The 62,960-nt window shown below is 51.5% G+C and overlaps 1 protein-coding gene and 1 long non-coding RNA gene across 5 annotated transcripts; one reads left to right on the plus strand and one right to left on the minus strand.

The window, feature by feature from the left end:
* Positions 1–292: 292 nt before the first annotated feature.
* Positions 293–1,742, plus strand: LOC117868976. Its single transcript, XR_004643750.1, has 2 exons — positions 293–470; positions 1,610–1,742. It is a non-coding gene; the product is annotated as an uncharacterized LOC117868976 (long non-coding RNA).
* An 8,885-nt stretch (positions 1,743–10,627) lies between these two features.
* On the minus strand, positions 10,628–58,309 carry KANK3 (KN motif and ankyrin repeat domains 3). 4 transcript variants are annotated; one of them, XM_034755080.1, is made up of 11 exons: positions 58,163–58,309; positions 30,855–30,936; positions 22,480–24,408; positions 21,473–21,572; positions 20,982–21,230; positions 17,984–18,071; positions 16,776–16,995; positions 15,417–15,559; positions 14,427–14,627; positions 13,403–13,501; positions 10,628–11,497 (listed from the first exon to the last, which is right to left on the minus strand). In XM_034755080.1, exons 2-11 carry the CDS (start codon positions 30,889–30,891, stop codon positions 11,444–11,446), a joined length of 3,120 nt encoding a protein of 1,039 aa, XP_034610971.1. In that variant the 5' UTR covers positions 30,892–30,936; positions 58,163–58,309; the 3' UTR covers positions 10,628–11,443. The 4 variants fall into 4 exon arrangements, 3 of the variants coding, with proteins under 3 accessions (XP_034610971.1, XP_034610969.1, XP_034610970.1); XM_034755078.1 differs by having other exon boundaries at positions 10,628–11,500; XM_034755079.1 differs by lacking the exon at positions 58,163–58,309 and adding an exon at positions 56,159–56,183 and having other exon boundaries at positions 10,628–11,500.
* Between the last annotated feature and the right edge of the window lie 4,651 nt (positions 58,310–62,960).

Genomic DNA, 62,960 nt, shown 5'->3' on the forward strand with positions numbered 1-62,960 from the left:
CCCCCCCCCCCCCCCCCCCCCCCGCATGGAAACGTTTCCTGTTACGGTTTTGATTTGTCCACCGTTTAATTGCCGGTTCCCTTGTCCCCGTGTTGCGAGACGGGGGAACAGGCGTTCCCCATCTGCCATTTGTAGACAGTCCGTTTTTATATCCTCTCATCATAGCTCCTCCTGCTCCTCCCCTGGGACTTCCAGAGTGCGCTGAAACTCAGTGGGGCATGTGAGCTGAGGCCTAGGACCCACGAACTGAGCCGGCATGTCCCAGGGCAAGTGGCCCAGTAAAATGGGTGTTTAGAGCATTTCTGTTCATTCTCTGCTGTGGCTGTCAGGTTCGTGTTGAATTCATGGACGACACCAGTAGATCCATCATCCGGAACGTAAAGGGGCCTGTCCGTGAGGGGGATGTCCTGACGTTGCTGGAATCTGAGCGTGAAGCCAGGCGATTACGCTGATCTGCATGCTGCAGCTCGGTAACTCATTTCATTTTCAGGCCGTAATTAAGCCCTTATTGTCTCTGAGATGTTAATCTTCATTGTGAATAAATTAAACACCCAGCCAGAATTTTTTTTTTTTTTAAAGTGAGCTTCTGGTTAAAAAGCCAGAAAATCATTAGTTTGTCTAGGTCTAGAGCATGTTCCTGGGTTCTGAGACCCCTTTTCTGTAGAGTGCGCACGGATGTTTGCTTTGAGGCCATAACAACCTTAACACTGAGTATTTGAGTCTTGTGCTTTGTCTTGAAGACATAATAAGGTTAACCCTAAGGTTTACTCTCTAGGGAGTGGTGCACATCGCTTTATTGCATATAACTGTGACACGCCATGTGTTGGTCTGCACTCTAGCAGTGTTTACAGTGTGTGAACACAACTGTGAAGAATTGAGTTAGCAGTCATGAGAACTGACCACAATTTGTCTGTCTACACTAACTGCAAAATCATAGTCGTTGCTTGTCATCTAACTCAGTTCTTCATAGAACGATATTTTTTCAGAACTGTTCAAATACAGTAACTTTTTGTAGCGTAGACAACAAAACGGAACAATTAGATCCTGGTCTGTGCCTAGGGCTCCAAGGTGTTACGATAATACAAATAAAAAACTTGTTTGAAGGTGATTTGTCCAGGTGCAGCCTTCGATCCAGGCTGAACCTCAGGCCAAAGAGGAGCCGTATGTAATTGTTATGGAGTGCTCAGGTTCTGCTGGCTGTGGCCTTTCCTATGTGTAAACTGGAGAGCGCAGCCTGTTTCTGTAGTAGAATGTTCTACATCTGGGGCTCAGGCACGTGTCTGGGCAATTAACTAGCTATTTTGAAAATGGCCCAGAATATTTCCATTTATGTAATGGTCTCCTGGCCACAGGAAGCTGTAACTGGTCCTCAAGTTTCGATGAAATACGGTGGGTGAGAACAGGCAGGTGAAATCCTGAATTCCACTTACTGCAGTGACATGTGCAAATGCCCCATTAACCACGTTAGGGCTGTTTGGCTCCTGAACTAACTCTAGGAGCAAAATGAAACTCTGATTTTTCAGTTCTCTAGTCCCTCTTCCCCCCGCCTCCCCTCCCAAGTCTTGGAAGATAATGTAAGACTCAGATCTGCATTACGCTTTCTTTATAGATGGCAAGCCTGATGTGACTACCATTTCTGATTTCCTGTAATGAAGAGGCGACAGTTCATACCTACTCCGCTTGACTTAGTGAAGAGGAATGTTGTGTTTCAGAGACTAAAATAAAGGATTTTTTTCCAGTAACATCTGTCCTTTCTTTCAGTTATTTAAGAAACAAATGTTTGCTGAAACTTCATGCTGGAAGCCAGTGCATTTCTATACATCCTCAGACTTCAGCAGTACCAAGACTGACACTATTCATGAACAAAAAAAGCTTTGAGACCGTGGACTGTCAGGCATGAGATAACAAATGCTTTTCAGTTGTAATTAAGGCTAAAATGATGTCGTGGAAGTCACAGAATCCATGACTCCAGCGACCTCCGTGACATTGGCTAACCAGCCGCTGCTGGCAGCAGGGGACCCTACAGCAGCCCAGCCTCTGCTGGGCAGCTGCGGGTGGCAGGACCTCGGCAATTGACCGGCCGTTGGTGACGACCCCTGAGCTGCCCAGCTGCTGCAAGCAGCTGCCCCTCCCCAGCCCAGCCACGGCCACCAGCAGCAGAGGGACCCTGGAGCTGCTCAGCGTTGGCAGAGGGTCCTCCGCAGTTCCCAGCCCTGCAGGGTGGCAGGGGGACCTCCCAGCCACTGGGCAATGGAGTCCCTGCAGCTCCCAGCTGCTGGGTGGGGGTCAGGGAAGATGCTGGACCCTCCCTCAGGGACAGGTCATGGCTTCTGTGGGTTTTTTATTGCCTGTGACCTGTCCATGACTTACTAAAAAAATACCCATGACACAATTGTAGCTTTAGCCATAATGCCCTTTTGAGGGGGTGGGGGGGGGGGAATTAGAGCTGTTTTATGTAGTAGCAGCTAGAGGCCACAACATAGATCAGATGCCCATTGTGCTAGGTGCTGCATGTGTACAGAGTGAATTATAGTCCCTGCCTTAAAGCTGCCCTGTGCCGGTCTTAAGCTAAGAGCTTCTGTGTCTGGGTAACTTGAACCACTTCAACTTTGGGTGTCAGTTAATTAAACCAGTGCAACTTTCTCAGAGGGACAAAATAAGGGGACTTGGCTAAGGTCACCCCAGCAGAGCAACAGCTGAGCTGGGCCAAGAAGCCAGGTGTCCTGACTTTCATTTCACTAGCTCTTTCTGCCTCCTGTAGGCTGTTACCCCAGAGTTATCAGGACTGGGTCATTTACCCCCATTCTGGGTACAAATACCTGCATCTTGACAGGCTCATCAAGAGTCTGTGCTTTTCTGGACCTGCCTCTTACAGCCAAAATATGCATGCAGGCCCCTAACCTCTCACTGAGACTACTGTAGCCTCCCTTCGGGTTTACTTGACAGTCAATCGCTCTCCTGTTGATCCTTCACCCCTCCCCTACATCAAATTCAAGCTGCTTCTGGCACACAAGTCCCTGCTTCCCACCTGCCCAGTCTTACTGAGGTGCCTCCAGCTCCATTAATGATGCCCCATTTGTTTATTTTCACAGCCATGGGTGCAGGCTTCCCCTCAGCATAGCCTATGCAGAGAATATCTCCCCTGAGCTGGCATATCAGGCCACTCCCCCTTATCTCAAGTTCCTTTTCTACCACAACATCCATAAAGAATGAGTTAGCCACAGCTCTGTCAGTGTATTTGTAATATAAAAACAAATCTCCCCTGGTTGTGCCCACAGCCAATGATCCTCTGCCTGATTTTGTTGCTGTGTCCCCCCCCACCCTGTTTTGTCCCCTCCCTGTTATGTGTCACTTAGAGCTGGGGCTATGTCTTTTGTGGCCTTATGACACTTATCCTGCTTTGGGCACTTAAGGGGCCTGTGTCCTGGTTCTGGGTCCACTCTGATCCACAAAGCTCCCACCCCACACCGTAGGCATGTAACGTCACTTGGCACCCAAGTTTGCAGGGTAAAAGTTCCCTCAGGGCATGTGGGCTGCTGCCTGTTAGCTATCTGAATGCCTATCACTTGCCTAAGCAATTCACAAAGCTGGGGAAGACAGACATTTGTCCACCTGTCTTGTGGGCAGGGCTCTGGCTGCTAGGTGTGCTCAGAGACTGCCTATTGGATTGGGTCAAGTTCAAACTCTAGCAGGAGGAGGTGCTGCCACCACATTATAACTGACCCAAGCACTTGCCTGAGGTGTGGGAGTCCCAGGTTCACTTCCTCCTGCTGGAAGAGGAGAAAGGCTTCAAAGAGATCTCTGTATGGTCAATTTCATCATCATAGGATTTTTAAAATAAATTTAAAGATTTCAGATATTTAAATCTGAAATTTCACAGTTGTAACTGTAGGAGTCCTGACCCAAAGATTATTATAGTCAGGTTGTGGCATTGCCACTCTTACTTCTGTGCTGCTGCTGGCGGCTGTGCTGTCTTCAGAGCTGGGCAGCTGGAGAACGGTGGCCGCTATCCAGGAGCCCAGCTCTGAAGGCAGCAGTGCAGAAGAGTGGCATGATATGGTATTGCCACCCTTCTGTGCTGCTGCTGGAGGGGTGCTGCCTTCGGAGCTGGGTACCTGGCCAGCAGCTGCTGCCACTCTCCAGCCATCTAGCTCTGAAGGTGGCGCAGAAGTAAGGGTGGCAATACTACAACATCCCCCAGCAATAACCTTGCAACCTCCCTTTGGGTCGAGGATGGACACACACACACAATTTGAGAACTGCTGGTCTCCCCTGTGAACTCTATATAGCATAGGGTAAAAGTACACAAAAGATGAGATTTGACAGCTGTGAAGTTGGTAGGGCCCTACTGATAGGTGCAGCGAGTGCTGAGTGCACAAATACCAAAGAGATGATGCTAGCACTTGAGCTGGCCTCCAATATAACCATGTGGGCCTTAGTCTAACCAGCACATCAGGATGGAGCAAAGGGGCCAGGGATTGCAACTGAGAAATTAATTCATAGATTTTAAAGTCCGACCTGAACATTTTCGCTAGGCTGACCTGCCTAACACAGCTGAATATTCATCCAGTGATTCCTGCATCCAGCCCACACCTTCTGGAATGCTGAATGGGGGAAGGCAGGCAGAATTGCTTCAGCCAATGCATAATAAACTTGGAAGAAATCAGGTGAAACAAGAAGCTGTGGTAGCCAGCTCAGGTCGCCTTGTTCTGTAAAGTTCAGGTTCTGGACACCAATTGGAGGCGGCCTTAAATGGTTAAGGGGAGGCTGATGGCACCTTGACTTGATTTTAAAATATATTTAACTTTACATTTTATTTATATTTTAAAAAATAAACAATATTAAAATATTAGCAGAGACACCAGGCAAAAGCATTCTAATGGGTGGTACATACAAAGCGAGTGTAAGCAGCTGGGTTTCAGTACTAGAAAGTTGCTGTGAGCATCCCACATCGACTTCACTGTACAGCAGACACAGGCCTGCTACAACAAGCATGGGAGCCTCAGCCCAGATCCTTAAAGGGATTTAGGTACTTAACTTCCACTGAAATCAATAGGGATTAGACGCCCAAATACCTCCGAGGCTCTGGGCTTTTGCCCATCAGAAGAGCAGTTCTCAGATGCTATAAACTTGGCTCAGACACTAACAACTGGTCAGGGAGAGTCAGGCTAGAACTGCTGGCTCTATACCAGTGGTCCCAAACTGTGGATCGTGCTCCCCTATGGGGGTGTGGAGAAATGGCCAGGGGCTGCGACGGCACCCTGCTCTGCTCCACTCTCAGCCCATGGTCCCCACCTCCAGCCACGACTTGGCTCCCAGCTGGGGTGGGGGGAATGTGGACACAGCCCATTACTGGTATGCAGGAGGGAGAGAGGAAAAGTTTTGGGACCACTGCTCTATACTGATAGCATGGAAGCAGTCAGTGGCAACAAACCCAGCTGTAAGCTCTCAAATGCTCCACCACTAACCCAAGGGCGTGTATGTGTGTCCTGGCCCAGCCTTTGCTGTTCTGAGCTCACACACCTGCTATGTGACAGGAAGGCTTTTCACAGAGCTGCTGGACAGTGTTGCTGTACACAAGAGGAGGCGATCACTTTTTCAAACCCCCTTACATTTTTTATGACCAAATATTCTGATTTTTATAGCTGGTGGGAGGCCCCTCCCAGAGTTAGTGAAATCTCACAGTGCAGTTGCTAGTACCATGCCCTGTAAGTGGAGTATGTTCGGCCATGCAGTGCGTTTGACAGGTTCTGGGTCCTTTGAGAAGGGCCGAGTGAAAAATTGGGCTGAAAAGGGGCTAAGGACCAGATCCTCAAATGAATTTAGGTGCCTAAGTGAGCAGGCCCTCTTGGAATCAGGGATACCAGCCCATCCCATGCACAAGGGGCACTGGGAGGCCATGGACTATGATGTGTTGGATTGTGAGTGGAAAGGTGCAGTGCTGGTGTGAGGCCCACACAGTGTCTCCTGTGCAGAGATCAAGGGAAAGGAGTGGGTCTCTCCACCTGCTTTTCAGGCTGCTTCCGGAGGGCACCACCAAAGCTCCAGGCTAGAGCTTCTCAATGATTTCCAATGGCTGGGTCCAGCTCCTGCCCCAGTGAAGGAGGTGGCAGGTCTCTGGGAGTGCCAGCCCTTTGCTCCCCCAGCTACTGGAAACTGGCGGGGTCACTTCCACTGTAGCCGAGCAGCAGAACCTAAAGCCCAGTTGTGACGTGGCCCAGGAAAGCCCTGCTCTGGTTTAGATATTTGCTGTTACATTCCATGGGTGTGTCGCCCCCTCCCCCCCCCGCCCCGGCTGCATTCATCCTCATGGACCTATAATCTTAGCTCTTCCCCTCCCCGCACGAGCTCGGCTGCCCTGGCAGCTGCTACTTCCACTTTTCACTCACTTATGTAACCTTCCCAGCTGCCCCTGGCTCCTCCCCCCTGGCAGGGCTGGATGGCAGGGCGGGTAAGGGGCAAAAGCTGCCAGATTCTTTAAAAGGGGGGGGGAGAGTTCTAAAGGGAATTTCCCTGCCTCCCTCCCCCCCCCATTGGAGAAGGGGGCTGGCCCCAAGTGGGAGGAGGCAGTACCAGCTGTGGGAACTCCAGAAAAGCCCCAGCTGCCCAGTCTGAGTGGATTCCGGGGTATGGGGCTACCCCACTCTGGCCCACTCTGGTATTCTAGCCCCCTCCCGACCCCGTGCACTACAGCAAACACAAGAACTAGTTCCTGCCACGCTGATTAAACTAGTAATTTAATTTTCCATTGAAACTTTTTAAACTAAAACATATATTTTTTTTCATTAAAAGTGCAGGTTCTCCTACAGAAATGTCAGATTTTTTTGTTGAAAAACTGAATGCCTGAAAACCAAAGTATTTTGATTTGGAAATACTGCCATCGTACCTCATGGGAGGTGTAGTTCAGGTGCTTCATGTCCCCATTATCCTCTGTGGGCCTGCCTCACCAGATGGACTACATCTCCCATGATGCACCCTGGCCATGGACTTTGCCCAGAGAGGAGGCTGGTGCATCATGGGAGATGTAGTCCAACAAGGGAGCACAGCCTATGTGCTGAGGCACAACTCCAGGAAGAGGTAGCATGATAACTGAGGACAGGGAAGATTTTGATAAGGTCTTAGCACAATTTCAGACTCATCACATTCCTAGAAAGCAGGAAACTTAATTTTTCCCCCACACATGAGTGCAAAAGGAAAACAAAGGCATTGAGGATTACGTCACAGACTTCAAGCATAAGAGCCAGTCTTGCATCTTTGGGCCCCTAAGAGATTCCTTGATTAGAGATAGGCTGCAATGATCTACAGAAACAGGAATGTCTACTGAGAGACTGACTTAACTTTGGAGAAAGCCATAAACACCTGCAAAGCAACAGAATAGGCAAAATTGTAAATATAGGCTTTAACAAAGAGGGTACCAGGGACATCGTGCAGGAAGTCACTGCATAGCAGGACAAGGAGACGCACACAAAAAAAGTGATAAACTGACACCAATCAACATAAGAAAGGGCAAAAAAAATAATTCTGGGGAAGAGCCATTCCAAACAAATGTATGGGACGTTGGAACCAAACTTGTGTACAAACAATGGCCCCTCATTTGGACAGAAGTGCAGTGTGTGTCTCAAGTACAACCATTTTGCTAACCAATGCAGCCAGCAGCAAACGGTGGATGCAATCCAGGAATATGGTGATAGCTCCAGTGAGGAGGCAGTGTATGTTGATACCCTACAGCTGCCAGAAGACAAGAACTGGTTCATCGCTCGTAATACTAATGGCTCACAACTCATATAATGTAGATATAAGATTGACACCAATGTACAACCAGCACAATGGTGGTGAACTTTAAAATATAAGGCCCTACTGACGAAACAGGTAAACATCCAGACAGCTCATGATGGACTCCTGTGGTGGGCTGATGCTGGCTCATTCTCACATGCAAGAAAGAAAAGACTAAGTACACCTTTCTTAGAGGACACAGAACACCTATATTGGGCCTGGAATCAGGTCAACAGTTGGGACTAATACGCAAGCTGATTAATACAGGACACAACTTGTCGCAAGGCACCAAAACTTTAGTAGATACAGATACAGATGTGTTCAAAGGCTTGGGAAAATTGACAGTCATGCATAAAATAACTTTGAAGAAGGATGCAAACCCTGTTATACATACAGCCTGGAAGGTACCTGTGGCCCTGAGAGGCAGATTCCAGCAAGGACTGCTATGTCTCTAAGCCATGGAAGTAATAGAAAGGGCTGAGGAACCCACAGACTGGTGATAGTACAAAACAAATCTGGATCTTTGCGCTTGTGTCTCAAACCCAAGGAATTAAACACTAACATAAGACGAGAGCATTATCACATACTGATCAAGATAAACTCTTGGGAGAGATGGTGGGTGCCAACATTTTCACCATTCTAGATCTCTTAGAGCTCACAGCTGTGTGCAGTACTTGTAACACTCCTTTTGGCAGATACTGCTTCCAATGTCAACCTTTCGGAATTTGCTCTGTACCTGGAGTATTCCATAGAACAGGGGTGGGCAAACTTTTTGGCCTGAGGGCCACATTGAGGTTGCAAAACTGTATGGAGGGCTGGGTAGGGAAGGCTGTGCCTCCCCAAACAGCATGGCCCCCGCCCTCTCCCACTTCCCGCCCCCCTCAGAACCCCCAACCCATCCAACCCACCCTGCTCCTTGTCCCCTAACCGCCCCCTCCCGGAACCCCACCAAGCCCCCAGGACCACACCCCTATCCAACCTCCCTGTTCCCTGACCCCTATCCATACCCCCACCCCCTGACAGGCCCTCTGGGACTCCCATGCTTATCCAACCGGCCCCCTCCCCCAAACCTCCACCCTTTTCCAACCCCCCAGCCCCAGCCCCCTTATCATGCCGCTCAGAGCAGCATGTCTGGCAGCCACGCCGCCCGCCCAGAGCCAGACACGCTGCCCTGCAGGAGTGCCAACCCCGCAGCCCAGAATACTGCCCGCACAGAGGCATGGCTGCAGGGGAGGGTCCGGGGGCTGGCCTTCCCGGCCGGGAGCTCAAGGACAGGGCAGGGCCAGATGTGGCCCGCGGGCCATAGTTTGCCCACCTCTGCCATAGAACCATGCATGTTTACTGGATGGCACTGAAGGTGTCAAGGTTACATAAGGATATTTTCACCTGGGGCACTTCAGAACAGGAACACTGTGCACGGCTTGCCACTGTTCAGCAGCTTGCCAGGGACAAAGGACTGAAGTTGAACAAAGGAAATTGCCAGTGCATGAAGACAGAACTTCTCTGTACAGGGGAAATCTCATCAGAAAGTGGTGTCAGGCCTGATCGAGGAAAAGCGTCCTTAGGATGCCAAACCCAAAGCAAACGAAAGACTTACAAAGGTTTATAGGTTTGGTGACTTGGCTGGGCAACTTCATAGATAACCCGGCTGATACAACAAAAAATACGAGAAAACTATTACTTAATGGTGTGGAATGGAAGTGGACTAGAGTGCATGAAAATGAATACAGCAAACTTGGATATAGAGACATGCAAAAGAAGGGCATGGGAAGCACTCGATTGGTCAGGCATGAATGACGACATCACTGATATGGTAAATACCTGTGCCACATGCCAAACCCACAGGCCAGCCATATCCAAAGAATCACTGTTACATATAGATGTGTCAGCTGGTGTTCGGGACACAGTGGGAGCAGATACCTTTACCCTACTAGACAGAGACTATGTGGCTATATTAGATGCATACTCAAACTACCCAGAGGTAGAAATACTGATAGATGCCACATCCTACCCGGTCCTACTGAAACACAAAGCGACTTTTGCCAGATTCGGGATTTCACAAGTAGTGAGGACTGACAATGGACCTCAACTTGTGAGCAGAGACTTCAAGCCTTGTGCAGATGCATATGATTTGAATATACGACTTCTAAATACCTGCAGGATAATGGGCTTGAAAATGGGGCATGACATTTCAGAGTGTTTAGAATGTGGTAAGTCACCTGTAGAGCTTGTTGTAGGACGTCAGGTACGAAATCAACTTCCTCAGCCTAAGATCAAACGGTGCAGCTAAAGAACAGAGGCACAAACAGGTGCAGAAGGAACGAGAAAGATGAAGGCATAAAAATGTGCTATTATGACAAAACCGCGGTGCACCCGAGGGAACTACGCCCTGGAGAATCTGTTAACATTTGGAATAATGGTTTGGGGGGGATAAGACTGAGGTGATTTGTCCGGTTGCTCCAAGATCACACGAGATCAAAACAAGGATTTTTGTTGAGACAGAGCCATAAGCATCTCTTACTGGTACTGGTGATAAACGTCCCAGATGAGCTACCTCCACATACAGTGCAGAACTTCACAGTAAAACCACCCACACACCAAACTAGGAAAATCCTGATAGCAATACTGACACATACCAAAGTGATATCTACACTACAAGGGATGTGGACCTATCAGACACAAGCTCATTGGATACCTGGGTCAGTTATCTGGGAAACACACCGCCATGACCACAGGAAACTGATGCTGTTCCAAGACTCCCAGCGGAGGTGAGAACACACTACGACACAATGGTCAAAAAACCCAAAAAGACTCATTGAAAGCTACTGAGCAGCAGCAGAATCACGTCTCACCGTTGTATGAACAATGAGGGTATTGTTTTATTTGTAGTTTGTTTTTTTAAAAAAAGGAAAGATGTGTGGAGTATGCTAATGAAGTTACGCATATGCATGACAAGGGCACAAACCCAGGAAGTGGCAGTCAGACATCTTGCAGGAACTGGGAGCAAGGCAGAGCCAGGGTGCAGGGCAGTGACCAGCAGCAGTTGTTATGTTTCAAAGGTTGATACGACAGAGTGTACGTGTCAGAAAGCAGCAGAACAATACCGCCCGGAGAGGAGACTGGGACCTGAGCAACTACAGCTGCAGCTGCATTTCCCAATCAAACGGTTGATTTTTGGCCTTTTGTTTTGTTTTTAGCCTCAGGTATTTTGGTATTAAAATTTCCACTGAAAAATTAAAATGTTCTGTGGAAAATTTAGATGCAGATGATTTTTTCCTATTTTTGCTGAAAATTTCCATGATGAAACCCAAGTTTTCTACCAGCTCTAGGTCTGATGTTATAAACAGTGCTCATGGCGGCCCCGGGTAGGGGACTTGCCCGGTTTAGCTAGACGAGCATCAAGGTGGGGAGAAGAAAGGAAATGCTGGAAGTGACCCTCTGTTTCACTCTACAGCAGCCCCCGTGACACAGATTAGTGCAAGCTGCTTCCCTTCAGCGGAGATTGGGTTAATTAGGCTGAGAACAGATGCCTGTCACACTTGACAGGAATATAAACACATGGGACCTTAGGGGATGGTACAACATATGGACTGGGCTCGAGTTCTTGGATGTGATGAGATATAGGAGTGAGTGCCTGGAGAATCCAGCTGCCTGGGATGTGAAGGCTGCTCTAATGTTTCTTCATTAGGTTGCTAGAGCTCTTCAAGGCTATCGGTGGGGTCCCCTGCTGCAGAGAGAGAGAACGTCAGTCACTAAACTTTTCTAGGGTGCAGAAACAACAGCCTCCTCCTCAGCCCCCCTGTGTGTGTGGGACCAAAGGGGAAACTCCTCTCGATCCAGCCCCCGATGCGCAGTTCAGCTAGGGCAGTGGGAGGACAGGCCCCAGCAGTTCAGGTTGGGGAGCATGCAAACCACGCCTGAGCTCTGCGCAGTGCCCAATTCCTTGTTGATGCCTTATGAGAATTTTTCATCTACATTATGAGTCACCCCCTCTCTTGGGTGTAACCCAGATGGGCATTTCTGGGTGAGTCCCTGCAGAGAACGCCAATCACTGCAGAACAGCATGAATAGGGTTAAAAAAAAATCTCTTCCAATTTCATCAGTTCAGCAGAGTGGCTCCTTATCCCTGGCCCAGGGACAGGACACAATTAAAAGTTTGATGCTGCTTCAGAGTCAACTAAATGCAAAAAAAAAGCATCTGAAAATATATCTGAGCGCATGAAATTACCTCTCCGCTTCCAAACGCAGAGAACTTCCTAATGGCTGAAGCTGTCTGCTTCAAACTTTCACCCAAAATATGCATCCCAGCTAAGAACCACCCTGAGAAATGCCAGCCTAGCTCTTAGTCTTCCTAGTGTGTCAGTGCTGCAGCACTAGGACATATACTGACAATTCTGGAAGTTTGTCCAACTTTATAATACAATCAACGCCAAACAACAGAAAATCACGTACAGTTTAATAATTGTTTCAAATATAATAATGTAATTTACTTCCTAGATTCTGCTTTCCTACCATGTATTGTGATTTATATGCATTTGTATGCGTGTGTCATTGGGGCACTAGGTAAAGCTGATGTTTTGATCGAGAGCAATAATTCCTGAGTCTAGAGGCAAGATGGAAAAATAACAACTGCATTTCAGAAGAGCTGAGCACTAGAGAGGAACTTCTGGGATGTTCCTTAGAACTCCACCCCCTCGTCTCTCCACCACCAGGTGGGTTGAGTGACAGCTCACTAAGCCAATGAAACACCAAGTGGGAACTTAGCACAAACTCTCATTGAGGTGGGTGGCACATAGTTCTGAGGCCATTCAGAAAGATGCCTTTTCCGAATTCCCCCTTTCCTGGGTGTCAGAAGCCAGTTTCACATACATTGTAGAGCAGATCACTTGACGGTTGCCCTGTTCCGTCAATTCCCTCTGAAGCACCTGGCCACTGTCGGCAGACAGGATACTGGGCTGGATGGACCTTTGGTCTGGCCCAGTATGGCCGTTCTTATGTTCTCATGAATAGTTCTCGCATATATGGAAAATCCCAGCTGTTTTGCCCCCTTAAGAATTCCTAATATATTCAGTACAGATTATTCTCCCTCAGCCTGGGCAGGCCGGTCCCCACAGAGCCTACCCTGGAGCTCGGTCTTGCTCAAGGGTTAAACAATTCCAAGGCTGGGGCTTTCACCACTTCCCTTGGGAGACCTCGCCACTAGCCCTGATGGGAAAGGTTAGTTCCTATCCATCTTAACCTTGCCTTTGGGCAGGTCCATTGGGTGACTTCTTGTTATTCCTCCCCGAGCCCCACCTGGCAAGATCCTTCCCTTTGATAAGCTGGCAGCAGAGAGTTCAATTCCTGAGAGATTTATTTGCAGTCAGTTCACCCTGCTGTTGTCTCAGGGTTTCATAAGCCTCCAGGCTTGGAGAGGGCCGATGCTGGGACCTGTGCTAACCCCCTGGCCTATCACCCAGTGAGAGTTCAGCAGCCAATTGCATTTAAAAGCCAGCTCGGGAAATGTCTGGACAGTGCTTTCAGCAGGTCCCGGTGAGCACGGTGACCTGTTTCCTGCACAGTACTTTGGATGGTCTGGATGGGGCCAAAGCTGTCATGATTTCCACTGGGGGAGCCTTCGGTTACTTACGGGTGACTGTGCCTTGGAGTTGTTGAGGTGGGCGTACATCAATACTGCAATGTTGCTGTGACCGGCCTCCAGGGCGATGGCCACGGCATTGTTCCCATCCTAGGGAAGAAAAGGAAAAGGTTCCTCAGAGAGCTCCCAGCAGGAGACTTGGTGTGACCATTTAAGTAACACAATACTGAACGTTCGGCGCGTCCAACGCCTTGGAACAGGCAGCAAACCACAAGGCCAACAGCCAGGGTCTGACAGGCTGGGCAAGTTACTGAACTTCTCTCCCAGGTAAAGGTCCGGGGCTGGAATAAAGGATGGTGTGATGACATAGGAGACAGGTTCTAAATGGGAACTGGCATGGCTTTTAAAAAGCAGGGCCTGCCAGACCCACCTCCCCTCTTGCTTTTGGACTGGCCATGGAGTGCAGGTGTGATAGGGCCGGGTGAAACCTGCACAGCAATGCTTTCATTCTGCCGTTGGCCCTCTAGTTGTGGGCTGTTTCTTTGAACGAGTTGGTGTTTCCATGTGTTTCCATGGGGCAGTTCTCTGGCCCGTATTGTACAAATCAGACTGTGGGCCCTTCTGGCCTTGCAGTCTCGGAATGTCTGGGGCACAGCTGTTCTTTACAATACCTGGTTTCACTTGCAAACAAGGGCATGCACTGTGCACTAGTCCCTGTTAGGCAGGCAGGCAGCAGAAACACCCCCCGAGGCTGTAGATGATCAATCGGATGCTGTGTACGGGGACTAGTCCAAGTGGACGGTTTGTGAGCTCCTGACAGGCTGAGGTTTGTTCACATAAAGGGGTTAGTCAAACAATCACTGAGCACAAATACACTGGGAAAAATCAAACTCTGTTTGTGGATAATTTGCAGGTCAACAAAAGGTGAAAATCCCCAGGCAGGAGTGATTCATCCAGCTCTGTCATACAGGGAACTGGTGAGGTGGCAGCACATCGACATATGCAGCACAATGCAGCAGGGGTGAGAACCCAGCACTATGGTCCGTGGGGGTGAGTGGGGCAGGCAGCGACTTACGTTATCCACAATGGAGACGTCACAAGCTGGCTGGGCCAGGAGCAGCCTCACGGTCTCCAGTCGCCCGTGCTCGCAGGCGCACATCAGGGCTGTGGAGCCCTCCTCATCCTGCAGGTTGACGTCAGCTCCGCAGGCCAGCACGGCTTCAACCATCTCCTGCCTGCCATGGCTGACCGCCAGCATCAGCGCCGTCTGGCCAGCCTGCAAGCGAGAGGAGAGGTGAGGGGAGCCACATGCAGGCAGACATGGAGAAGAGACATGGCACAGTCCCCTCCAGCTGGGAGAGGGGATATTAGTAACAGCTGGACGCTCTCCTAGACAGACAAGTGCCCAGGACCCACAGACTCATACTAGGCCAGAGGGGGTCACGACTGCAGGGAGAGGACAGCGGCTACTCAGCCATGGCTCGTGTGCCCCACAGGGGGACGAGGGAGTCTCTCCACTTCCGCTGGGTCTTCTCCCCCGAGGACCTGTTCGGCTTTGCCCATCCCTCAAGTCTGCTGGCTACCCTCTCCCCCCCAGACCTGGTTCCCAAAGGGTCCCAGGCACCGAAAAGGGGCAGCTTCACACAGAAGGCAAATCTAAATAAGGAACACGCTTGGTCCTGCCAGCGACAGAGCACTGAGCACATGCAGGATCCGGCCAGCAGCTGCTGACGGCGACAAGCGCTATTTGGGAACCTTTCGGAGACTCTAGAGTAGGCTGGCTCGGCTTGTGTTCCCGGCCCCATGTGGGGAGCCGCCTGCAGCCAGCCTGTCCCACCCAGAGCTCACTGGGGGTAAAACAAAGCTTGTTTTGGTCCAAAGCAGGAGTAGCTGCCGAAGCTTAGGGCAACCAATCAGGGGACAGACACGAGCCCTGTCACTCAGGTGAGCCGGCCCACCTGCTCACAAGCTGTTCTTTCCAACAGTCGAGGACAGAGGCACGGCCTGAATCTGGGGGTTTGGAGTAGAGGTGACAGCTGCAGGGAGCAGCCCCGCTAGCACTGACCTGGCTCGCCTTGGCATTGACGTTTCCCATGCTGAAAAGTCTCCTGACAACGTTCATGTCATCTTCGTGCTCCACCGACGCCAGAGCTGCCAGCATGAGGGCTGTGTAGCCGGCTTTATTCTGATGGTCAACGTTGCAAACCCCTGCAGAAAGAGAAGTGGGCCAGAGCAAACCCCAGCAGGCCAGAATGCTCAGCAGCAAAACTGCCCTCGGTTCTGCTTCCAAGAGCTCGTCTCAAGTCAAGGAGCTGCTGGTGCTGAGCTACGGCGCGCGGGGACGTCTGGATTCGGGGTGGCCATGCTCATTGTGCGGTGGATGCAGAGCACCTCTTGCGCTGGCACTGCTAGGCCAAGGCACAGTCACCAGACCGTCTGGCCCCCACCCTTCTCAGGTGTGGGGTCAGACCCACTCACCGTGGGATGCTCTGCAGTGTGGAAAGGCCTTGTTCCCTTGATGTTGCCATATGGTACATGTTTGCTGGGCAGCCCCCACCTCCACAGCTGTGGTCCTGCGGGGAACCCCTTGCTGGATACCTGGGGCTGCAAAGGAGGTTTGACAAGCTCTGTGCAGCACGGAGCCTTGAGCAGCTCCATGCAGGACTGGAGGATCTGCCGCTGCATGGAATCTCCTGTTCTGTTCCCCACCCTGCCAGGGGTGGGCCACATCAGGGCCAGCGGAAGCTATTTCAGCTACCTGGGCTCATGACAAATGGCTAATGGCTGCACACAGTGTTCTGCACAGGGACCCACTTTCACATGCCCCTGCAATGGCCACTGCCTGGGCTGCGTCTTGCTCTCTGAACGCAGGCGGCACCTTGAACTGTAGGTGGGGCATGAATGAGGGCAGCGAGCTCAGGCCCCATGTCACAGCACAGACACTAAGACCCCGTCCATGTGTTTGTCACTGCACCTGCCCTGTGGTGCCCATGGGCAGCACTCCTGCATCAGATTCTACCACTGCCGAAATCTGCTGGCAGAGGAACTGGGGACCCTGGAATGGATGCTGAGGGCAGGAAAATGCTTGTGTAGTAGGTTCATTTTCAGGCCTAATTCACTTGACATGTCTGTAACCCCAGGGCATGGGCCAGTGATGCGTTCTACACCAGGAGCACAGGCTAGTTTCTTGGGCTAGAGCCTGGCCGCTAGGGGGCGCTAGGAGAGGGAGGCAGACTGGCCTCCTGTCGGGAGGAGGTGGTGGGTCAGGGCTCCCGGGTGAGTGTGTTTCATGGGAGAGCTCGGGGACCAAGGTCTCTGCTCCCGTCTCCTAGTGCAGAACCCTCAGCTGAGCCATCCCCACTTCCGGGCTGGACAGGGTTACATCGCACCCAGGGGTAAGCAGAAGGCACTTTGTGCTACTAACCTGTGTCCAGGAGCAGCTGTACGATCTGGAAGTTGGAGTGTGAGACGCTGTAGTGGAGAGCTGTGTTACCGTTCCCATCCGAGAGATTGACCACGTGGGCCAGCATCCCCGGAGAGACCTCCGCGAAGGCCAGGAGGTGGCTGGCGACCAGCTCTGGGACAGAGGACTTCTGGCTGGACACTCGGAACCACTCCTGGAGAAGGATGCTGCTGCTGGCCAGCTGGGGAAGGAGAAGCGCAGGCCTCAAGCTGGGAAATGCTGATCTCCAAGGGAACATGCTCATCGGCCAAAGCCGTTGCTGCTCTCAACACTTCCTCTGCTAAGTTTCACCCTAACACGAAGCCCGGGGAGCCTGAGCTCCCACGAGCAGCTGCACCATCCCCAGCCAATCCTCCCATTGCCACAAATACAGAGCAGTGCAATTCCCTCCACCACCCCCCTCGATAACATGGCACGGATCCGAGCTGCACCAAGGCTCTGGATGACAGGCCAGTGCCGAACCCTCTGGACTGAAGCCTTACACATGGCGCTAGGCATTCCCTGGGCGGGGAGTGGATACGGACAGGAAGCCCCAGGAGGGAAGGCACAGGTGTCTGGAGACATGGGTAGCAGGCAGCAGCTGGCTCTGTGCTGGCTCTCAGGGCTTTCTCAGCATGCCGAGGGGATTGTGTGTGCAGGGTAAGAGCAGCCCTGGATAAGTCCCCTGGGGTTCTGGGGATGCAGGGAGCATGGGCTGTTCAGCCTTCAATCTCTTCGGGTCTGTGATGCCTGGAATGTCAGGCTGAGCCCAGCCGGGAGGAAGGGTTAGTGACTCCACGGTGATCGTCTCATCTGACCTCCTGCACGACACAGGCCAGAGACCTGCCCAGAACAATTCCTTCTGCACTAGAGCAAAATACCCCCCCCCCCACCTCCCCAATGGGGCGCTCCAGGGTGAGCAGAGTGTCCAGCGTGTGGCATGCAGGGGAAGGACTAGTCTTCCATTGTCCTGGCTCACACCCCTTTCCCTTAAGCTCAGTGTGGCGGATTACGGGCTCTAGCCGTGGGGTGGGCAGGGCTGGTGTACAAGGGGTTGCAGAGGAGTTTGTGGATCCAGGCTCTGATGAGCTAATGGAAGCCTCTTTGGGGAGAATACCCCCAACTGCTGGTCTCCATCCCACCTAGGGCAAGCCCAGCTGTTTCACTTCTCGGCACCCCCTCCTACTCACCACCTCTTTGCTCTTCACGGCACTGGGATGGCTGAGGTGGTGCTTCACAATCATGCAGGCCTCTCTCATCCTTGGGCTCAGTTCAAACCTGTGAAAAGCAGTGGTGGGACGGAGCTGTCTGCAGTGTTACCCCAGAGAAGTAGGTGGCCTGCAGAACAGCAGGAGCAGACCTCGAGCGGGCGCAGCTGCCGGCTAACAACCTGATCCCAGAGTTCCTGACGGGCATGTGCAGAAACATCACGCCAGCTTCTAGCCACACCTCAGGCACGCCGGCGCAGCCAGGAGCAGCTTTTAAATCTCTGGCAGGACAGGCTGGGGGGGGGTTGCAGCAACTAAGTTAGTTGCTCATTAAAGCACAAAATGGGGGGGGGGGGGGGAATTCATCAGCAATAGACTCAAAGGATTGTTAGGAGAAAAGAAAACGATCCACGTGCTGCTTCCATGCATGAGTGGAGACAGCCCTGAACCCTCCCTCGGTACGCCCTGGCACTACCTAGCAGAGACATCTGTGGCTCCCCTTGTCAGCGGATCTCAGCACCTCACAAACATTCACAGATTCATCTGCTACTCCCCATTTTGAAGACAGGAAACCGAGGCACAGACAGGAGGGTCCCTGGCTCCCCCAGGGAGCATAGAACGGAGCAAGGCATTGAACCAAAACGTCTGAGTCTAAGGCAAGTGCCAGAGCCACAAGATTATCCTTCCTCTTCTGCAGTAGGGACGCTCTCACCACTCAGGTGTTGGGCATGGGATTCTGACGCATCAAACATTGGTAACAGCCAGAGACTGGATCCCAGAGTAAAGGCACGAATATTTGATCTGGTGCAGCAGGGAGGGTCAGGCTAGAGGGGTCAAAGGGCCGATCTGGATTCCTGCCTTCCTAGGGAGTTGCCCTGGAAAAAGCCCCCATTATTTCCATCATTCAGAATCCCATTTGTGTTCTGCACGGGCCCAAAGGCTCCCGGACTGCAGCACTCGGGGAGCATGCATTTCAGTCTCTGCTTCCCAGGAGCTCCCAGAGAAATGATTACAGGCCCTGGCAAGCAACAACATCGGAATGGAGGGACTGCCCAGCTGGGTTAGACCAAAGCTCCATCTAGTTCAGTGTCCCCTCTCCAACACTGGCCAGTCTCAGATGCAAAAACCCCACAGTGGGCAATTATGGTATAACATGGCCATAGCAGAAATTTCTTCCTAACCCAGGGGTCGGCAACCTTTCAGAAGTGCTGGGCCGAGTCTTCATTTATTCACTCTGATTTAAGGTTTCGCGTGCCAGTCAGACATTTTAACGTTTTTAGAAGGTCTCTTTCTATAAGTCTAGAATATATAACTAAACTATTGTTGTATGTAAAGTAAATAAGGTTTTTAAAATGTTTAAGAAGCGTCATTTAAAATTAAATTAAAATGCAGAGCCCCCCCGGGCCGCTGGCCAGGATCCGGGCAGTGTGAGTGCCACTGAAAATCAGCTCGCGTGCCGCCTTTGGCACACGTGCCATAGGTTGCCTACCCCTGATTTAGTGGTTGGCTGATGTCCAAAGCATGGGGTTTTTTATCCATTCCAAACTTTGTGGGTTTTTTAATCCTAGTCAATGTGGATGTTTTCATATAAATGTTGTACCTATTTTTTAATCCTGCTGGGCAATTGCCCTCAATTATATCCAGAGGCAGTGAATTCCACTGGCTAATCTTGTGTTGAGTAGAAAGGAAGTCTCCCTATTTCAGTTTTAAATTTTCTGCCTTGGAGGTGTCTTTGTTCTTGTTTCAGTGGTGCCCGATCCAGCTTTTCTGTACCATTCATTATTTTCCTATACCCTTATGTTCCCTCTTATTTGTTTCCTGTCTAAATTACATGTATCATTGTACCTTGCCATTTATGAATGGTTTTCCAGTCATTCAGAAGGGCTGCACTGGGGAACACATGCTACCCCTTCTCAAAAGTACAGCAAAGCTCTCCTGGACACATGCTCCCCTGATTGCCCCTGGAGGCATTATGGCTTTTCTTGCTAGGAGCTTCAGCAAAGGGCAGTGCACTTCCTTCCTCTGGCCCTAGGAGTGGGTGACTGCACCTTTAGCAAGCTGGGTGCATCTGCAGATCGAAGGTGGCTTTCTTTGTGCATGCGTCATCACAGATTTCAAAATGGGCGGATTGCTAAATTGAAATCTGTTTTTTCCCCCCCAACAGAACAATGTCCCCAGCGTAGTTTGCACCCAGGCCTATTTTCAACCTTCCACTGTTTTAATGAAGCCCTGCTCAAAACACCAAGCAGGGAGAATTCCCCCCTGACCCCCCCCCATAACACAGATACAGCTAGCGGAATTTTGCTCCAGTTTCCTGAAAGATTCACCTTCTAGCAGAGCCCAACCAGGACAGATGCCAGCCCCCAAGGGGGAATGTTTTACAAAGCTAGGAGCAGGTGGAAATGGGGGTAGAATGCAAACTGTTTAGCAACCTTAGCTTCACTGGTTGCCACTAGTGATGGCTCTAACAGCGTCTGCTGGCAGCGCCCAGCTGGGAGATGCTGGCTTGCCCGGGGGGGTGGGGCTAGGATGAGTTTGAATGGCCGATCTTTTTACTAACCAATTCAGCTGAGATTAGGGCCGGTCGGATTTTTTAAACTCAATTATTTTTCCTGTCAAAAAAATACAATTCAAATGTTTCACCAAATGGGTCCAATTGTGGCCACAAAGAGTTGGAAACGAGATGAACATTGTGGCTTTGTTTTGTCTTGTTCACTGGGGGAGGGAAGGAAGTGTCTATGGCAAAATTAGAACGAAATCGTTTCCTTGGACATTTTTGCAGAAATAAAATTGGCTTTTTCGGCCAGGAGAGGGAGACAGCAGCTGGAACTGCTCCTGGCCTGAGACGTTTCTATGGAAGGGGCTCTAGACAACTCCTCCTCCCTCCCCATTGGCTCCAGGGGGTTTGGGGCTGGAGTGCTCTCATATAACTGGGCCTTTCTGACTAATTCCAGCCCTGGGGAGACTACCCTGCACTTACTTCTCCTTCACCTCGGTGGGGTCCAATGCTGGTGCACTCTCTGTCCCCTGCTCCCCGTTTCTCTTCCTCTGCTCTGTGCCCGGCTCAGGACCCTCCACGCTGCTCGCAGTCTCACCCACGTTCGCACCGATCTCGTCCCAGGTGTTTGCATCGTCCTCCGCGTCGCTGTCAGAGCTGGTGGGTGAAATCTTCTCAGAGGAGCTGTCTTCACTGTCCTCCTCCTCCTCCTCACTGGACGTGCTCTCGTACCTGCCGGGAGAGAGAGCAGGGTCAGGGCACTGCAGTGAGATCTGCCACCTTCTCCCATGATGCCCGTACTGTGCAGAGGGAGAGCTGGGGTGATGCTGCTCCCTGCCCCCAACACACACATTGCATGTTGCAATCATGGCAGCTTCTTGCCCTGCTGTGGGACTAGGATGCAGCCAGGTTTACAGAGATCTGCGAGTGCTGGAGCTTGCTCCCTGGCAAGAGATGGAATGAAGGGCACATACTCCCCATTCAGCACGCCCACGAACTGCAGGCTTTTCCTCCCGCCCTCGGCCTCGCTCTTCGGAAACCCGTCTCGCTTCTTCATGATCGACTTCAGTGCACCTGAGGAAACAGATGGGAAGTCACATGGTGGAAAGCTCTGCCTCTGGCATAGACACAGGGCCGGGGTCTCACTCCACCCACCCCAAGTTCCTGGAAAGGAGGCTGGGTGGGGCGGGAGGCTGTCCAGGAGAGGCTGGGGTGGGAGTGCTGGGGGTGAGAACAGGCTGTTCCTGTCCAGAGCCTGCTGGGCTGGGGGATTCTCCGCTTGTCGCTCCGTCTCCCGCCCGGAAGGCCTGGAATTTGTTCTACCTTCGTCTCACTAGAGAGCAACAAAGCACAGGGGAATCTGCTGCTCTGTCCATCTGGACACCCCGAGCTTCAGCAGAGCCACGAGCCCAGGCAGTGTCCTGCATGTGCCGAGGAAGGCAGCTCCAACCCACAGCACTCGGGGCTCTAATTCGCAATGGCTGCCCAGGTGTGGGAGCTCCTAGCCATGCCCAGGTCTTGTCCCCCCAAACACAAGCGCACAATCCCTGCCCTCTTACCCCTCCCCTAACCCCCCCAACACAATGGCTCCACCTGTCCTGCTCCATACAAACACTGCGCTCCCCCTCCCCCAGCCTGAAGATCCTCAGTCACCCCACAAACCTCTGGGCTAATTCACTGGGGGGCTGGAAGCATGTGGTTACCAGAATTGCTGTCACATGACCTATGATGAGGTCATCTGCCCAGGTGCCTGATCAACACAGCCTCCTCTCAGGTTGGAAGTCTCCTCTCACTGACACTGCTGAGTAGCTCCATTGAAGTTAATGGGATGGTGTCAAACCGGTGTGAGTGAGTGGAGAACCAGGATCCTGGGGGGTCAGGCTCCAGCTAACTGCTTGAAGAGCAAATGGGCGTATTCCGCCAGGGCCTGACAGGTGCGAGACTAGTCAGCATGCAGCAGATGCTGGCGTAAGTGACTCACCAGCCCCAGGACTCAGAGGAGCGTTACTGTCCTTCTCCAGAGGCCTTTCCGGCGTTGCACTCGCACACTCGTGCACCCCATTCCTGGAGTCCTGGGGAATTAAACGTGACCCTTGCTCCACTTCCACCATCCCTGTCCCTCCCTGAGGCATGGCTGTCTTAGTGCCACTGGCGACGCCAGACTCAGCAACGTCCACCTGGTTTCCACCTTCTCCGGCTCCATTGGGGGTTTGTTTAGACTTATCACCAGCCACACCTTGATCTGTTTCTTCCATTGCTGCATCGATTCCTGCCTCTATATCAGCTTGGGTGTCCTTCTCTTCATACAGGGCTGGTGAATCTGGACCTACAGCAACTTCTCTACTTTCCAAATTGCAGTTGACTCCAATGCACAACATCTCTGGCGAGCAATCCACACCCTTATCGATCATTTCCAAGTGGCTGCCCACCCCCTGGCTCTGCATTGGTACCGCAGCCTCTGCGTGTGCTTCTACCATCTGAGGCTTGGCCATTATTTCCTTATCTATCAAAGTTCTTGGCCTTCTGGAACAAACCTCTACTCTTAACTCCTCAAGCTCCTTAGTCGCGTCCTTCAAGTGGCCTTCCATCATGGCGATGACTTCTCTCTGGTGGCCAATCGTGTGCTGCAGCAGCTCCATTTCCTTCTCTGCTTCCGTCGGAAGCCCTAACAAGGACTCCACAACCCACACTGCAGCGTCCTTGGTCTCAGTCTCTTGGCCAACAGCAATCTCATGGCATGGCTTCTGAGATCGGTAGTAGAACACGGCCTCATTCATGTTCACCCCCTCGCCCACACCTACAGACTTACACGCTTTCTCCATGGCCTTTGCGGGGCGGGCAGCCGCCTTGCTGGCTCGCACGTTCCTGTCCGAAGCAGACAGTTTCTCAGTGAGTCTCCTTAACTCTGTGATTTTACTTGCTCGAGCCTTCACCGACTCCAGTTCCCTTTCCAGTTCCGCGGGAGCCTCCTGGCTTGCCCTGGCAACCTCTGCGCCGAGAGACCTGGGTGGAAAGCTGAAAACAGAAGCCTCGCTCGTTTCGGGCAGGGGTTGCTCCTGCAAACCCGCCATCAGCTTCTCCTTCTCCCGCTTCAGTTTGCAGATTTTCATTTCTAGGACTGGGATCGTCTTAACTTGTTCCTCCAGCTCTTTGAGTTGCTTGAGGGCAGCAGCCATCTGCTCCCGCACATGCTGCAGATGCGCTGGGCTGATGTTGGTGGCCGGGGTGCTCCTTCCGGAATTCAAAGGGCTCATTCTCATAGAGCCCGTCAGAGACGGGCCAGGTGTGGCTTGGCTGTCCCCATTTCCATTCAAAGGGACAGCAGAGGAGGAGCGGGTCTGGTGAAAAGAAGCGGTACTGGAGACGGAGATCCATGTTTTGGAGGGACTGCTGGGTGGCCCAGTCATCTGGGCATCTCCACTACTCAGCAAATGGAGCTGTTCTAGCTCCAGCCTCCTACTTGTCTCTTGCAGGGTTTTCTCCACCCGGGGATTTCGCATGAGGGATTTGGGGGCAGGAGGTGGGAGGAGATTTATAACTGGAGTTGGAGACACAGGGTTGGAAGCCTGTTTGCTCAGGGGCTCTCTCATTTCTGAGGACCCAGACTGCATTCTGATGCGTGGAGATAACAGGAGCACGTTCCTTCCATCCTCGCTGGCCATGGATGCCAGAGACTCGGTGGAGGTCCATCCACTGGCGTGGCCGCTGGGGCTTCTCAGGGAACTCGGCTGCTGCTTGGGCCCTTTCGCTTTCCGGTGCTTCGGCACCTTCTTGAGAGTTTGGCCACTCTCAATGTCATCGACATATTTCAGAAAATCGAGGTCTAGCAGGAAGCCATAGGGGGTTTCCACAGAGTAGGAGCTCTTCTCCCCATCGTCCTGATCTCTGTACAAGAAGGGGCCACCTAAATCTGCCAGGAAAGCCAAAAGGAAACCATTGGTACAGTAAAGAAAAACCTAAGTTCATCAAACCCATCTCCTGTCCCTGTCTCCAGAGGTGCTGGAAGTAGGAGTGTGGGGGGTGCGGTAGCACCCCCTTGCTTGAAGCGGTTTCCATCATATACTGAGTTTACAGTTTGGTTCAGCTCTCAGCACCTCTGCCTGTCTCCATGTTCTCAGCTTTTCCTGCTGGATGCAGGGCAAGTGTTAGATGCCACAGAAAGTTCACGTAGGTGCCCAGACTGGACAAAAAGGCCTGGGGCTTTCTCACCTGGCAGAAGATGGGAAGCAGGGGTCTGGAATAACCCCATGTGCCCTCTGATCTGAGCACCACTTGGAGCCTTTGGGGAAGCCTGGACCCATGTGAGTGTCACACCCAAATTTGAGGGCGAGGATTAATTCAGGGTCTTTAAGAGGGAGGTGAAGCAGCATGGTCAGTCCATGGACAGAGGATGCTAAATTGGGGCATGTTCAGCAGGGACAGGGCCATGAGACAAAGTGACCTAGGGCCTGATCCAATGTCCATTGAGGGCAGCGGTGGCAATAGTCTTTGGATCAGGCCCAGAGAGAGGTTAGGAGTCTGCGCTTCATGAAAAGGCCTTCACTCTGGTGTTAAAGTAGAGGGGAGCAGCGGGGTGGGGGGCTGGGAGGGGGAAGCGGGAGGTGCCCAGCTCCCCATCCCTGCCTGGTGCAGCTGCCAGTCAATTCAGGTGTATGGCTGAGCCCCAGAGCATCTGAAGGAAACCCTCCGTCATTAGTACGAATGGACCGACAGCGAGAGTGTCTGAGCCCTGGGATCCCCTCTCCACTTGACTCAGGTGTGTGACCCTCCCACTGGATTAGCTCTGAATCCTCACTAGAATCCTGCTAGAGCTGGTTGGGAATTTTCTGTCACAGTGATTTTCTGACACAAAATGCAGTTTCCACAAAGTCGACATTTTCAGTAGGAAAATCTTGATTTTACCAAAAATTTTCAATTTTCCATCAGTGATAAATCAAAATAAAATATTCCACTTTGTCTGCGTTTGACCCAAATCAGAATATTTTATTTTGTTGAACTGACCCAAAACAGATCATTTCAAATCTGTTCAATAAAACATTAAACTACATTTCCCTGAAGCACAGGGCCTTGTAGGAATTGTAGTTCAGCCCTGCCCCCTGCGTTAGAATCATAGACTATCAGGGTTGGAAGGGACCTCAAGAGGTCATCTAGTCCAACCCCCTGCTCAAAGCAGGACCAATCCCCAACTAAATCATCCCAGCCACGGCTTTGTCAAGCCTGACCTTAATAACCTCTAAGGAAGGAGATTCCACCACCTCCTTAGGGAACCCATTGCTCCTTGTTTTGTCATCTGCCACCACTGAGAACAGCCGAGCTCCATCCTCTGGAACCCCCTTTCAGGTAGTTGAAGGCTGCTATCAAATCCCCCCTCGCTCTTCTCTTCTGCAGACTAAATAAGCCCAGTTCCCTCAGCCTCTCCTCGTAAACCATGTGCCCCAGCCCCCTGATCATTTTCATTGACCTCCCCTGGACTCTCTCCAATTTGTCCACATCCTTTCTGTAATGGGGGGACCAAAAGTGGACACAATACTCCAGATGTGGCCTCACCACTTCCCTCAATCTGCTGGCAGTGCTCCTATTAATACAGCCCAATATGCCATTGGCCCTCTTGTCAACAAGTGCACACTGCTGACTCATATCCAGCTTCTCGTCCACTGAAATCCCCAGGTCCTTTTCTGCAGAACTGCTGCTTAGCCAGTGTGTCCCCAGCCTGTAGCGGTGCATGGGATTCTTCCTTCCTAAGTGCAGGACTCTGCGTTCTCTCCTATGAGCCAAGCTCCCTGGAGGACTACATCTCCCATAATGCAGTGTAGATTACCCTCAGCCCAAGCTGTGTGGTGCATCATGGGAAATGTAGTCTGGGAAGGGAGTCTGTTTCATAGGGAGAATGGGACTCCTGAGCTCCCATGAGGCAAAGTACCAAAGGTCCATGCAGTTTAATGTTGAAATGACTGGAAAGAAGCATTTTGAGTCATTTCAACGAAACGAACAGTCAGCATGGATTCACCAAGGGCAAGTCATGCCTGATTAACCTAATTGCCTTGTATGACAAGATAACTGGCTCTGTGGATGAGGGGAAAGCAGTGGATGTGTTATTCCTTGACTTTAGCAAAGCTTTTGATACGCTCTCCCACAGTATTCTTGCCAGCAAGTTAAAGAAGTATGGGCTGGATGAATGGACTGTAAAGTGGATAGAAAGCTGGCTAGATCATTGGGCTCAATGGTTAGTGATCAATTGCTCCTGTCTAGTTGGCAGCTGGTATCAAGCAGAGTGCCCCAAGGGTCAGTCCTGGGGCCAGTTTTGTTCAATATCTTAATTAATGATCTGCAGGATGGTGTGGACTGCACCCTCAGCAAGTTTGCAGATGACACTAAACTGGGAGGAGTGGTAGATACGCTGGAGGGTAGGGATCGGATACAGAGGGACCTAGACAAATTAGAGGATTGGGCCAAAAGAAATCTGATGAGGTTCAACAAGGACAAGTGCAGAGTCCTGCACTTAGGACCGAAGAATCCCATGCACTGCTACAGACTAGGAACCGAATGGCAAGGCAGCAGAAAAGGACCTAGGGGTTACAGTGGACGAGAAGCTGGATATGAGTCAACAGTGTGCCCTTGTTGCCAAGAAGGCTAATGGCATTTTGGGCTGTATAAATAGGGGCATTGCCAGCAGATCGAGGGATGTGATCATTCCCCTCTATTCAACATTGGTGAGGCCTCATCAGGAGTACTGTGTCCAGTTTTGGGCCCCACACTACAAGAGGGATGTGGAAAAATTGGAAAGAGTCCATCAGAGGGCAACAAAAATGATTAGGGGTCTGGAGCACATGACTTATGAGGAGAGGCTGAGGGAACTGGGATTGTTTAGTCTGCAGAAGAGAAGAATGAGGGGGATTTGATAGCTGCTTTCAACTACCTGAAGGAGTTCCAAAGAGGATAGATCTAGACTGTTCTCAGTGGTACCAGATAACAGAACAAGAAGTAATGGTCTCAACTTGCAGTGGGGGAGGTTTAGGTTGGATATTAGGAAAAACTTTTTCACTAGGAGTGTAGTGAAGCACTGGAATGGGTTACCTAGGAAGGTGGTGGAATCTCCTTCCTCAGGGTAGGTCTACACTTACCCGGTAGTTCGGCGGCAAGCAAATCGAACTTCTGGGTTCGACTTATCGCGTCTTGTCTGGACGAGAAGTCGAACCCAGAAGTGCTCGCCGTCGACTGCGGTACTCCAGCTCGGCGAGAGGAGTACGCAAAGTCGACGGGGGAGCCTGCCTGCTGCGTCTGGACTGAGGTAAGTTCGAACTAAGGTACTTCGAACTTCAGCTAAGTTATTCGAATTGGGGGGTTAGTGTAGACCAGGCCTTAGAGGTTTTTAAGGTCAGGCTTGACAAAGCCCTGGCTGGGATGATTTAGTTGGGGATTGGTCCTGCTTTGAGCAGGGGGTTGGACTAGATGACCTCCTGAGGTCCCTTCCAACCCTGATATTCTATGAAAGGTTTCAACATTTCCAAATATTTTATGAAAAAGTTCTACATTTCCACTTTTCATCCCAATTTGTGTGAAAAGAAACGTTGCCATACAGGAATTTCCTGCCGGGTGGAAATGCCGGGTTTTGCTCAGCTCTACCAACAGCCCCCAGAGAGATACGGCTGCAGCCAGGGCCAGCCTTACATAGGGGCGAACTGGGAGAAAGCCCAGGGCACCGTTATAAATGGGGTGCCCCTCCCCCTGCTGCTCTGCTGGGGCCTGCAGTCCTGCGGCTCTGCCCCCTGTCTTGGAGCTGCCCCTGGCCAGCTGCTCCTGGGAGCTTCCTGACTGCTGTATGGGGGGGGGGGGGTGCTGATGTCACGGTGTCCCCTGCCCTTCCCCCCACCCAAGTACCCCATCTCCGCAGAGCAGGGTGTGTGTGTGTGTGAGGACAGGGCTCACCAAGAGAGGGACTGAGCAGCTGGCGGCGGCTGCAGTGTCTGAAGGAGCTTTCCTTAAGAGAGCTGCACTCAGCAGTCTGAAAGGGCCAGAGCGTGGTCTCTCACACACACTGTCTCTTTCACACTCATCCCACAACACATACTTAAATTGTTGGTTTTGTTGGTACTTGTTGGTACTTCCTGCAATGCGTATATGTTCTCTGTAATTTTATTCTTTCAAAGTGCTGTTATTTTAGTTTTTTGACTGGTCTGTGCATTTTGTAATTTTATTTCTCTCTCATGCTTACATTGAATTCTTTGAGTAGTGAGTTTTAAAATGCCTAACCTGTCCTGGCTGGAGTAATTATGATTATTACCGTTATTATCATATTGTGCTTTGTCATTCATTATTTAAAGTGGTACAATCAACTAACAGTATCCTTCTAGAACAGTGGTTCCCAAACTGGGGTTTGTGAACCCCTGGGGGTTCGCGAAATGTTACAGGGGGTTCTTGGGAAAAAATTCCCTAATGGTGGACAGAGCTGTCCCTAGGAACTCTGGGCAGCATGTGGCCAGCAGCTTGGAGCCTCTGGACTTCCAAGAGCTAAGCAGATCAAAGCAAGCCTATCTATCACACTGAGGAGATTTAAACTTCAAGACTCCTTATAAGAAATGGAAAGGGAGGTGGATATTTTTTGCTGTTTTTAAAATGAAACAGGCAGCTAGTATTGTTTTTAAAATGATTATGAAGAACAAGTTTAAGCTTTGTTGCAACATGTGGTGTTGGCCTGGACTGCTCAAGATCTGAATGCTTGTGTAAGAGGAACTCTTTGAGTTGGCTTCTTAAATACCTTCATACTGTTTCACATCTGATCCTCCTTGATGAAACATAGGAGTCTTGTCTTATAACAGGCTTATTCAAAGTGATACAAGCTATGAAAGTGAGTTCTTGGAAGAGTGTAGCCATTTTAATAATGTAATAAAAATACTGTAATGATAAATAATTAATAATAAATAGTGTGTAATAAGCATATCATAAAAACAAATTTTATATTTCCAAGATCACTGCTTTTATAATTTATACTCAGGTAAAGGAGAAAATCCCTGGAAATATTCATTTTTATGAGGGGGTTCGCGAGACTTGACATTTTAGTGAAAGGGGTTCACAGGTTGTTAAAGTTTGGGAACCACTGTTCTAGAATGTAACTTTAGCTTGTACTCACCGTAGCAGTGCCAGTTTAAAAAACATTAGCTAAACGCATAACTTTAGACACTGGGCAGATGAAAGTCGCTTATTTTCAAATTGTATTTTTAGTTATATCTGTAAAATAACTTAAAATTTGCATGAAAATAACTGCAGTTCCAACCCTGATACCAATAGCAATGATGGAGTCAAAATGTTAGTGAATCACATACATGATTGTGATCCGTAAACATAAATGCCAAAATAATTAGAAAAATAAATTCCCTTTCTTAATAAAAGAGCAAAAAACCCTTATCACATATGTTCAAATTATGTTTTTAGTGACAAACAATTGACTAAAGTAGATAATGGCAGTAACACAGATTTTAAGCCGATTTTATTTATTTTGATGTCTCTCTAATAAAGATAGTGTACAAAGTATCAAACGTGTAAAACTCCAGAACTGATGCCTCAAGGTTTGGGATTGGGAACATCTTGCTGTATTATCTCCTGATTGTTCTAAATTTACATAGAAACTTTAAACGTGGCGTTAATTGGTGTTTGTATATTTTTTCTTTCTTTATATAACAATTAGATACAGCGCTCCTGTCAGCTAATTCCTACGTTATTATCTGCAAAACCCCTGGAGTTTTCAGGTATCTAAGCAGTCCCTGGACTCATGGTTAAAGTTTCCTCCCCCCAAATCTGAAATGGTGCCCTGGATGAGCCAGAGGTGCAGCCCCCATGTGACAGCACGAAGCCACATGTCGAGCATGAGGCACCACAAGGGTGTCAATACACCGTATGTCAGGCCCCCCTTCTGCGCTGCTGCTGCTGGCGCTGCCTTCGGAGCTGGGTGCCCAGCCAGTATCAGGCCACACTGCCAGTGCTTAGGTCTAGCCTCTGGCATCTCTTTCAATACAAATTAAACACTAGGGGAGGCAGTGGGGCCCAGAGGTGATGGGGGGAGGGGAGGGAAGGGAAAGCCCAGGGAGCCTGTGGGGGCTAGGAGTGATGGGGAAATGCCAAAATACAAGTTCCCCAGGGTGCCATTTTTCCTAAGGCCGGCCCTGGCTGCAGCCTTGGAGGTGCAGACGACTGTGATTAGGCTGCAGCCCCTGCCATTTGCATTCATGGCAGAGGTTGGTCACCCCTTTCCATCTCTTTTTGTGGGAGGGCAGGGGGTGCCCCATCTTCACATTCAGAGCTGGGCACTGGGAGAACACATCATCCTGGTACCCCTTAGGTAGGAGCTGCCCATGTCTTTACCTGGGAGATTCTGGTTCAGGTGTAGGGGCTGTGCCATCTTCTCCTAGGGGATCACAAAACCATAGACCAGCGGACTGCGAATCTGAAAAGACATTACAAGCCGGAGTGAATTCCTTCCTGGTAGGTAGGTTGTGACTCTCAGCAGCACAGACTAGAAGGAAGCCCGTCTATGCAACCCCAACTGCCCTCCCGCCTTCACACCCCAATTCCACTTCATATGCCAAAACATCACAAAGAAACCCCAATCACAGGGGAACAGCCTCCCGCCGCATCACACCACCACACGGCGAAACCTGCCTCCCTCAGAGAGCTCTGTGCCCAGACAGCCTCCGCGGTCCTCCTCCCGCAGACATGGCCTCATGGAACGCTCAGCGCAGCAGGAGCCTGCGTTTCCCACACAGATTAGACGGGGACCCTCCGTCTCCCTTTCCCCAACTCCATTCTGCAGCATTTTGTTGGCTCCTGCCCTGGAAGCCTTTAGCCACCCCCACCCCGTCTGGGCAGCCTGCCTCACAACACAGCATAGGAGGATTAGGGGAAATTGCAGCTAGACTCTGCAATGCATTCTGGGGCACAGAGGAAGGAGGAGACCTGAAGTGAAACTTGGAAAAGAAAATATAACCTGAAAGGTAAGGGAGGAGAAGACCCTGCTCAGGCAGCAATTGCATCAGAGAAAGGGCAAAATCTGTACCATGCCCCAGCTTCTGTTCAGCACTTGTCAGCTGGACAGAGCACTGGACTGAGGCTCAGGAGACCTGGGTTCTGGTCCTGGCTCTGCTGCTAGGTGACCTTAGGTACAAGTCACCTTTCTGTGCCTCAATTTCCTTATTTGTAAGATGGGGAGAATGACACTGACCTTCTCTCCAGATCTACTGAGGAAAAGCACCATATAAGAGGTAGGGATGGTTATTAAAATGCTTTACAATGAAGATCACCTTCCCCAAGATCCCTAATGCAAAAATCTCTGTGTGGAGAAAACCGTCCTGGAGACAAGGTGGAGGCTTGAGCAAGAGCCGAGCTATTTGCTGAAGACTGGGAGTGTGGGGGAATCTGAGACACAGAGAGGAAATGACTCACCCAGGGCACTCAGTGGTTAGGGGCAGATCTGGGAACAGCTCTATGGGGCGCCCACCCCTTGAATACTGTGTCCAGTTCTGGTCACCTCATTCCAAAAAGGATAAAGTGGAACTGGAAATGGTCCAGAGATGGGCAACAAAGATGATCAAGCATATGAAATGGCTTCCATATGAGGAGAGTCTAAAAAGACTGTTCAGGTTAGAAAAAGAGATGATTAAGGGGGGAATACGCTCGAGGTCTATAAAATCATGATGTGGAAAAAGTGAACAGAATTATTTACCGTTTCCCACAATACAAAAACAACAGGGGTCACCCGATGAAATTCATAGGCAGCAGGTTTAATACAAACAGGAGGAAATACTTTTTCACATGATGCACATTTAATCTGTAAAAAGCAACAGAGGGTCCTGTGGCACCTTTGAGACTAAACAGAAGTACTGGGAGCATAAGCTTTCGTGGGTAAGAACCTCACTTCTTCAGATGCCAATTTAATTCTTCATTTAATCTGTGGAACTCATTGCCAGGGGATGGCCAAAGGTATAACTGGGTTCAAAAAAGAACTAGATAAGTTCATAAAGGATAGGTCCATCAATGGCTATTAGCCCAGATGGCCAGGGATGCAACCCCATGCTCTGGGTGTCCCAAAACCTCTGACTGCCAGAAGCTAGGAGGGGAAGACAAGGGTGGATCTCTCCATAGTTGCCCTGTTCTGTGCACTCCCCTGGAAGTTCTAGCACTGGTGCTTGCCGGAGAGAGGAAACTGGGTTAGATGGACCATTGGTCTGATGCAGCATGGCTGGTCTTATGAACACGGGTCTCCCAAGTCCCAGACCAGGACCCTGGCCACTAGACCCTGCGGCCATAGTTAAGGTAACAATGGAGGTGGAGGGGTTTCTATCTGAGCAGGGCCTGGGGCTGTCTGGGACGCCCACACTGAAATGAGCTCTTCTGGAGGAGCCACTCTCAGCTTCTCAGTTCCCGCTGCAGTCTGGCTCCCAGGGCACCAGTGAGATTTTTAGAATCAAACTGTCTGCAAGACCTGGGGTTGTAAGTGCATTTCTGGAATGTTTTCTAAGCGGTTTCTGGAACGTTTGAAAGGCTTTTTGGCCTGTCTCCCACCTCAGAGGGAGGTTCGCTCTCCACTGCTGACACCCCCACCCCTAGCAGGGGCTGGGGCCTTACGAGCATTTCACGCAGCACGTGGACAGAGACATTCAGTCCCAGGACACCATAGCCAATCCCCTCCCCGCTGCTTAGGGAAGAACTTCAGGGAGGGTGTGCTCATACCCCAGTTCTCCCCTGCCAGCCCAGGCCTCTCCAACAGCCCTCCCCTCCAGGATGGCAGCGGGGCTCAAAGGATCTCCCTGGTGTTGAGGGGCAGTTTGGACAAGGTGTTTTGGAGGTTCGGAGTGGGGCTGGCCTAGGCACGAGCTTTGTGCAGTGGGACTTTGCCCTGCTTTAAGGCCTTGTGTAGCAGGCTGCGTCTCTCGGTTTCAGCTGGGTTCGTCTGTACTGCAGGGGGACTGGTTGCTACGGGGTTCCTGGTTACAGAATGGGCTATAGTTTTTTATACCACTCTGGCTACTATATGGGCATCGTCGCGATCAAAGCGAGGGACACCAAAAGACACAGCTTTTCCTTCCCAAGGAACAGGCCAGGGTCTATTCCATTCTCTGTGCTTTGGGGAGGACACAATGTTGGTCTGGTATCAGAGGGGTAGCCGTGTTAGTCTGGATCTGTAAAAAGCAAGGGAGAGTCCTGTGGCACCATAACCTTATGCTCCAATACATCTGTTAGTTTTAAAGGTGCCACAGGACTCAATGCTGGTCTGGCTTCAGCAGCACACTTATTGTAATGCTGCAAAGTCTCTGAAATGCATAGTGAAGCATGAAGAGACTGGTGCAGATCCTGGGCTGTCTCCAGCTGGATTGCGGTTGCTTTGCACCCCCAGCACAGCATAAATCAGACTTCCTATTAGGGATGTAAAAGGTTAACCGGTTACCTGGTAAGCATTAGGCTTACCATTAATCCCCCTGGCTGGCTGCACCTGGCCGGCCGGTGGGACCCCAGCCCCAGTCGTGGCGGGCGGGCTGGCCGGAGCGGCCCCAGCCCTGCCGGGCAAGCTGGCGCAGTCCCAGCCATGCCACGCCCAGCCCCAGCCACACCGGGCCGGCAAGACCCTAGCTCCTGCCTCCCCATGCCAGCCCGCCACTGGAGCAACATCAGTTAACGGGTAACCAGTTAAATGATATAATTTTAATCATTTAACCGCTTACCTTTTTAAACCAATATTTGCATCCCTACTTCCTATTATGTAGCTTGGTTCCTGCACCAATGATCTGGTGTCAGTCCAGAAATCCTGCCAGGCAAATGAAGATCTCCCACTTTTCACTTCTGGCCTATGAGTCTCCCTGCTTCGTTCCCAAGGTTTGCTGGATCTAGGGCATCTCCCATCAGTCGTGGGTTGGGTCTTCATGAGGACAGTTGGCGCTTAACTATGGTTACATGAACAGAGATGGAGGTTCCTGGATGTCTGACATGCTCAGAGCGGGAACCATAAATGGAAGGGTGGCCAGTGGGTCGCTTTGGGTCCGAAGCAGAAGGCAGAGACTGCCCTTCTCCAAGTGTCATGGTAGAGGTTAGTGTGGAGGGCTTTCCGTTCACCTTGTCCATGTCTCACCACACTCAGCAGTTGCTGATTATCTCTGTTGCAAGGGGCTGTTCATGAGCTCTCGATGGAGCTGCTGCTCTGAGTCATGCCTGCTAAAATTAGCTCCTTGTACATGGAGCAATTCCATACTAGGTGCAGAGAGAGAGAGAGAGAGAGGGAACGCTGCTCCTGCTTCACTGATAACACAAGAGGTGCCAGAGATGAGGCCCAATCTCAGTCATTGCCAAGGAGAGTGCACAGGAAGGGGGAAGCGACAGTAGCCAGGGATGCAAGAAGCAGCGAATCAGACTTTTGAGGAGCTTAGGCCACAAGAGGACCTGGAATCCTTCTCACCCTTTGCATGGCCAGATCGTGAAAATGAGGAGGGAGGAGAAGCAGAGGGAGAGGATGAGAGGAGACAAAGATGAGGAAGAGAAAAGCAAATGGGTCACAGAGGGGTGCAGAGCTGAACAATTTTAGTGTTTCCTTTAATCCATGTACGTGGCATGTTGCTATCACAGTGAAGGCTCATTAGAAGATGCCCCAGAGACACCTCAGTCACCCTCCCCAGCTAGCCACGGGACAATCAGGATAACTCGTTCAGGCCAGAGAAGCTAAACTCAGAGCCAGGGCTTTCTGGAACTTGCGCCTCGCTGCTAAGGAAATGATTATCTGGGACCAAGACGGTTAGATTTGGGAGGCAGACAGGTTGTTTTATATCCAGCCTGAGGGCAGCTAGAAGTCAAATGACCAATGACAAGGCTGCTGCCGCAGGGGAGATCACGGCGTCCAATGGACTCGGCAGGGTCTGAATCTAATCCCACTTGTCTCCTCCCTGTTGGCCCAGCTGGGATTCCTGTGTTCTAGTGCCCATGTGACCAGATCACCTGACTAGCTCCTAGAGCACCTGCTCCAGCATCCTGCAGTGATAAATGTGGCTCAAGCAATGTCCGAGCATTCTGCAGTTCACCTTTGGAAGCCCAGTGGCTCCTGGCTGCCAGGGCTGGGTGGAGCTGGGCTATCCCGGGGGGGAGGAGCAGCAGGCCAGCACTAAGCATGGCATCAGGACATGTTGAGAACCACACTCCTAGCGCCAGAGCAGGAACCTCTGGGTGTGTCATCAGGCAGTTGCAGGGGGTGCGGTCTGGCTGGTGTGAGCTAAGCTAAGGGAGCGAGAGGCACACAGCCCACTCCCACTCCCGTGCCATCTGTCACCTCAGGCCTGTAATCATTTCCTGGTGACCACACCCTGCCGAGCAGGAGCTTTCCACAGGCTCGAGGGCTTTCCAGAGCAGCGTCCGAGGTGACCTGCAGCAGGAATGACTCCTTTGGCAGCGCATTCAGGCCGTGCAGATCTGCAAGGATGGGAATTACTGGTCACATGGGACTGAGCTCTCCCGGGGACAGAGTGTGAGCCGAGCCCCAGCAGGGAGTGTTGGGGCTGCAGTCGCCCAAAGACAGATTTTCTAACCCGACTTTCAGATGCACACGGCGGGCTGGAGTTGAGAGCAAATGGGAATCAGTAACACTGTGGCCACGTATCAGGGGTAGCTGTGTTAGTCTGTATCCACACAAACAACAAGGAGTCTGGTGGCAAATACATCTGTTCATCTTTAAGAGGCCATCAGACTCACCCCCTGATACTTGTTGTTATTGTAGCCGAGGCCTTGGGGGAGCGGGGGAGGAGGGGGGAAACAGTGTGAGGAGGGAAGGGGGTAAGAGCAGGAGAGGGAGAGGGAGAGAGATCAGGGCAGTGAAACTGAGCAGAGCTCCAGGAGCGAGTCGGAGAACTCCATGAAATGTGTGTGTGTGTGGGGGGGGGGGGGAATCTGTTTTTGAAAGAATTCCAAGAAGTGAGTTAATTAGCTGGGGAGCAGAGAACAGTGCTGAGCTGCTGGAACATCTGTCTGCATCTGCTGGCCGACTGCACCGGCGCTGCGGGAACAATGATGTTTGCTTTTGTGGGAAATTGCTGGAACAAACAACCCTGCAGTTTGGGGAGCGAAAGGGAGGGGAGTTTGTAATTCCCAGAACCAGCGCCAGAGCGGAGCAGCCAGCACCCCAGCCCCAACAGCTCATGATAAACTCCAGCTCCAAAAACAACCCTCTTATCAGATGTGATACATCATTGAAAGCCGCTCAGCCAATCACAAGAGATTTACTGCGTCCCACAGGCCGCTGATTAGAACAAACCCATACAAAGTGAATGCAGCAATATCTCCAACACTGGGGTCCTCCTCCTCCTGCCGCACCTAGAGATGAGCAGAGATGAGCGCAAGTCACCAGACTTGGCTCCGCCTCTGGATTTTGACTCCCACAAAGGGCAGTGGGGCTGGATCCAGAGTTGGGGTGAAATCTGCAGCTAGATTTGGACTGCCTGAAGTCCAGGGATGCTGAGATCTGGGGTTTGGTTTCAATCCCTTGCTAGGAATGAGATGTAACATAGTGACATGTCTCTCAGTTTGAGTCTCCTGAATGCACCAGAGCTACTCAGATTCCCCTGAATTTTCCTACACCAAGAACGTGTGGATGTGCTGCTATCCACAGTGCCTGCAGAATTGTTCCAAATAATGGTCACGCTAGACATGACAGTGACAGGAGAGGCGATGGTGGGGGGAGTCATGCGAGGTCATGTGCACCCCCAGATTTGCTGCTTGTGAGCATGCTCAGTAACACCTGCTGAAGCCGCTGCCCTCACTCCCTCTCCCCCCCACGCCCCACTCTCGGCAGGTACAGGTAATCTTTGGACTGATGCACATACAGGTTTCACTTGGTGGACACATACAGAAATCTGAGATCTCTGGGCTCTGGCACACTCTGTCTCCTGCAGATATCATGGGGCTGCGGCATGCCAGAGGAGAAGCCTGTGATTACAGCTGGGACACAAGAGACCCAGATTTAATTCTTAGTTCAGCCACAGACTGTGTGTGTGACCTCAGGCAAGTCACTTCATCTCTTTGTGCCTCCCTCGGCTTCCCTATCTGTGAAATGGGAACAATGATCCGTCCCTGCCTGGTCAGATGTGGGGAGGACGAATGATTGTGACGTGCTCAGCGCCTACAGAGACGTGGGGCATACAAGGGTCCAAAAGGCAGGCTGGGAGCTGCCAGGATAAAAGGGGATAAAAATAAGAAACAGAAAAATGAGGTCAAGTATCAGAAGGGTAGCCATGTTAGTCTGAATCTGTAAAAAGCAACAGAGGGTCCTGTGGCACCTTTAAGACTAACAGAAGTATTGGGAGCATAAGCTTTCGTGGGTAAGAACCTCACTTCTTCAGATGCAAAATGAGGATGACTATTAGGGAAAAATGAGGGTGACTATTACGGAAAGACTCTGCCAGCCTCCAGGGCAAGGCAGGGGGTGGGAAACTCTCTCCAAGGAGGACTGACAGGGGTCGTGGATGGGCTAAGAGATCTCCAGCATGATCAGAGATGTTTATTCTTTAAACACTGCAGCACATTTACAAGAAAAACCCAGTGTTGGGGAGGGGAAGGCAGGTTTTGTCTGATAGCTGCAATACTTGCGGCTGGCAGCAGGGGACACCATACTCCGCTCCTGATCAGAAAGGAAGAAAATCAGAGCCGGGAAGCTGCTGAGAGCAGGATTAGCGTCAGCCTGTGAGAACAGGACATGCCATACCAGACCTTGTGTGTCACACAGCCGTGGCCCAGACGGGGTCAGAGCAGAGTCCAGCTAGGCCAGGATCCTGTGGCCAGTATCAGGTGTTTCAGAGGAAGATGAAAGAACCCCCTAGTGATCCTGCTCATAGGAAACGTTTGTTCCTACTCCCTGTCACTTAGTGGTTGGCTTATACCCTGAAGCTGGAAGGTTTATAACCCATCTGCCCAGTGTGACGATGGATGTGCCCATTATCCATAGAAATGTCAGTTCTTGGTTTGAGTCCTGCTCTAAGCACTTGGCCACAGTGATATCCTGTGGCAGTGAGTTCCGCTGGTCATTGGGTGGGGAAAGCATTCCCTTTGATCATTTGCTGATCTTTCAATTTCTTTGAATAGCTACTTTCTCTTGAGTTATATATGGTCATGATGGAGGGGCAGCCAGGCCAAACCCGAGTGGTGCTGCATATAGAGTGGAACATATATTGAGGAGATATATATACACACATACAGAGAGCATGAACAGGTGGGAGTATGCATCCGAAGAAGTGGGCTGTAGCCCACGAAAGCTTATGCTCTAATAAATGTGTTAGTCTCTAAGGTGCCACAAGGACTCTTGTTCTTTTTGCGGATACAGACTAACACGGCTGCTACTCTGAAACCTGTCATTATGCAAGGCACTGCATTTAGCCGTATGGAGTGGAAATCCATCAACTTCATGAAAAAACTCGTACAGATACAGACAGACATCATATTCCTTTCCAAATGCAAACAGATGGACATCATATCAAAAGGACTAAAGGTAAAAAAAATCCATTACAATCTACATATCACACAGACTATGCTGAGAGACTGTGTCACACACTCTCAAAGAAACTGTGAAACCCCCTGATCAGCATCCTATACAGCAAACAGGGAAAGATTAAGAATGAGCTCTCAAAACTGGATACTCGTATAAAAACCAACCTTCCACACAAACTTCCTCATGGATAGACTTTACAAAAACTAGACAAGCCATTTACAAGACAAACTTTGCCTCTCTACAAAGGAAAAAGGACACTAAACTATCTAAACTGCTACATGCCACAAGGAGCCACAACAGTAGTTCCTTTAACCCACCCAGCAATATTGTTAATCTTTCCAGCTATACTCTTAGCCCAGCAGAAGAGTCTGTCCTATCTCGGGGCCTCTCCTTTTCCTACATGCCTCCAGCTTCCATCCAGGACACACCACACGATCCATTGTCTACAGCCAAGCTCTAAGATATAACCACATTTGCTCCAATCCCTCAGATAGAGACAAGCACCTACAAGATCTCTATCAAGCATTCTTAAAACTACAATACCCACCTGCTGAAGTGAAAAAACAGATTGACAGAGCCAGACGAGTACCCAGAAGTCACCTCCTACAAGACAGGCCCAACAAAGAAAATAACAGAACACCACTAGCTGTCACCTTCAGCCCCCAACTAAAACCTCTCCAGCGCATCATCAGAGATCTACAACCTATCCTGAAAGATGATCCTTTACAGACCTGTCCTCACTTACAGACAACCCCCCAACCTAAAGCAAATACTCACCAGCAACCACACATCACTGAACAAAAACACTGACCCAGTAACCTATCCTTGTAACAAAGCCCGATGCCAACTCTGTCCTCATATCTATTCAAGTGACATCATCATAGGACCTAATCACATCAGCCATACCATCAGGGACTCGTTCACCTGCACATCTACCAATGTGATATATGCCATCATGTGCCAGCAATGCCCCTCTGCCATGTACATTGGCCAAACCGGACAGTCTCTAGGCAAAAGAATTAATGGACACAAATCTGACATCAGGAATCATAATACTCAAAAACCAGTGGGAGAACACTTTAACCTGTCTGGTCATTCAATGTCAGACCTGCGGGTGGCTATTTTACAACAGAAAAACTTCAAAAACAGAAGAATGCATCCGAAGAAGTGGGCTGTAGCCCACAAAAGCTTATGCTCTAATAAATTTGTTAGTCTCTAAGGTGCCACAAGTACTCCTGTTCTTTTTGCGGATACAGACTAACACGGCTGCTACTCTGAAAAAGGATTCTTAAAAGAATGGGCCAGACGAGACTGAACTGTTGGTTGGGTGAGTTTCCCAGGAAATACTTGGGAGGTGGGGAATGCAGATTACCCACCTCTGGACTCAGCCTTTCCAAGCAAGGCCTTGCAGAGAACCCCACTGTCTGTCTGGTTACTTACTCACGGGCTCTGCAGACCACACACACAACATTGGCTAAAAGGGCATCTGCAGAGTCATGGGTGGGCTTGTGCTGAGTTAGGAGCTGTTCTGAACTTGTGACCACAGAAAAATTCCTGGATGGGGTTGGGAATAAGTTTACTGGCATGGGGGGAGGTTCTTATTGTTTTCAGTGTGGTGTTTTCTCTGTAATGCTTCAACCTTAAGAATAAATGTACGTGCTTAGACAGTGCTGAGGTAACTTGTGCCTGTGGTAATTATGCCAGTCATCAAAGCCTTCAAAGAGTGAGCAAAGACCTGTTCAAGCCATCGGTCTTGCTGTGGAATAACCCAGTGTAGGCAGGGAACTGTGCAGCGGGGAAAGACCTTGGTGAGGAAGGAGACAGAGGCAGGTCTCCGCCCCAGAGAGAGGCCAGCTGAGGAGTCAGATGCCTACAGTGGGTTCCCACGAGGGGGGAAATAGAGCTGCCATTGCCCAGACTATGCCAGGGCTGAGAGCTCTGTCCTACCCACGGGGTAAATCCATTCAAGATTGGGTGGTGCTCAGATCCCACGGTGATGGAGCTAGGTAAGTACCTTCGAGGAAATCTCTGACCCATCGTGCTAGGTTCTGCAGAAATGTGACGATTCCTGACCCAGGGAGCTTAAAGATAAGAGCCACCAGACCGGAGAGGTCCAGCCGAGCAGTAACAATCCTAGCAGGGAGTGGTAGTGCAGACTAGCTGTGTGAGCCAGGCATGGGAGCAAGAAGCCAACCAGCAGCCTCAGCCAGGGGTCATCGTCAATCACCCCCTGCAGTTGTCTGCAAGCATCGGGGCAGGGATGAGTTTCTAGACGTCTGAGCAGCCTCAGACTGGGCCGACGACCGAGCCGTGAATGAAAGTGCTGGGTCTCTGCAGCTAGCCCGCCTCCTAGTGCCACTAGCCATCGCAGTGTGAGAACGCAGCGGGGGTCGGGAATTCCCAAAGTGGAGGGCGCAGCAGTGCCCAGATCTCCAGCTTCTTAGCAGTTCAAAGGTACCTGCGGTTGGTGCGGAATCTGGTTGCCTGCACCCGGGGCCATGCCAGGGCAGTGATGCTCTCGCTGCTGATCAGAAATATCACACCTCCGCCAGGGAGCTGACTGTCAGCAAGCGGCCCGAGAGCCCAGATCTCAGCGCTCCCAGTGGGTGGACACGACACAGCTGCCGTGTGGGCTGCTAAGAGAAGAGGAGGGCTTGCTCTCTGGAACAGCCGGCTCACAGAGTCGCACCTGCTTTGGGTATTGCCAGCAGAAGAGCTTCAAACCAGCTCCCTCTGACAGCAGAGAATATTTTTTCAGACACGCTGGCAAGCGAGTCCCCTGGCTCTAAGCCCTATAATTACACGGCTAATCACAGACATTAGACAGCAGCCTAATGCAGCCTGCCAGTTCCTCGAGGAATCAGTTACATTCACAGAGAACATGCATTTGGAGCTTGTGTGTGTTTCCTTGTTTATAGGCCCCATCTGCCTAGAGAAGGAATGCTACCTACTGGCCCAAGACGGGAGGTTTGTAACCTTACCGCTGCTCGTGGGCATCCATTCACCAGTCCCGTGCCCCTGCTTGCTACAGCTGTACAAATATTCCTTCCAGGCTTCATCTGAGCTTTTTGTAAAGTCCTCCAGCCCAGAGGTTCTTCCCAGGAGCTCTGCAGGTGCTCCGCCGCGCCTGCGAGCACAATATAGTAACAGCTATCTGCTGTTTGCTGGACTCCACCCAAGGCCTTTGAGCGCATCTGGCACATGGCAAACTTGCCAGTTTTACAGATGGAAGGGCCTTCAACCTCTGCCCGGGGCCCTCCCTGTCCTTCCCAGCTGCTCACTGAGCAATGTCCCACATCCAGACATTCATGGAAATGGCAAAAGTCACCAGCGCTCAACCAGGGGACCAAGTCCCTTGGGATCTGTACATAAAGGGGCTCCTAGTCCTGCCTGAACGGTGGGGTTAGCAGCCAGGTCTGCACACCATCCCCTTCCCTCCCAGTCTGGGCCGGTGGAGACTGGGAGCCACACATGGGGACGGGATGTAAGGAGTAGGTCAGAGTCACCGCGAGAAGCACACACTGCGACTGGCACTGGCTCCAGCTACAGACCGGCTTCGAGGTGCAGCCCCTGGACAGCGCATGGCAGGGATCCAGCCTCCAGGGGCCAGGGCGTGCCTGCAGGAGGAAAGGTCACAACCTGCTAGCCAGGTGCAGCTGAATCAGTGCCCTGGGCACCTGGCAGGTGCCGAGACACTGATCGGTATCCAGGAAGTCAGACTCCCCCAGCCAACAGGGCTGGAACAACCTTTGCCAGGCCAAGCTCTGACAGGTACGGCCTGGTGCCACAGCAGTGGGGCAGCCCCGAACCTCTCCTTCCCCCTGAATCTGTGTCTGGGTTTGTTCTGCCCCTCCCCCAATCGGTTAGCCCTATTTGTCCAGTCTGAGTCCCAGGCAGTTAGCAGCCACTCAATTTCCCACTTCTCCAGGGCCTGATCCAGATCCCACCGTGTCTCTCCACTGACTTCAGTGGGAGTCAGATCAGACCCTCTGCCGGCACTATGTCTCCTTGGCATCCACCCCCTGCCAATTCCGGGAGGCCAAGCCAAGGCTCCGGGATGCTCTGATGCTCTCTCATGGGATGAGTCGTCACAGCTTCCGCCTCCAAGCCCATCCCAAAGCTCTCGCATGCTCTGCCCACTATTATCAGGAGCGGTGTGGTGCAGACAGACCCTGCTGCATGGAGCTCTGGGCCAGGCACTTTCCCCCTCCCAACTGCCAGGCAGCGAGTTCACAAGTTAAAGCCGAAAAGGCCACAGCCTTGTTCTTCAGAGCCTATTCTGGACAGATGGAGGCTGAGGGGAGCAGCCAGCACGGAAACCCAGCAGTCACCTTGGATTTTCCCCAGCTGCTGCAAGGAAACACCGGGACCATGAGAATAACATTGCTTTCCTTCCCCTTGCCCACAGCTCTGCAGACTCTCTCCAGGCACACAGCAGCCCTGCAGAACCCCAGCGCCTTCCGCAGCCAGCAAAGTTCTCACACTTTTTGTCCTCCTGAGAGACTCAGGCTCCCAAACACACTGGATTAGATTTTGCTCCCAGTAACATCCCCACTGAATTCAAGTGGGTCACTTTAGATTTACACTAGTGTCATTGACAGCACAGTTCAACTGCACCAAGGCCGGAGCTCCCAGATTTTGCAGGGCATTTCACAATGCACCTCAATCAGGTTCCCTGTTCTGCAGAGGACAGACAGACCAACCTACCATTCAAATGCTTTGTAGCTTAGGGGGAAGTGCACTGAACTGGGAACAAGGAGACCCTGCACTCGAGTATCCCACCTACTGACTGCTGTAAATGTCTCTATGCACTTCCCAGCTCTTGCAAACGAGCGAAGCCCCATGTCCTGTTCTAGGCAGTACCATTCCCTCATTTGATAAACATGCTAAATGAGAGGTTACCCAAAATCATTTCTGGCAGAGTGCAGAATAGAACCCAGGTTTCTGCTACTCAGCCACATTGCCTTCCAGGCTGATTGTACCAGATCTATGTGTGTGGCTATCCTGTCTCTAGCCACTAGATCATGCTACCCTCCCAGAGCCAGGAAGAGAAGCCCAGGTTCCCGATCACTTGCATTCTACTGCTGTCTGGCAAATAACTGTGTAACCCACTGGCAAGGGGTATGTCACACCCCTCTAGTGGTAAGTCCACAAAGAATATGAGTTGCCCCTTCACCCCACGTGGTAGAGGTCTGGGGATCTGAAAGTCCTGTGTTCAAAGCACTAAGCATGGGCCATATGGGGAGAGCTTACAGCTGCTCAAGACAAAACTTCTGGTTTCCCAGTTTCCTCTTTCAGAAAAACATGGATTATTGCACCGACACCGTGAGAAAATAACAGCTTCTATAGCAAGTAACAGTCATAATCTGGCACTTGTGGTGGGACATGCAACAAAGCCCAGATTCCCACATCTGCAGGGCCGGCTCCAGGCACCAGCTTACCAAGCAGATGCTTGGGACAGCCAAGGGGAAGGGGCGGCATGTTGGGCTCTTCAGCAGCGGGTCCCTCGGCCCCTCTCGGAGGGAAGGACCTGCCGTCGAATTGGCCCGAAGAAGAAAGCGGTGCGGCTGAGCTGCCGCCGATCGCAATCGCGGCTTTTTTTTTTTTTCCCTGCCGCTTGGGGCGGCAAAAACCCTGGAGCCAGCCCTGCACATCTGTCATATGTTTATCCATCTAAGGTACATATCTGACCCTCTCACCACAATATCTGAGCACCTGCCAGTCGGTACCGTATTTACCCTCCAACCACTCATGAGGCAGGGCAGATGGGAACTGAGACACTGGGAGCCAGTGACTTGCCCGAGGTCACACCGGAAGTCTGTGGCAGAGCAAGGACTCTCCAGAGGCGGAGTGTAGTGCTCTAGCCTCTGGACCATCCTTCCTCTCAGGGGAAAGAAGCCATGGATTTCCACAGCCTGTGCCACACACTGGCAGGTTTAAAGGCTGAGAGGACGTTACCACCCACAGTGTCAAACTCTGATGCAGTGGAAAGGTGGTTATATAAATCTGGGGCAGGGAGGTCTCCTGGCACCCCCATGCAGAGGTGCTGCTCTGGCCCCACCCTGGGAGCGGAGGGGCACTGTGCATTTCAAACATGGGCAGAGTAAATTCTCCTCCCCTGCACCGGGCCTATGCACAGCTTCTGTTCCTTTCCGAGGGCTCAAGTGGGACATACAAGGAGCACAGGACTCGGGCTGGCCCCAGGCACGGGGTGAACCCCACCCTATTTGCACCTACTGCATGGGAAAGGAGGGGAGGGAGATGGACATTCTCTGGCAGCAAAGCCAGGAGAACTGCCTTGACAGAGCCCCTCACACAAAGGCTCCTGCTGCGGGGATTGCGGCTTGAGGGCGGCCGCTGGCTCATCACACGCTCACAGGAGGCAGGACTAGTTCAGTCTCTCTGCTCGCTTAGACAGAAAAGCCTGGTGCCGTTATCTGCCAGAGCCCCGCCAGGCTCTGGGACACACCGCGAGGAATCAGACAGACAGACTCCTTAAAATAACCCCAGCAGGCTGCCTCCCCGCACTGCCGGGCCACATCCACTGACCTGAGTGACCGAAACAAGTGTGTGCTGCTTCTTACTCCTGGTAGCTCTGCCGAGCCAGCCCAGGGGGAGCGAGCAGGGGGTGATCACCCTGCCTCGGGATTTCTTACAAATCCAAGCTAATAACAAATCAGCCAGTGACGGGCTTGTTCATTACGTTCCACTTGGTGACCTGTGCAAACCCATCCGCACCGAAGGGATTGCACAGGAGTCACCGGGGCCTACCTTGGTGCAGAATCTCTGTTACTGGGAGGGCCCAGCTTGGCGCTCAGAGGCCAGGGGACACAGAGCTGACAGAGCCAGCTCTTAAGCTTCCCTGCCGGCAGCCCCTGGTGCAGAAGGAATCTTGGGGGCGAGGAGGAGTGGCTGGAGCACCTCACAATCCATCTGGGCACAGCTTTGTGGATGGTTCCTCAGGGACCGCTACTGGCTAGCGCACATTAGAGCATTCCCCAGGCCAAGCAGAGAAACATGCAGCAGTAACCATCTCCCTAAGGGGCTTCTCCATCCCCTAAGGCTCCAGTCACAACATGACCCTGTATTTTCTCCTGTTTGTCTTCATCTGGTGTACCCATGCTCCCTGCCCTCCAAAGGGCATGTCTATCTGCCTGCCTGTCTGTCCAGGCATTTCTACTGCACTCCTCAGCATGGTAAGTGTGTTAGAAACCTGGCCACATATGGGCCTTTAGAGAAAGACCTGCTTTAAACCACTTTGGGGTGATTTTCAAAAGCACCTTGGGGATTTAGGAGCACAAATGCCATCCAAAGCCAAAGAGATTTAGGACCACAGTTTCCTTAGGTGTTTTTGAAAGCATCAGAGCATGCTGGGAAACCACTAACCTCCTTATACCTAGATCTTAACACTCCTTCCTCCAGCAGACTCCAGGACAGGCTGACCCTCCCGGAGGGGTTCGCACCCGGAGAATAAATCAAACCAGAGGAAAAGGGACAGTGACAGACCAACAGCTATGTAGCCATCTCTTGCATCACAATTAATTACCCTGCTTCCTGAGAGAAGGGAAACAGAGGAGCAGCTCCCATCCGCTGGGAAACCTGGCTCTCTCCTGTGCGGGGAGCATGCCAGGAAAAACCTTCCGCACTCCATCGCAGACTTCCTGAGGAGCTTCAACCTTCAAACAAACCATCTGGGAGACAATCCAGGACTCAGCCACTCTGCCTTTGAAAATATCCCCAGCTGCCTTGTCCTCCCTCCTGCCCTCCAGCCAGAACCTGCATCCATGTCGTCTGCCAGCCATGGAGAGTGGGTTTCTCCTAGAGTCCAGTCCCATCTCACAGCACATCGCAGTCACAGGCAAAGAGTCCTGGCATGTCAGCGGTTGCCCTGCACAGGAAGCTGCCAGGAGGCATCCTAGCAGAGTCTGTTCTCCTCGGAGCTAGGCTCCAGATGAGCATCCCCCTGCATCACTCTGCTGCTGTGATCCGGACCCTCCCTGCCCCTGTTGCATGGCAACATTCCCAAAGGAGATTCTGGCCAGCCCCTGTGCAGAGGTGCGAGGGGTCGGGGATTCCTAGTCTCCTCTCCTAGCTACCCAGGTACCTGCTAGCAGAAATGGGACACTAGACTGGCAGAATTGCTATAGCCTCAAGGTGCCACAGAATTGGTGAGGGCAGCCTTGACGTATTTATTCCAGCTGGTTTAAACTGATACCACTGTTATGTGTCGATCAACCCTGGGGAGAAATTACATTGACTGGAAGATCATGGCCCGTGTCACAGATCCACGGGATTGGGGCTACGCCCCCAGCTTTGGAACAGTCTCTAGGATGAACCCTTCAGTGTGGCAGACCCCCGAGGGGTGCCACTCTTCCTCCAGAGAGCGCCACACCACCCCCTCCTTAGACTGGACCGGGCCTGCAGCCCTCCGGGTTCACCCCCTGAGCTCTGTTCAGCGAGTCCGGCTGAGACGTGTGCACTCTGCAGGCATTGCTGCAGCTCACCAAGCATTTGCAGTGACACTCACAGTGCTGTCAAAACAGTCGGGATTTTTCCTTAACTGGAAGGCAGCATGGTAAGTCCTTAGCTTAGCAGAGAACTGAAGGTCCAAACAGAGACCATCCTGGTCAGCCCAGAGCCCAGCCGAGCTGCAGTGAACCCCACTGTTCAAGCTCTGTCGGTCTGTGGTGAGAGCCCCGACTCCTTCCAGCAGCCAGCTCTTGTGCCCCACCTCACCCCGCCCAGTCCTTTGTTCTCAAGCTTCCCTGATGAGAGGTGGGGAGATCTCTCCCCGGTTAATGCTAGGTGTCAGTGTCTTAATGGATTTTCCACTGGTATGGGGTCGGCCTCAGCCAATCTTTTTCCAATGACCCATCCATGCTCAGACCGCTGGACAACATTCATACCCATGTCTCTTCGCCTGCCCTGAGAACAAGTTCTGTCCCACCCACTGGGTAACAGTACAGCATATAGGAGAAACTGAGGCATACATAGGATTCATGAAAATGTTACAGAAAATTCCCAGGTCCTCACAACCAGGATCTCTTGTCTGACTTTTTTTTTGAAAATCAGAACCACATTTGCTTTCTCCAGTCTCCTGGTAGCTCCATGGTTTTCCATGACTTTTCAGTCGTCCGTGGTACAGTACCACATTTCTTAGCGCATTCCCTCGTTGTTCTGGGATGTGAACCAGACAATCAAGACGGATTTGAATAAGTTATCATTCTCTGGAGGTTCTGTGCTTTCTCTTCATCAGTCTCTCTTTTACCAGGTCTTCATTACTTACTCGTTGGCCAAACTTCTTTTCAATATTTCTCTTGTTGAAGACAGGTTCTTAAAGAGCAGTTCAGCATCTCAGCCATTTTCATAGATGATAAAGCGAGAAGGGACCATTGTGGTCATCTGGTCTGACCTCCTGTATAACGTGGGCCAGAGAACTGCCCCCAGATAATCCCTTTTTGAACTAGCCCAGTGGTTTCCAACCTTTTTTCATTTGCGGACCCCTAAAATTTTTCGAATGGAGGCGCGACCCCTTTGGAAATCTTAGACTTAGTCTCCCCCAGAGGTCCGTGGACACAGGTTGAAAAGCACTGAAGTGAAGCATCTCTGTTAGGCCTCGCACTGGTTACTGTTCTTGGTTAGGTCACTAAGAGCTTGTCTAGAGTAGAAAAGTTGCAAAGGTTAAACTACATCTTTTAAAACTAATCTAGTTAAACCAGCGCAAACGCCTCATGTAGATGCACTTAAATGGGTTTAACCCATTCTTAAATTGCTTTGGCTTGCACAGGTAAATTACTGAATGAAGCTAAACCACCTGAACTGAGGGGTTAGCTGGTTTAACTGTGTTTGCATTAGGGGGTTTCACCAGTTGATTAGATCTATTTAAAATGGAGATAGTGAGAATGGTCTTAGTGGCTGCGAATGTGCTAGGAAGCTGGGTGCATCTAAAACCTTGCTCTTTTCATCAGAGAATCTCAAAGCAATTTACAAACAAGTCAGTTTGTAACTGATGGAGAAACTGAGGCACAAAGTGGTGAAGTCACTTGCCCAAGGTCATTCAGCTGGTCAGTGGGTGGCAAAGCTGCGAACAGAATTTCAGGTCTCGTGAGTCTCAATCCAGTGCTCTCCCCACTAGGCAGCACCCCCCGCCCCCCGTTATTGGGGTACAGTGGGGCGATCTGCCATAGCCACATTGCACTGCAGAGGCAGCAGTGTTAATCCAGGTGTACTGTTCTTTAGTTTACTCCTTTCTTGGACCGGTTGACACATTCAGGAACAATCCAGAATAAGAGTGCACAGAGCTGAAACCAAAAGGGGCCAGACGTCACTGAGGCAGGATCCCAGCCCCTCTACCAGCCATTTCAGCAGGTGGCCATGGCACCTGGGGCAGAGACCCCACCCTCTGCAGCCCTGAATCCAATCAAGCCTGTCTGCAAAGAGCCATGCCTGCCCGGGGAGAGCACAGTGATCCATGTGTTGGAGACACGTGGCATCAGCTGCCCCAGTCAAACATTAACCAGCACCGTCCACGGCAGCAGCTCTGGCAAGGTCCCTCTCCACCGCACAGCTACCTTTTCTGAGGAGGGGTCACAAGCTCTATTACAGTAGCAGACAGTGCCGCACTGCATGAGACAATCCCTGCCCCAATGACCAAACAGTCTAGCCTACCCAGCAGGATGGGCAGCAGAGCCAGGGAGTGCCCCAGGGTCATGCCCAAGGCCAGTGGCAGAGCCAGGATTAGAACCATGTCTCCTGACTGCCAGCCCAGTGACTCCAGTGGCTCAGCCCCTCGCTCCCACTGGCAAACAACTGACTTCAGTTACTCCCCAGTTAGCCCAGCAGGAGCAAGAGGAGAATCAGGGACCCTGCTTAGAGGCCTCGCTGGGTCACTCCTTAGCACACAGGTCGCTGCACGCTCACCAGCGCCTCTCGCCATCACAACAGGCTAGAGGGGACGCCACAGACCCGTGACTCAATGGGCTTGGGGGGATATAAGGGGCTCGCCCATCTCAGGCGTTCCTTCACACCTGGGAGGAGTTCTAGGCCAGGCTTTCAAGGGCTCAGAGCCCAGCTCTTCAGGTGCCTACACAAGAGACGAGAATTTGAAAATCTGGCTACTTTCACCTTTCAGCACGCGCACACTGGACCTTCCCACCGCCCCCGCTGCGTCTGAGCAAACGCCCCTGGTTTGGAAGTTTCCTGGCCTTCGCTCTCAGCACGTCTCCGCTGATGCTGGGCAGGTCTGTTCTCCAGTTTCCTGCTGCTCGGGGGTTTCTCACACAACAGTGTTAAGTCACCTCCAAGCCCTTCTTTGGCACTTTCCACGGACCCCGCTAGAGAGGAAGCTGTGCTGTTATTTTGAAAGGCAGGGGTGGAAACAGAGCCCCCCCCGGCTCCCTCGGACACAAGAACATGCTTTGCTCGGCTCTTTCTCCTCGTCTCGGATGTTTAGACGGGGTTCGTCAGCTGCCCAAGCAGTCACTAGCTCTGGGTGTGCTGCCCTTCTCTGGCCTTTGGGGGGACAGTTCATGGAGCTCCCCCTGATTTTCCAATCCATCCCCCCCGGGAGTTCGAAGGGCTGGACTGTTCTTGAGCAGTTGGCCTCGGCCAATTTGCTAGACTATAAAAATGAAAAAACTCTGTGGCCGTCTGTGCAAAGCTCAGAAAGCAGGGCCAGCTCCATACAGCATCACTGGAAACCCTCCCGGGCCAGGCAGTGTAGAATTCAATGCAGCCCAGCTCCCATAAACACTTCCACCGTGAGTCACATTCCCAAACCACGTACAATGGCAGGAAACGTCCAGGGAGCCAGCACTGTGGAATGTGCAAGTGGAACAGAGCCTGGACGCAGACTCTGCACTTCTCGCCTGGCAAGCAGCAGGTGTGTGGAGAAATCTGGGGGCTCCTGGGGCCTGATTCCAAGTCAGTCGAGTGACACTGGCACAAAGCATTGTGGACAGACCAGGCCCCGGGTCTCTGTCTATTTCTCTGAATGTTCCTTGCTGTGTTTTTAATGGCCACAAGTGAGGTCTCAAATCCTCTGCAGCACGCTGCACCTAAGTTATGCAGCAGGCTCCCACTTTTCTATGGGACCCCCTCTGGATTTATACAGCCCCGCAGGAACCTTCTGCAGCTGTGGCAGGAACAGAGAACTCGCCGCCTCAGCACATGGCAAGTCTGAAGCTGGAGAGGTTCTGTGGCCAGCTGGGGGGTCGGGGGAGCAGCCCTTGCCCAAGGGACAGAAATAAATGTGGAGCCATGCTCTAGCCTTGCAGGCCCTTTGCCCAGGTGCAGACCTTCGAAGGGGGAAGCAGGGGAGCGTCCCAGGAGAAGAGCACCAGGCAGAGAAGAGGCAGTTGGAGGAGGCGAGAGCATTTGTGTGAATTGACCGTGCGGCAAGCAGCTTTGCTGCAGACACTTGAGGATAAGGAGAATCCCGTGGCCATTTGCACAGCTGCGAATCAAGCTACATGTGGAAGGCACTGACCTCAATGAGACCTTCTCCTCCACTCCAGCTCCCCCAGCATCTGCCTTGGCTGGTCTCTAGCTCTCTGCCCCGACACAGTCTCATCCTCAAGAATCCCAAAGCTCTTAAAACGTCCCCCGATCGCCTGTTACTGTACATGAAGCACTGAGCCTGCCCTGAAATGCAGCCATGTTGCTATCCGAGATGGAGCTGGCTCCCAAGAGGGGGTTGCAAGGAAAAGACTGGCCATTACTCATAATGATATGTGGTGAGATGTACCGGTCCCATCCAGGGGATGGCAGTAAAATCCTTAACTCAGTGGGTCTCAAACTTTTCACTGGTGACCCCTTTCATATAGCAAGCCACTGAGTGTGACCCCTCTCATAAATTAAAGACACTTTTTAATATATTTAACACCATTATAAATGCTGGAGGCAAAGTGGGGTTTGGGGTGGAGGCTGACAGCTCGCGACTCCCCATGTAATAAGCTCGTGACCCCCTGCGGGGTCCCAATCCCTAGTTTGAGAACCCCTGCCTTAACTCCTGGAGCAGAATGAAGACCTAAGCAGGGATCATTCCTAGAAACTGTGAGCTGACACCCTGCCTGCCTCCTGCCCCACTGGTTTGTATTGGTTTCTTGCCAGGTCCAAACCTTGGCTGCACAAAGCCACCCATTGTCCTTTTTTGACTAAGATCAGGTAGCCGCCAGGCTGAAGGAAGCCGTTTCTCGGAGTCTCTGTTCAAATCCCTGACTGAAAAGATTTACTGTTGTCAGCTGAGGGCCAAGGCCCTGGAATATTGGCTCCATCACACCTTCTGTCTAGAAGAAACGGACTGCAGTGCTGCCAACTCTCGCAATTTTATTGTGAGTGCCGTGATATTGGGGTAAAGCCCCAGCTCCCGGAGCCAGGTGAATGTGGGCAAATCTCAGCTTATAGTTATGAAAAACATCTCTAGCTCTCCTGAATGTGGAGAAAAGCTGGGCATGTGACCCTGGACAATGCAACCTAAAAGCTCAGAAAGCTAAAAAGAAAAAAATCTTTAAAAATCTCATGATGTCAAACCCAATCTCTTATTTGAGGGCCTGACCCCTGGTTCTTGACCATTTGAGATCAACCGTACTGTGATAGCTTGAACGCTGCATGGAAACTTAACTCTGAATTTTCTGGCTTTCCAGACTGCAGGGGGTCTGGCTGGGCTCTGTGTGTTTTGTGGGGGAGTCTGGAGTGTGTTGTCATATGGGGATGTGGCTTTTTTAAAAGCTTCAAATTCCTTTAAGCCACTTTCCAAAGAGGTCAGTCTGATGTCTGCTCCCCACAGCTGCAGCACAGCCCAGGAATGCTTCTCTAGGCGATTTCGAGTGGGATAAGTGACCGGGATGGTGGCTCCAGCTGATCCTCGTGCTCCGCCAAATCATTGAGGTCATCAAGAGTGTGAGGGGGACAGTGCCCAGAGCAGCCCCAGGCTGATTTATCTTTGCAAAGCACATTTCCCCTTGAGCTGGGTCATAGAGATAAGCTCTGAAGACCCAGCGCTGAGGCTGTTCCAGAGTTAAAGGGAAACCTCTGAGCAATCAGGCTGCTTCCTCTCCAGTGAGCGGGCAGAAATCCTCACCGAGAGCTGCCAAAGCAAGGCTGGGAACGCCAGGCCCCAGCCAGGCGAGAACAGCGGGAGAAGCTCAGAGCAGGGGAGATGGGCTGGCTGCATCGCTCGCTCGGGCCTGCTTTTCAGAAGGGATGGCCACCTGTAATGCTGGCTGCCATCTGCGCGCTCGATGTCGAAGATTCGTCTCATGTGGCCTCTCCAATACTGGAGGTTTGCAACCAAAGTAGCCAGCCCTATACCATCCTCTGCGAATCTCTGGGGCTGAATGGTCCTTTTGACGTTCCCAGGATACCACATCCTCCACCCAAGACGATTGTTTCCTCCCTAGTGTTCTCCTGCCAACAACTTCCCCTTCCATTGGCTGTAAACATGCATCCCACTGGACCTCTTACAGTGTGCCCTTCCAATCAAATCGCTCTCCAGAAGCTCTCTGACTCGTGTCTGCACAGTTCCATGGTTAGGCACCCCAAAGCAGTGGCCACTCTTGGAAACATTGGGCCCAAGTGTGTAAAGGTCATTTACGCCTGCAATTAGTTGGGGGCTTAAAAGTGAACTCCCCAGACCTGGAGGCCCATGATGTCCTCTGGAAACGTCTCGTGTGTCCCTCACCATAGAATTCATTGTACTCCGCTGGAGAGCAGTAACCATGCTGGGCAGTACCATTCTGCCCCTCATGCTGGGTACGCAGCAGAGAGGTCCTTCTGTCATGCCCAGACCTAGACCTCTGACCCGAATGTCTCCCTGAGCAATTGCCTTGTTAGCTGTTGTAGCATTGGACCTGCTGCTGAAGTTACAGGCTCACTTGTCAGTAGTTTCTTGTTCCATCTTACAGGCTGGTACCACACGTGGTCTTCTCCACGCATCTGACTTCTCACCTCTTCTCCAGGAGCCACCAGTGACCCTGACACACCACATATCAATCTGCAGGTGAATGCTCCCTGCTTTGTCTGACTGACAGCAGGAAGGTAAGAGTGGTCTGAGATGCCCAGATGTCGTCTCCAAGACAACCCAGGGATATACATCCCAGGCATCTTTGTGAAGGTTCTCAACTATTCCAAAGTTCATTCAGGAGCCAGCCACACCAGAAGGGGTGTAGTTGGTCTGACTCACTGAAGTCAGGACTGGAGGGAAGGAGGCAAGCTTGAATATCCTCAGTCGTCTAATTCCAGGGTGGAGTAATGATTTATGGAGTTATCATCATCACAATCTAACCCTCTTCCTTCTGCAGAACAGTGGGCCTGTCTATACTAATGCAAAAAAGGCATAGCTGCAAAGGGGCTCTTGGAACATCCTGAGCTTGCGACACCTGGGCCAGATCTTCAGCTGGTGTAAGTGGCATGCCGATTACAGCAGCTTGGATCTGGCCCAACATTTCTAGTTATTTAGTTTGATGTATGCACATGCTCCAGTAAAACGGGACATCCATCCATCCCCCTCTCTGCAGGTTCCTGTCAATTCCTGGAATCTACATATAACGATATAGACAATGGCTTGAACCTGAATCAATCCAGCAGCAAAAGCACATTGACCATCTCCCACCGACTGCAGCAGGTGACCCAGGCTACTTGAGACCAATATGGGAGTCAGGAGTAAGGTGTCCATGGATGAAATGGTGGCATTTTACAAAGAGTCAATACCCACTTTCAGCCAGGATAACTCACGATTTACATTACACGAGTCAGAATGTGCACACACAATCTGTGCAAATCTGCATGTTTGTATGTGTGTGGGCACACGTGTGTGTATTTGTATTAATCTGAGAACGTCTCAGTGCAGCAGGGCACACGTATAAGAAGTGTGCTTGCAGTTATTACTACATTGGTTCACAAATACATTTGCATGTGCACACACTTCCTTTGAAGGCATGCAGGTATGTTTACACACCCACGCTGGGTTGACACACATGCATGTTTGTGTCTCCTTGCACATGTAGTGTCTATATGCCTGTATACACAGTATAAACTCTAAACTACCAGCCATGTTTTCATTTTCATTTTCCTTTCCCTTGGGGATGAACATTCATCAGATTTTACAACAGTGTTTAATACCCACATAATTTAACTCTACTACCAGGAACAATCGTGCAAGTTCAAACAAGTTCCTAGGCCGCAGCTTTTCATCAGACACTAGAAAGAGTGTGCCAGTGAACCCCACAGCCACGCATTTCCAGCAGCCCTGAATGGCACTGCTGGACTTTGTAACCAAGGCCCTGCTGCTAAATTATACTTCATACAACCAGGCTTGAGTCAGAACTCACTAACCCTGGGGGGAATCAAGAGTAGCCTCATTGAGAACAATGGAGTCCAACCTGTGTCAAACGGGGGCAAGGGGTTCAGAATCAGGCCCAATGGCTATGAATCGATACTGTGGCTGGGCTAGGAGTCTTGTGAAAGGGTGGGGCAAATTAACTGCTGTTTCACAGTCTGAGACAACATGTTTGTGCTTCAGCAATAAACCTACTGCAGGCAACAATAAAAGCCCTTGTTCTCTCTCCATATTACTGAGCACATGTCCAAAGCTCTGGGAGAACCTTAGCTAACCTCTCCTGCCTTTGTGAGAGAATCTCTCCTTTGCTCTGTTGTGCACCCTCCCCACCTGTATCCTCATTAGCACCAAGGGCTTAGCCCAACGAACTGTGCAGTCACTGACCTGGGCCCCACTACTGCAATATCTCAGGACTTGTGTATGGCGTCGATAAAGGGAGCCTCACAGGTACCTCTCATGTAACCGTCCGTACAATGCCTTGCACTGCTCTGGTGCTGTGTGCATTCTGACTAATAACGGCATTGATGGCAGGTGTATGTGCTTACGGCAGCTGGCGTGTCTCCAGGGGGAGCAATTATCTTGGGAAAGCTAATCTGAGGTGGTTCAGTGGGACATAGAGGCCCGTCACGACCCACATGGCAGGACGAGGTAATCAACAGGATTGCAGCGTTAGTACAGTACAGGGGAAATGGAGGCCTGTCCACCCTGCAGAGTTCAGGCTCACCACAACAGCTGAGGCCATCAAGCCCATAACAACTCTCTCCTCTTTAGAGGATAAAATCAATACAGAAAAGCAGAGCAATTTGGTTGCAACCCAGATACCTTGGGGGAGCTCAAGGCGTTCGCTCCCAAAGTGGGTCTGGCCTGTTCCATTCCTCTGCCTCTTGGAATCCACATACGCTTCCTTAAACACAGCATTTACGGGGTAAATCAGCATAGCTCCTTTAGCTTCAATAGAGCACCAGGGAGTTACACCCGCTCAGGATATGGCCCCACAAGTCTCATCTAACAAGCCTGGCATTTGGGTTCAGTATAGAAAGATCTCCCCCTTCCTGGGGTGGGCATTTACAGCGGACATTCCCTTACGCGAGGGCTGGGCCATTGTAGTCTTTTGAAATGATGGTCCAGAAAACTGGGGAAGAACAGGTTCTTACCCTAACCGGCTTTCCACTTTGTTCCTTTTATTACTGCTTAATAACAGTGGACACCAAATCACCAGCCTTCGCAAATAATCCATGTTCCTGGTATCATTACATTAGACAGACGAGAAAGGACAGAGCAACAGGGGGCTCAGACTGTAGCTGCAGGAACCTGGGCAGTTATGGGAAGTTGGGGATCAAGTCACTCTGCCAAATTCCCACACGAATAGATTCCTAGATCCTCAGCCCTAAAGAGACGACTGTGATCATCTAGCCTGGCCGCGTGTATAGCGCAGGCCACAGAACTTCCCCCAAATCATTCCTAATACCGACTCCCAGCTTTTCGAATAATGTCCAGTCTTGATTTGAAAACTGTAATTGATGGAGAATCCATCACAAGCCCTGGTAAATTGTTCCAGTGGTGAATTACTCTCCCCATTAAAAATATACAGTTTATTTCCAGTTTGACTTTCTCTAGCTTCAACTTGCAGCCACTGGATCACGTTCCACCTTTCTCTGCGAGACCACTCAGAGCTGCCAAACCCCAGAGTGAGCTCCAACTGACAGGGTCCTTCTCGCAAGAATCTGATAGGCGTCTAACAGAGCCACTGGCCAGGGCAGGGAGGGCATTTTTATACGTACCATAGATAGATATGGTGCCTGAGAAAGTATATCATTGACACCCGTACTTCATGTAGGGAATGGCTGATTTGGAGACAGCGAGGCACTTCTGTACAAGGCACGGTAGGAACGTCAGTCACGTAAAACTCGGTCTGTCCACCTCCCTGCATTTCAAACGTGCCCATCACTTGTGGTGTGAAGGCGCCATGGACATAAACGAGCTACCCCATGAATTGGGTGTGAGACAGGATCTCCTCTCTGCCCCACTCCACACAGCCATGGCCAGGGATGGGAGCTCCCCATTAGCAGAGCAGACTGCTCTTTGGGGGCTACCCCGCTCTGTGGCTAGCATTACTGAGCCATTCACAGCAAAGGCAAGGAAGGAAGGAGGAACATAGGCGCTGGAACTAGGGTGCGGGGGGGGGGGCTGTCGCACCCCGGCTTGGAGTAGATTCCAGTCTATACAGGGTTTACAGTTTGGTTCAGTGGCTCTCAGCCTCCCACCATAAAAGTTGTTCCAGTGCCGCTGAGGGGAAACCTCCAGCCCTGGGCTCCTCTCACGAGCTGAGGTTTGGGGATGGAGCCAGGGCTCTGCCCCAGCCCCCGGCCATGGGACAACACCCACCGCAGAGCTCACCAGAGCAGCCCCCGGGAAAGCCCCCCGCCCCGTCAGTAAGGGCAGCTCCAAGCGGGGGCCATTGAGCCCCTCGTGTCTGAGCGCGGAGCCCAGGGGACAGGCTCCAGCCCTGCGGAGCCCACGCGTCAGACACGGACCCACGTGGGGCACCAGCCCGGGCTCTGCAAGGGGTCGGCGGGGAGGAGAGCAGAGCCCGGCGGGGAGCGCATGGGGCAGTGCCTGGCCCTGCTCCGCCTCGGGACCTTTCCCCGAAGTCAGGCACCGGCGGGTCCCCGGCCTCCAGCTGCACCTGTGCACGCGGGGCTGGGCTCGGCGCGGGACTCGCCGGCTCGTGTCGCCGCGCCCGGCAGCCCGGGGACCCCGCAACCCAGCGCCGCGAGCGACCCCCGAGCCCCGGTTCTCCGCGCCGCCCAGAAAATCCCTCCTGACCTGCAGCTGCCGCCTCCCGTCCGGCCCGGCGCGCCCCGCGCAGCGCCCGCGACTCTGCCTGCGGCTCGGCCGGCCCAGCAGTTCCCCTCGCTCACATCTGGCCAATTGCGCGCCAGGGGTGGGACCCGGGACCCGGGACCCGCCCGCGGGCGCTGCCTGCCAGGAATGCGCTCGGACGGGCCGCGGAGCCGGGGTCCGAGCGGCGCTGGGCATTTCCCCATGCCGGCAGGACAGAGCCGCCGCCACCCCTGCAACACCGGGGAGCCCGCGCGAGCTGCCGCTGAGCTCACTCAAGGCGCCGCCTGGCTTGTCAGCGGGGGGTTGGTTCTTTGTTTGCATTACAGCAGCGCCTAGCGAGGGGCCGGGACCCGCCGGTGCTAGGCGCTGTACGAACCAGGCTGGCCTTGCCCCAGACAGCCAGCAATGCAACCCTAGCGCGTCAGCTCTGGGCGCAGGGACTGTACAGCGCACGGTACTTTGTTATTTGCATTAGGGTGACACCTAGGGGACTCCAAGTGAGATCAGGCCCCCACTGCGCCAGGCGCTGCAGGGACACCACCCAATGATTCTTACTGAGACCTTGTCTACATTTAAAAGTGGTGTCAGCTTGGATATGTTGGAGGGTGAGGGGAAAAGATTCCCCTGCAACATAATTGTGCTGGTAAAAGCCCAGTGTAGCGATGAATGTAAGAAGGGCCACACTGGGTCAGACCAATGGTCCATCTAACCCAGTATCCTGTCTCTGGCAAATGCCAGTACCAGATTCAGGAGGAGTGCACAGAACAGGGAAGCTGGAGCATCCACCTCTGTCTTACCCTCCCAGCTTCTGGCAGTCAGGGGTTTAGGGCTGCTCAGAGCACAGGGTTGAGTCCTGGATCATCTCGGCTAATAGCCATTGATGGACCTGTCCTCCATGAACTGACCTAGTTCTCTTTTGAAACCAGTTGTACGTTTGGCCCCCTTTCATCCCTATTTAATGATGTTCTTTTAATGGAAAGTGCCCATTCTCATAAGTGCAGGAGTCTCATTCTTGGGTCTTATGCTTCTAGGGTGATACATGGTAGCAGGATTTGATTAAAATGTAGACACTATTAGCCCATGCCTACGAATCTAGCTCCTGGAGTCACCCAATGAGATCAGTATCTCAGCTATATATTTCTAATCCTCCTCATGGATACAAAGAAAAGCCTAAACTGAGTGTAATCAATACCTGCCTGAGTCTGCTGACAGCCTGAAACAATAGCTTGCAAGAGGTAGAAAGGGCCCAGTTCAGTTTAACTCTGCAACCTGCTCCTACCCTAAGGAGGTATGGGGCAAGGGTACAGGGACAGAGCCACGGCATGAGGTAGTGGCATGGGGCCCCCAGATACCCAGTGGGGGTATGTTGAGGACCATGGGTGGCTGCTGAAGGGCGGAACTCTTGTATCTCAAAGAATTTTTGATCCTTGAGTGAATTGTCATTGTTAGTATGAAGGAGCATGAAAACAGAGGTCCAAACCAAGCTGTAATGTCCTGGCACTGTATACCATTTTTGCAGCAGTTCTATACCTAAGAATGATTTTAGTCAGAGAGACAGTTGAAGACAAAACAGACTTTGCTGGTGGTGTGCTGTGCATCTCCAAAGAACTGCATTAGTGCTGACAGATAAGCATTACTGTAAGTTTTAACTCCTATAAGAAAGACTATCTGAGATAGCGCCATCTGGTGACTCCCAATAGTATTACACTGGCAAATGTTACTCTTAAATTGCTCATTTCAAAGAAGTGAGGAAATTAGAAGGGCCAGTAATAGAAGCCATTAATTAATTAAGATATCCCATCTCCTAGAACTGGAAGGGACCCTGAAAGGTCATTGAGTCTAGCCCCCTGCCTTCACTAGCAGGACCAAGTACTGATTTTGCCCCAGATCCCTAAGTGGCCCACTCAAGGACTGAACTCACAACCCTGGGTTTAACAGGCCAATGCTCAAACCACTGAGCTATCCCTCCCCCCAATCAGCCATCTCTCTGTGTTCTTTATTCCTAAATTCTATTTCTATTTAATTTTTCCTAAATCTATATAGACACAGAAAGAACAGTTACAAAGGCTGATTAACATTTTATGGTAGAGTTAAACAATATGTACATTACAAAGCATGCAGGAACTAGTATGAGCATTAATTAAGAAAATGATTTACAAAATTCCAAATGACAAGAATAGACTCATCCTATTATCTGAGGCATACATGCTTATGAACATACCCCTTATAAACAGAGACCAGAGATCTGTGCATAATTAGAAAGGCTCCTACAGGGCAGGCAATGTAACCCTGTGCCTAAGTTTCCCCATCTGTAAAATGAGGGTAACAATACTTCCTTTGTAAAATGCTTCGCAATCAATGGATGTAAAGCACTGTACTAGGTTAAGCTATTGTTTAAGGTACATTTGAATTGCTGCTGTCATGCTCATGTGACAGCTGCCATCTTGGCCAACACACCGTGGATGGAACTGGGAGCCAGTACAGCTCAAAGCACAACTGCTAGCATTCCTTAGGCAGGGCTCTACCCCGCTCTCCTCTCTGGACAGGCACAGAGGAGCCCTGGTAACAACTCACCACTCAGTACTGGGTTTACAACGGCACTAGTGGCACCATGGAGCCAAGTCCATGCTCAGAGGGGGCCCTCTTGAACTACATCCTGAGACTCTGCCAGCCCACTGGCTCCCCCAATCCATCACTTGCTCCTCTCTGCCCCCTGGCCAGACCCCAGTGCACCTCCAGCTCCGGGCACTCTCTGCTTTCCACCACCTGTCTCCCTGGAGCTGAGCCACCTGGGACTGGTGCGGAAGCCTGGCCAGTCTCAGCAGTCAGGAGGGGGGAACAGTGTGGGGGGCTTGGCTGGGCCCCTCCAGGCAAGTGGTGCCAGGCCCACAAAAGGTTAATCCGGCCCTGTCACCAGTGGTTACACTAGGTCTGCCTTTTCTCATGCTGTTGGTAATGGGATCCTGTGTGTCCACCAAGCTGTGGGTTAATCAAGGCAGATTCAGCATTAACATTGTTTGTGATACTTTTGGGAACATTTAATACTTGAATGAGTGAGTGGGAACTGGATACATCAGTGTGTTAAAGTACCGGAGCCTAAGGAACCTCTCCCCTGGGATCAGTGCAGCCTTTCAAAGCAAGGGGAAGGATATTTGTAGACCGGAGGCTGGTCTGGGAGGGACAATAGACATTCCTGTCTCCGGAAGGACAGTCCAGCCTCCCACTCTGCCTGTGTGGGGGAGACTCACACTTTTAGCTCCATTTTCCTTTGCTCCTGACCAACAGCACAAGTCTCCTCATTTGGAGAGCTGAGGAGACACTCTAGGCTGCACTTGGCAGGATCTTTAGGGTCAGAGGCCTCCAGGACTCTACAGAGATGTAGCCTAGACAGTTTTCAAGCAGGGGCCTGAGACCCTCCAGGGAGGATCAGGACCTCCCTCTCTTTCATTATGGCTGGATGGGAGGAGGGTCCCAAAACTCCCTTGTATTGTAACATGGGGTCACGGTCTGGAAAAGGTCAAAAGTCGTGCCCTGCAGCACAAATCCCCCCATCTACCCATGCCATAGACTCAGAGCTCCCAATGGTATTTCTAAACACAGGTATTTTGGTTATTTAAGAAATGGTATTTCAGTCTAAATCTGCAGGGCAGTTACTGCTCGTTGGGGCTGTCGGCCTGCCAAGGTTGGCTTTCGGACGCTGAACTGTTTTTAAAATTGTCCTAGGGTAAAAGACATCTTAAGAGTGGCCCTGTAATGATGGCATCATTACTTCCATGTTTACTGACTTTCAGTAATTTGCATATAAATGCACCAGCCAGCTTTGCACTCAGTCTGGGACCTGAGAGTCAAGCTGGGTTCCTTCCTTCTTGCAGAATAAATGTTCTACAGGCCAGGTTCTACCCCCACTGACCGCTGCCTCCACTGTGTTTGCACACGCTGCTGAGGTGCGTTAGAAGAGCCCAGGAGAACAGGCCTGCCCAAGAGTCAGGGAGCTGGTCCCAGTTCCCTGACAGCTGACCGGGTTCTCTCAGCCAAAGGAGAGAACCAGGCACAGCACTGTGTTTATTCAAGGCGCACCTGGAAAGAGGCCTGATATCTTCTTTGAGTCGTTGCCTGGCAGTCGCAGCTAATCAGGGATTGTTTATGCTGCACTGCACCCGCCAGGGCCTCCAGCCTGTCAGCTCTCTGGGGACTGGCTCTCCACTGCCCGGCACCTTGCATCCTACTGACTGTGTAAAGAGTGTGTGAAATGCTGTCATTCGGATGTGGATCCATTTCACACTCACTGCGCACAGACGTGAATGGCCACACACGTGCGAGAAGGGGAGAGTCGGGCCCTGTGTTCTGTGCCTGCCCTGTCCCCTGATGCGAAAGCACTGCGTATGCCTGTAAACCGAATAAATAAACCAGCCGAGCAGCAAGGGGGGGTTTGCTGGTCCCCTGCTGAGCTGCTCAGGGTAAGCCCTGGGCAGGATGTCGTCCTGCCCGTTTGTGTCTGCAGGCTTGGGCAGGGGGACGGATGGGACAATTGTTTCCTGAGCTGCAGCATCCAGCCTTGAATCCCTCCCCTCAGGGGATTTTAACACCAGCTGCAGAGCAATGTAAATGACCCCCCCACAGTGCCCCATACACCAGCCCCCCAACTGCCCCAACCCCCACAGTGCCCCATACACCAGCCCCCCAGCTGCCCCAACCCCCACAGTGCCCCATACACCAGCCCCCCAGCTGCCCCAACCCCCACAGTGCCCCATACACCAGCCCCCCAGCTGCCCCAACCCCC

Source organism: Trachemys scripta, chromosome 22 (genome assembly GCF_013100865.1).
Source record: "Trachemys scripta elegans isolate TJP31775 chromosome 22, CAS_Tse_1.0, whole genome shotgun sequence".
Taxonomy (NCBI): Eukaryota; Metazoa; Chordata; order Testudines; family Emydidae; genus Trachemys; species Trachemys scripta.

Excerpts from the sequence above, each read along its gene's own strand:
- KANK3 (XM_034755078.1), bottom strand. The coding sequence starts at position 30,891 with ATGGCACAGCCCCTACACCTGAACCAGAATCTCCCAG. Across the intron at positions 16,996-17,983 it reads CCGTGAAGAGCAAAGAGGTG|CTGGCCAGCAGCAGCATCCT; the intron begins GTGAGTAGGAGG and ends CTCCTTCCCCAG. Across the intron at positions 14,628-15,416 it reads TCAATGCCAAGGCGAGCCAG|GCTGGCCAGACGGCGCTGAT; the intron begins GTCAGTGCTAGC and ends TCTCGCTTGCAG.